This window comes from Quercus lobata, chromosome 4, assembly GCF_001633185.2.
Source record: "Quercus lobata isolate SW786 chromosome 4, ValleyOak3.0 Primary Assembly, whole genome shotgun sequence".
Lineage (NCBI taxonomy): Eukaryota > Viridiplantae > Streptophyta > Magnoliopsida > Fagales > Fagaceae > Quercus > Quercus lobata.
Window position 1 is genome coordinate 42,105,648 of NC_044907.1, and position 70,805 is coordinate 42,176,452.

Consider the following 70,805-nt stretch of genomic DNA (forward strand, 5'->3'; position numbering starts at 1 on the left):
CACACTTTTCTAAATATTTATAAAAATACCATTGAACAATGTTATTTGAAAACTAAAAATTGGTATGGAGAGTCTTCAAAATACAATATTTAAACACCCTAAATTGAGAATCGTGACTCAAATACTCCTAAAAAGATATTCATATCGTTTTCAACCAAAAAAAAAAAACCTAAAGTTTTTTGTGTTTAAACATTGAGAATTATTATTTACAATCACTTACCAAAATTATGATTATGTGGGACCCAGACCCAACAAGCAGCAGCCCAATCCATCAGTACTTGTCAGTCAGTTGGCACAGACCATATAGAAGGTCTTGATGCTCTGTTTTATTTTTTCTTTTGGTTTTTTCATCAGAGTAAGGAGACATGCTTCCCTAGATTTGAAATTTTGAATCCAGACCTTCTATATTTCTCAGAGTATAGGGGCGGATTTAGTAGAACTGAAAGGCTAGAGGGAGTTTATTTTACCATTAAGATTTTATTTTTAAATTTAATTTGTTTATTGTGACATTTGCAATTTAGTGAGGTTTAATTGGAACAGTGTAAGAAATCTCTATCGTCTCAACAAAAAGAAAGCAAGCACTATAGAGCAATGGCCAGCATTGTCAGACAAAGCAGTTGTCATCTGCTATGGAAAATGTTTAATGTGGTAAGAACCCAAAAGGGGGGTTGTTCTAGGTAGCATAAACACTTCATTTAGGGTGTCAAATTCATGTCGGACACACATCAGACACTTGACATTTCTCAAATATTTTTGCATGCATGTTCTAGCCGTGTTTTTTTTTTTTTTTTTTAAATGCAAGACACAATTAGGACAAGAGAACAAGAAAAATGTAATACCATTTTACTAAACAAAGAGAGTGTTGAGATATAAATTTTCGGGCCCTAATTTCATTAGCCCACTCACTAAAAAAATACCCACATAAGCCCATAAATTATTTTGAGCCCACATAAATATTCTCCACATATTACTCAAATATTCTTCATGTTATTGGGCTCCCACAAATATTCTCTATACAAGCCCTATAAATTACATTGGGCTCTCTCACAAATACTATCCATTATATTCTACATATTGTCCAACTTGGGCTTTCCACAAAAATAGCTATCACATTACTATCAAATTGGGTCACAAAATTATTCTATCTTCACAAAAAAGCCCAAAATCATTTACCTTGTGGGAAAAATCCAAAAAGCCCAACAAAACCCTCTTAAAAGCCCGCACCTCTAAAAGTCCGTTGCTACACGGCACCTCTAAAGCCTGTTGCTACACGGCAATATTTTTACAAAATCTTACAAAGCCCAAATATTATTTTGGCACCTATTTTACAAAGCCTAAATGTTATTTTGGCACCTATTTTACAAAACCCAAATAATATTTTGGCACCTATTTTACAAAGCCCAAATGCTATTTTGGCACTTATCTTACAAAGCCCAAATATTATTTTGGCAATTACATATAAAACCCAATACTATTTTAGCACATATTTACAAAGCCTAAATATTATTTTTGGCAACTACTCATAAAGCCCAATAATACTTTGGCACCTATTTACAAAAGCCCAAATATTATTTTGGCAAAAACAATTACATTATGCTCAAAAGCTCAAAACTATTTCTTGGCAAAAACATCTCTTCATATACTAAAGTCCCTAACTCATGGGAAATATAAATTACTCATCTCTCAAAGATATTTCTTTTACAAAATTTATGGAAACTATGCTTATTTTTTCCATAATCAACTAACTATAAAAGCCCATGTATATCACCCATGGCAAAACTATTCATTCTTGTAAGGATGACCAAGCCCAACGAAGCCCAACTACAAAGCCCAACTGAGCCAGCCCAGCTCACATACAAATCCCAGCAGCTGAAGCTCACGTGAGCTGTCCAGTCAAGTTTCAGTACAACCTGATAGCTGAAACCTATCACCATCAGCTCCAGCTTGACCAGTTAGATCAAAAAAGGACATGTGTCCAGCAAGGGTTAAACCTTTCCTTGCTAAGTTCATTTCTATCATTTCTCATATGACATAAAGTTGGGATGACATAATATAAAGTTAGGAAAGCTTCTGCCAGCTGTCTTCCCTTTTTTCTCCAACCCATTCAGTCAAGGACTAAGGGCAGCCATAACCAGGCCATGAAAGCTTTTGGAACAACTTGAAATTAGCTCATTATCTTGCCAAAAACGTGTACTTTCTGGTTCATGGACTAAGCACATGAACCCAAATGAGAAAACTTAAGGAAATGTGATTTGGAGGACACCAAAGGGATCTTGAGCAGAGTTCCCAGCAAAGGGCTCCAAGGTTGACACCTAGCTTGGGGTGGTGCAACCTGCCCTAGGGAGCTATGATTCTAGCAATAGCAAAACCAAGATCATTAGTCTAATACATGCTTTAATCCCATCAGCTGAGGCCAATCAGCATTTAATACCAAGTGAGAATCCCAGCTGTTATTACCTAAAACAGCAAGAACATTCTAAAAGCTGAGTTTACCACTCTTGGCCAAAATCCTAGGAACGATTCTCCAAAAATTTTCTGAAGATTGAGGAAGATTTAGTAAAGATTATTTGCTAATTACCCCTTCAAACTCAACAATAAATGGAACTCTTCATTAACACTTCAAAGGGAGACCAATACACACTAAGAGACACATTAATAAAAAAGTGTTCTTCCTTAACTCCTTTGTTTAGTTTTCTCTAAGCTCTGGCAAAATTCTGAGTCCTTAGTTTTAAGCTTAGAAACTAAGTCCTCTAGCTCTTAGCACAAAATACCTCTCACACCCCTACTTGCAAACACTCATCTACCCCCAGCAGAAAGCTCCAGCAGCTTTACTGAACACTCTCTCTCACTACTCATACTATCAACAAATGGCTCCCTCTACTCACTACATATACTATATCCACAAGCATGCCCTGGCACCATAATGATCTTGCTGCGCTAGCCGAAATCTCTCTCTCTCCCTTCATCTCACACTAAGTTTTCTCATTATTTGCTATAATGGAACCTACGATATATGTTTATTCATTTACTATAGAAAGTTATGACATGACTGTTACTATAGAGTTTTCCTTCATATTATTGTATTAGAAGACTCTTCTCTAAAGTCTACGGATGATGAGATGTAGATACTTTCCTTAATCTATGAATATCTAATTGCTGGAGGTTTATTCTGCTCTATTTCATTTTACTGCTAGAATACTTTACCGCTAGGATACTTTACTACTAAAATATTTTATTGCTGGGTTATTTCTGTATTGCAGTATGCTTTTTATTGTGCTGATGTGTCTACTGTAGGAAGTGTTTTCAGGCCACCTCATAACCTAAGCCCAAGGTATAAAAAGAGGGTGAACTCTTCAAAAACTTCACTGATAGCCTTTGGGTCATGCTTCAAGCTCATCATCGAGTTTCGGTTTAGGCCTCCAACCCAACATAAATCTCGTTTGTTAGAAAGAAAACTTTTTCGCCCTTAACAGAGAGCATTCATGCTCTTAATAGTAATAGTGCATTTGAAAATTTAATAAATATTTTTATTTTTTTTAATTCTAATTTCTAAACATCCTTTATTAGTAAAGAATTTGCTTTAATATCCATTATTACTCTTAGTTTGATATATATATATATATATATGTTTAACATTATATAATTTAATAATATATAGAACTATGAATAAAAAAATATATTTAATAATTATTTAATAGACGCATCCTATCGTACCTGTGACCTATTTTTTTTAAAATTGCCTTGTCACCATTTCATACCTATACCCGTACCCATATTCGTATTCGTGCATGTGCTTCCTGGGGTTACTTGAAACCTCGACTTTGTCAAAATGCCTGCTATATTACCCATGTCAAATGCCACAAACACATAAGAGATTTGGGGTTCAATCCTAGATCTCTGATAGTTGAATAAAAGATTTGGGGTTCAATCCCCACCTACACAAAAAATTAATTGGTGTCTTGGTTTGATGATAAAGAACTATCATCAGAAGCGGATGCCATAGGTTGAAACTCTCTCTCAAACAAAAAAACTAAAAAAAAAAAAAAAAATAGCAAATAACTCTGTCTATAGTAACTTTCGTTTGTTCAAGTTTTTTCCATTTGTTGAGTATAATGGTGCATTTGGCTGAAGATAACAATTAAGGAGTGAGAGAATGAGAGCAAGAGAGAGGGGAAATATCTACTCTCTTCATGTCCTCTCTCTTTTTCCTTTTTTGTTTACTCTCTGATAGGAATAAATCCGAAGGCAAATGGATCCAATCAATAGAGTTAGTCATAAGTGACAACGTTGCCAAAAGAGACAGTCTAAATGGCCTAACAGTCAAAGAACTGATAGAAAGGAATCGTGTCTTAGACAAAAAGCCAGAAAGACGATCAGACTCTTTGTAGTGAATGAATTCTAGCTAGACGGACGAACACGAGGGAGACGAGAACAAAGCCACCTGGCACCTAAGTGGCCTAAGTTTTCTCCAAGGAACCTAATATGGAAATGTCTTGCATCTCACGCTCAACCTTAATCAGAGGAATCCTTACAAGGAAAAAACCCCACAATATATAAGCACTGAAGATGATCTTCTCTTCAAGGAAATACCTTCTCCATCAAGAAACGGAGGTCGGCTCCATACAACTATAAAAACCTCAAATCCCTCACAAACCAAGGTATGCGTAATTTTTCCAACTCTGGCACTCTAAAATTGTAGAAATTCTCTCTAACTTAACTTTCAGAGAGTATTTGGCCGGTACCACACCAGTACTCTCTATAAGGTTTCTTTGTTTCTGTTTCGCAAGTTTTGTGTAAAGCACATGAGGATTGCACAACTTACTGATGATTTTTGCATCATCACTCTCTATCTAGACTAGATCTACTCACTCAAATCAAATTTCTATATAATAAAAAATAAATAAAAATTTGGGAGACAGAGAAGGAAGAACAAAAAGCGACTAATAAGTTTTTTTCTTTTTTTCGTTTCTTCAAAGTTTTCATATATATATATATATATATATATATTAAATCTATATTTGTATATGTTTCCATGTGGGTTTCAACTTTTGATTGTTTGTTAATTTGGGTCTTTTAGTTTTACGGTATTGATCTTAAATGGGTATTTTGGGTGTCTTTGGCTTCTTTTCTTCTTAACTCTTACATGGATTCTAAGGTGAGAAGAGATTGAAAGAGGGATAGAGAAAAAGATAATAAAGGAAGGGGGATTTGGTTCCATTTTTGGTATTTTCAGCTAACAGAGGACAAGTAAGCCCTCTCTCTCTCTCTCTATCTCTCTCTCTCTCTCTCTCTCTCTCTCTCTCTCTCTCTCTCTCTCTCTCAAATTTCAAGTTTGAAGTTTCACTGGTCATAATTTGGTTCATTTTTGTTCATTTTCGCCTAATCCCATGCCATTCTCTCTATTTTACGAATATGTAATCTCTCTTTCTTTTCTTTTTTTGGTTGAAATAAATTTTTTGGAGTTCTAATGAGTTATATTTGATTTTCAACCACCAAGCTGAGCTGTGAGATTCAAAAGTAGGGACTGATCTATCAGCCTCACAAATGTATGCTTTTGATTTTTTGGCAAAAATGTTAGGTCTTTGAATTTTTTATTTTTGTGTGTAAATATTTAATATATTGATTCTAGTCATAACATGCATGATCTATAATCAATTTAAATAGTATTTTCGATGGCTATTTTTTAGATGTCTATGATGGTATATCAACCTATTTGAATAGAGCAAAGGGGATGGGTAGATGGAAGTGAAGTAATTAAAGAGGAGAGATGGGACAACACAAGTAGTTGGTGGGAGGGAAATGGAAGAAATAATGGGAGCAAAGAGGGATTACTTGCTCGGTATTGCGCTTACACATTCTTCCCTGGAATCCATCTTCTCATTCTTTTATTTTCCTCCTTGAATTCCTCTACAATCTCCACCCCCAAGAGAATCCTTTAGTGTAACTAACTCAACTGATTTTTTTGGTTGTCTTAAAAAGCAAAACAAGGGTATTTTCTTATCCAAACTTCTATATTTATCCAATAAAAAAGGTAACAACTAACTGATTTTTGTAGAACATGTGGATCGAGTAAACCACATATTAAGACTCGTTATATACTACTTTTGGCTCTTGTGATCACTTCATCATCAATTTTTTTTACATACTTCATCATCAATTAATATGTTGGGAAAGTGAGATATCTTGCACCGCTACTGTTCCTTCAACAAAGAATAATACTCAAAATCATCAAAAACCATTGATCAAAATCATCAAAAACCACTAATCAAAATCCCAAAACCATCAAACAAAGAAAAAAGATAGCAGTAGTGATCAGCAGGAGCTTTAGCAAGTGAGGTGATCAGTGGTGGCATGGTTGTGGCGAGAGAGCAGTGGAGATTAGTGGCATGGCTAGAGTGAGGTGAGAGTTAGAGGTACAAGAGAGAAAAAGAGAGAGTGAGGTTAGAGTGAGACTAGAGAGAAAAAGAGTAAAATATTAAATGCAAAGCTAAAATAACCGTGCATATATGTACGGTTACTGTAACATTTTTGCATATATACAAACTTATGCAAACACTGATGTAGGTGGTTTTTGGTTAAAATGTGTAAAACTAACCCATTTTTCTCTTTTGCAAGCACTGATGTGATTGCTCTTAAAGTGTAAAAATATACAAAATGTTGTAGAAAATTATTTCTCCCTTTTAAAGTTTATCAAAATGACATTCTCTTCAAATGTATGTATAAATTAAATAATACTCTCTCATTGTCAGGTTTCTATAAATGTGACAAATAAGTGTATACTTGATTTTCCTTACAGAATATTCTATATATATATATATATATATTGTTTGTTCATTTAGACCCCTTAAACAGATTGTGTAGCCTAATTTATTAACCAAGTGATTACTTAGATTAATTTTCAGATCTAGATTAAACACAAATAAATCATATCATGCAAAGATGTGGAAAAGTAAATTACACCACGATATGATAACCTAGGAAAACCGATGAAACAAACCATTTCAAGGTAAAAACCTTGGGGAGAATTTGACCTAGCTATCCTCAAGGTAAAGTAAATCCACTATAAGAGAATTGAAGTTTTTACAATCAGATTTAACCCTAAATCTATTACTACCTCATGTAGTAACTTACTGACATGACCACGTGCAAGCTCCGAATCCACGAACTCTTTCTCTTCTCAAATTTACACCAACACAAGCCCCCTTGCTTGTGACTTTGAGATCCCACTCAAAGGTTTCAGATCACATTCAGTAATGATCATGATGCAGCAACTATGTTCTACCAACACTTGATTGTAGTTTTGGCTTTGGTAGATTCTTGTGTAGTTAGAAAGTACAAAACCTCTCAGATCTCACAAAAAGTAACACACAAGTCTTCTCAAAAGTCTTCAAAACATGGCTAGGGTTTCCTTTTTATATGTGGAAAAATTTAGATGAAACCCTAAAAGTTTTCACGAGCTTAGGCCTATTTAAAAATTTGCTAAAAAAACTGGTCCTACAATTTTCGATCGGTCAAGCCTATTTCTCAATTGGTCGAGCAAGGCAAAACCACCCTCCCTTTTTCTACAATCAGCTGAACTTGAACCTTGAAACAACCACTTTTAAGCATTGCCTAACAACCTAGTCTAGACATATTTTGTTCTTGGTTTGCCAACACAATACAAATGTGATTCTAAATATTTAAATCTAAATCATTAGAACCTAACAATCTCCCTCTTTGGAAATCCATGACAAAACACACATAAACAATGAAATGCTTAAATTTAAACACCAGCCCAAATACAGGTTATTGCCCTAATACAATCCTTACACAACTACTAACTATTAGTTGCTAGTATAGACAGCAGCTATTGAAAGAATTAACCTCTAAATTCTTGAAATACTAAAAAAAAACCATAAATACAAGTGTGGAAGAGATACAGTACAATAATCTAAATAAAAATCTGAATTTTGCTTCATAAAACATATAAACCTCGTCATTAATAACTATCATAACCAATAACACATATCAATGTTCGTGAATCAAGAACAATGAAAATATAAACACAAAAACCAAAGAAAAATACATCAACTCCCCCTAAATACAATAAATCTACTCCCCCTAAACACAAAAGTCCTAAACTCTTCTCCCCCTTTTTGTTACGAATTGCCAAAGGCAAAATCAGTCCTCAAAGGGTGGAAGAGGTGGAAAAGCACTCATATACTCTGCAAAATCTGCTCTTAAGGATGCAACCTATGTCAATAACTCATCCAGAAGTTGTCCATGAGCAGCTTGTGTAGTCATGAAGGACTGCATCATACCACAAAGTGATAGAGGAGGAGCAACCGTAGGATCAACGTCCTTAGCACCACCAGAAGGATCCATAGCAGCAGTCATAGCACCAGAGGTAGGAACTGTAGTAGAAGCTTCTCCTCGTGATCTCTTACAAGTTCCAGTGCTTGGTTCAACACTCTTCATCTATGTCTGTCATTGTCTAATGTAGGTGGCTCCTATAAGGGTAGTGACATGTACTAACTCTAAGGGAGGAAACTCAGATAATCCTAAAAACCTTAAAATCCTAAATATAAACATAGGGAAGAACAATTTCTAATTCTTACTCTTACTCCTAGAGACATCAACAATGGTTTGAATAAACATGGAAGGAAAACACATGGAACCATTAGTAACAAAAGCATAAAGAAAAGCATATCTATCTATAGGAACCATATGAACATGTGAAATGGGATAGATGTTATGACAAGAAATCCTTAAATATAAAGAATTAAGCTCAATGAATTCACAAGAATTGATTCTTGGATCAGTACCCCAAGAAATAGGACGACCACAAAGAAGTGACATCATGTCATCAACAGCAGGAAACTCAGTGTATGGGTATGTGGGTTTACGAACTAAGGGTACACCTAAAGCTTCAGAAACAGTTTGTTTAGAAATTGTAAACTCTTGACCTCTAATCCAGGAAGTCAAGTAATGACCACCTGTGACCTTAGAATACATAAAGAGGTTAAAGTAAAACTCTCTAATCAAAGTTGCAGGAGGAGGATCAAACACCTCACATAAAGAAACCCAGTTCCTAGACACAAAGTTCCTACATATGGAAGGATCTAGCTCACTCAAAACTATTTCCCTCTCACCCCAGATAGACCTATACTTTGTTAAGGTCTCATATGTCTCCTCACATTTTGCAGACAGAAAACGCTGTCTATCACCTAGAGCTAAATCAGATGAGAAAGACCCAGGGTTCCTATTTAGCATTTGCTCTAGTTTTGAACTTTCTACCAACCTTAGGAGCCATGACTAAGGACAGAAATAACAGAAAACACAACAAAAATCAAGGGCAGACTGCATTAAGAAGGGTTAAAGACAAGATAACATGTAATTTGAAAAACTATATGATGCATGACATTTAAACACATATGATGCATGCTCTAATGCTCTAAAAAAGTATAATTTCATCAAAATTTTGAAAATTGACAAAGGAAATTAAGAATTTTAGAAAATCCCCAATTTTGAAAAACCTAATTTTCAAAAATCCTTATATTGATCAACTGAACAACATAACAAGCATAAAACATGTTATAATTACTCAATCTATCAATAACACATGCCAATTTCACTCAATTTCACAAAATCACCAATTTCTCAAGAACATAGAACCCTGATTCTGAAGTTTTTAATCAATCACAAAATTTTGAAATTAAAGCATGTGAATCATGTTTATATGATGCAAGAACAAAAACCCATGGTTCAAATTTGATTAGAAATCCCTTAAACATCGAAAACCTCAAATTTTCAAAAATGCTAAAATCCCTAAAAAAATCAATGAAAAATGCATGAAAACATGTAATATGATGAAAAAGAAAGGGTAAAAGTGTCTTACCTTAAGTGTATGAAGATAACCTTTGAATCATTGACCAAGGAAAAAAAAAATAGAGAGAAGGGATCGAGAGAGGAATCGAAGAGATAAACAAAAAGAGCTTTTGAAAAAGTTAGATTTGATTCCTATTTGATTTTAAAAATCGAGATCTGATCGATCGAGAGGAATCGGGCTGGAATCGAATTTCACATGAAAACATGCTCGACTAATTGAAAGGAATCAAATAAGAATCAAAGGAACCTGAGACTTTGAAATAAAAAACCTATTTTTCTTCTTCACATTTCGATCAGTCGAAAAATAGACTCAATCGGTCAAATTCTAAAGGAACAAAAATTTTGAAAATTTTGGGAAAAATTCCTGCATAATCATTTGAAAAACTGTTTTTATGATATGACTGTATATTCATGACTTCAAATGATTTTCAAAACCAAACTTTTCAAATAAAAATTCAAACTTTATCAAATTTCCTCAATCTTTTCTTTCCTCACTCCCTAAAATGCATTAAACACATCAAGAAGTTTAATTTTGGAGGTCACAAAACTTAACACACAATTACATGTACCAAATTTAGCAAAGTTTTGCTTGTGGTGTGTGCAACTAGTAAGTGTATAAGATACTCACAAGGGGATATGTAAATAGAGAATAAACACACTTTCTAGATTATTCATCACATAAATTTGAAAGTGACTATCACCTAAAGAGTTACATCATATAACTCCCATATCTCCTAGAAACACATTTGCAACCATGCAATTTTTTATTTTGAAGCATATTTTTCCTTTTTTTTTTTTTTTTAAATCTAATGTACAATAAAACCTTAAGTATTTTGCTGTGCAAGTGCTACACCTTACCCAACATGGCTTTTATCATTTGCATACAGGTGTTCATGATTGGCGAGTAACAGTGGTGAGATGGTTATTTATGCTTTTCTCTTAGGATTTTTTAGTCCTTACAATCAAAAGAATGTGACTTCAAAAACAACATGTGATTAATAACCATAAACAACTCACACAATATAAGCACTACATAGCACAAACTAACAAAGTACAGAAAAATAAAGCTCATCAAAGTTAAACAAAGTACATAGTCATGAAATGTAAATTTCATAGACCAAATATACACATCTTGAAGATGTATAATACAAAAACCTTTTTTTTTTCTTGATTTTCTTTAAAAAAAAAAAAAAACTAAAAAACATAAAACAAAACAAACCTAGAATGCAATGTATGAATGTTATGCAAATGCGAACCTAAAAAAAAAAAAAAAACAATTTTGGTCACAAGAGATAGAAAGAATTAACACAAGGACCATGTCAAATAGACTCACTAAGGATGAGTCTTTTGCATCTAGATCTTTTTAGATGCAAACTTGGAGTTGGGATTTCTATTTGAATTGACCCTAATTTCAGCTCCAATATTGGTATAAAGGTTAAGAACCTTCACCAACTCATGAATAAGTGCCACAGGATCTTGTGATTTTAGCACAGACACTTTTTGTTTAGAAGATTGCTTTAAAGCTTGCAACTTAAAGCACTTTGGTCTAATATGCCCAGCTCCACCACAAAAGTGACAAAACCACTGAGGTTCATGATTTTTCTTGCTTCCAGATTGATTGGGATTCTTAGATTTAGACTCACTTAGATCTACCCTAGTTCTTCTAGAAGCTGGAACTACATCCTTATGTACCTTAACTTCAAAAAGAGTTGGATGAACAACAGAAGATGATGTAGTAGGTACAAACTTAGGAGGATTCACTACAGTAGTAGATCCACTCTCAACAAACCATAAACCTGTCTTGTCAGAAATAGACTTTTGAACATGCAACATCTCATCTAGTTTAGAGGTAGAAGTTCTATCTATTTGTTCTCTAGCAAGTGATAATTCTAATTCTAAACTTTTAACCTTTTCAAGCAAAGACATGTTCCCAATCTTAACAGAGTTCAAGAGTTTATTAGCATCAAACAACTTTAGCAACAAATTCTTCTTTTCTTGTTCAAGAGTGTTTATCTTTTTCAACCCTGATTCAACATTCATAGCATCTTTAGCTGCTATCTTGCAAAGCTTGTTGTAAGTTTCTTGTAAATCTGTATTCTCAGAGAATTCCCCATCAGAAGGGTTCTCATCAAAAGTCTCTATTTCACTTACTACAACAATAGCAGTAAAGGCCATGAAGTTTCCTTCTTGATCACTTTCAGACTCATGATCAGAAACTTCATTAGCTTTACCTTTTGACCTCAAGAAAGTTGGACACTCAGATTTTAGATAACCATAACCTTGACAAGCATAATACTGTTGTCCTAAAGAATTATTTGAAGATTGACCTACTTTATCTTTTGATTTTTCAGCATTGTTGTTTTTGGCAATGTCATTCTTCTTCACATTATTAGGGTCAACATTGTTTCTATGTCTTGCCCTCCTATTATTATTTCTTAGAAAATTTCTAAAGTTCTTAGCAAGATAAGCAATCTCAGTAGATGAGAGTTCATCATCAAATCCACAATCATCAACATCATCAACAGATTTTAAAGCTATAGATTTGAATTTATTAGTTTTTGGTAAGTTAGATTCATAGGACTGAAGAGATCCTACAAGTTCATCTACAGGAATAGAATCAATATCCTTGCTTTCGGTTATGGCAATCATTTTAGGTCTAAAATCCTCAGTAAATGACCTAAGAATTTTTTTAACAATTTTTGGTTGATCATATACTTCACCCAAATTAAAAGCAGAATTGACATTATCATTCAACTTAGCGTAGAATTCATCAAAAGATTCATCATCAAACATTTTAATACTTTCAAATCTAGATGTCAACTACTGCAGTTTATTGATTTTTACTACCTTAGTACCTTCATGCACTGTTTGCAAGATGTTCCAAGCTATGTGTGCAATCTTCACATTTGAGATCCTCTTAAATTCTTCCATGGAAACAACATTAAATATAGCATTTATAGCCTTACAATTAAAGCTTGTTGTTTGCTTTTGGGCAGTAGTCCATTCACCAATAGCAGTGGTTGGTCTTTCCCAACCATTCTTAATAGATAGCAACACTTAGGGGTGTTCGCGGTGCGGTGTGGTGCAGTTTTAGGTCATTTTTAGCACCACACTTTGCGGTGCGGTTTAGCTAAAACCATAACTGTACTGCACTTTATTTTTGTAGTCACATGTGCGGTATGGTGTGATGCGGTGCGGTTTAAAGTTTAGCCAAAACCATAACCTCACCGTACCTCATTTTTGCGGTCACATATGTGGTGCGGTATATAAGATGTGGTTTGAATGATTTGAAATTGGTATATATTTCAAATTTTTGGCTTTTTCAACCTAGCCTAAAACTAATTTTTCCCTTTATTTTAGTCCAAATTTTAAACTATTGAACTAGTTTTTCTTTATTTTAGGTTGGCTTTCTTTATTTTGGGCTGGCTTTCTTAATCAACACTTGCTAGGGTTATCAAAATTTTTTTTTTTTTTTTTGAGAACTAGGGTTATTAAACTATTAATAGTATATTTAATATTAAAAATAATTAAATATATTAATATATAAAGAGGGTGCGGTGCGGTGCGGTTTTCTTATTATAAAACCGCAAACCGCATTGCACCATGCAGTGTGGTGCGGTGCGGTACACTATTACTTGCGGTGCGGTGTGGTTATACTATTTTGCGAGCAGTTTTGGTGCGGTTTTTGCGGTTTGTGTGGTTTGGTGAACACCCCCACACTCTCTCATCAATGGATTTCAAAAAGGCTTTCATTCTAACCTTCCAGTAAGCATAGTTATTTCCATCAAAGTGTGGGGGGATCACAAGAGACTGACCGTGTTCCATGATAGCAGGGGTCAAGGATCAACTCTAGGTTAAGAAACCTAAGAACAAAAGCCAACCTGTTCTGATACCACTTGTTTGTTCATTTAGACCCCTTAAACAGATTGTATAACCTAATTTATTAACCAAGTGATTACTTAGATTAATTTTTAGATATAGGTCAAACACAAATAAATCATATCATGCAAAGATACGAAAAAGTAAATTACACCACGATATGATGACCCAGGAAAACTGATGAAATGAACCATTTCAAGGTAAAAACCTGGGAAGGATTTGACCTAGTTATCCTTAAGGTAAAGTAAATCTACTATAAGATAATTGAAGTTTTTACAATCAAATTTAACCCTAAATCTATTGTTACCTCATGTAGTAACTTACTAACATAACTACGTGCAAGTTTCAAATCCACAAACTCTTTCTCTTCTCGGATTTACACCAACACAAGCCGCTTTACTTGTGACTTTGAGATCCCACTCTAAGCTTTCAGATTACCTTCAGTAATGATCTTAATGCAGCAACTATGTTCTACCAAGGCTCAATTGTAGTTTTGGCTCCAATAGATTCTTGTGTAGTTAGAAGGTACAAAACCTCTTAGATCTTACAAAGGGTAACACACAAGTCTTCTCAAAAGTCTTCAAAACGTGGTTAAAGTTTCCCTTTTATATGTGGAGAAGTTTAAATGAAACCCTAAACATTTTCGTGAGCTTAGGCCTGTTTAAAAATCTGCTAAAAAAACTGGACCAGCGATTTTCAATCGGTCAAGCCTAATTCTCAATCAGTCGAGCAAGGCAGAACCACACTCCCTTTTTCTGCACTCAGTTGGGATTTAAACCTTGAAACAACCACTTTTAAGCATTGCCTAAAAACCTAGTCTAGACATGTTTTATTCTTGGTTTGCCAACACAAAACAAATGTGATTCTAAATATTTAAATCTAAATCTTTAGAACCTAACACACACACACACACACACACACACACACACATATATATATATATATATATTAAAATTACTACTATTATATATACACTCAAGGGGGAAGTTTTATGTTTCCACAAACTCCGATTTGTTATTACCCAAAATAACAAAAATGAATAATGAAGATGACCTCAAGTTGAAACAATTTAATTTACAAAATCAAAGATTTGAGACTTTTTTTTTTTTTGATAAGTAAGAATGATATATATACGAAAGGCTACTCTATGCATGAAGAACATAGAGCAAACCTAGAAAATACAAGAAAAGGAAAACAGAGAAAAACAAAAATGAAAACCAAACAATAGAAAAATTACAAAAGAGAGAGGGAGCAAAGAAAAGAAGGGAGGGAATCACTAGACGTGAGTCCCCACACCCAAGACCAATCAAAAAGAGTTCCACTAAAAGAAGCAAGCATCTGATCACTGGAACTATCCAAATTCTCAAAAGTCCTCCGATTCCGTTCCTTCCAAATACACCAAAGGATGCACAAAAGGACTAAGTTCCAAATCTGAGATGAATGCTTCCCCAACCAATTCCACCAACCAAAGAGCAAGTCTGGAATTGATCTAGGAATAACCCAAGATAAGCCAAAAGTTATAAAGACAAAGCTCCATAACCAATAAGCCATCTCACAATGAAGAAGTAAGTGGTCAACCATCTCTCCACAATAACAACACATAATGCACCAATCCACAAAAACCAATCTCCTTAATCTCAAGTTATCTCCCGTTAGGATCTTATTCCAAGCTACACACCAAACAAAAAAAGAAACTCGCCTAGGGGCCTTTGCTCTCCAAATAGCTTTCCAAGGAAAGACAGTTGAGGGAGAATCCCTTAATTTGTTATAAAACAACCGGATGTCAAAAACCCCATTAGGCTTCAATTTCCATCTCATCCGGTCTCCAACATCCATAGGAGGAGTATTGGCTCCCAATATACAAAGGAAATGCAGCCCTTCATCCATCTCCCAATCATTAAAAACTCTAATAAAACGGACATCCCAAGTTCTTCTTTCCTCTGCCCCCTGTCTTAGCAAAGAAGTTTCAACAAAAACCTCCTTATCAATGGCAATACCATACAGCCTTGGAGAAGCCAATTGAAAGGGTTGATCCCCATACCACCCATCTTGCCAAAACCTCACTCTATTCCCTAACCCAACAACAAACTGACAATTTTTGTTGAAATCCTCCCAACCCATGCGAATACCTCTCCATAAACCACACCCATGAACTCCCCTCCCCAGCTTTGAGGTCCATCCCCTCGAATCTTCACCATATTTTAAAGCTACCACCCTCCTCCATAACCAATCCTCTTCCTTCCCAAACCGCCACAACCATTTTCCCAATAAGGCCTTATTAAAGGTAGTAAGTTTCCTTATCCCCAAGCCACCATTGGCTATAGGTGCACAAACTTTATCCCATCCTACCAAATGAATCTTGCTATCACCCCATAGAAAATCCCTTTGCAACTTTTCAATTTTATTAGCCACATGAGTAGGAATTGTGAATAACGAAAGAAAGTAAGTCGGAAGACTGGATAGCGTACTCTTGAGTAACATCAAACGACCCCCTTTAGACAAGTTCAACTTCTTCCACCTAGCTAATTTCTGCTCAATTTTTTCCAAGATTGGATTCCAAATAGAAGGGGAATTGTGAGAAGCCCCCAACGGCATGCCAAGATACGACATAGGCAAAGTTCCAACTCTGTAGCCCAAAATTTCAGCCAGGACATGCACATCAACAACCTCCCCTATAGGAACCATTTCACTCTTATGCACATTGACCTTCAAACCTGTAATTGCCTGAAAACAAAGTAACAACAACCAAATATGAAGAATTTGCTCCACATCTGCATCACAAAATAGGATAGTATCATCTGCAAACAAAAGATGTGAAACACGTTCCCCACCATCCCTTCTTCCCTCAAGATTAAAACCACGAATCAAGCCAGCTCCCTCCACTCTTCTCAACATCCTACTAAATACCTCCATCATGATCAGAAACAACAAAGGAGATAGCGGATCTCCTTGTCTTAAACCCCTTGAACTACCAAAGAAATCAGCTGGAGACCCATTAATCAAAACAGAGAACTGAATTGTGGATATGTAAGTACGGATCCACTTACACCACTTCACTCCAAAACCCATCCTATTCAACAAATATAGCAAGGCCTCCCAATTCACATGATCGTAGGCTTTCTCCATATCAAGCTTACAAATAACTCCGGGAACCCTACTCTTCCTTCGGCTATCCACACACTCATTCTAACAAATTACATAGTTTAAACTATGAGACTTAATTTAAACATAGTTTAAACTATGTAATTTGTTAGAAGGGGACAATTATCTCCATAATCAATTTGACTTATATTCTCACAGTGAACTTCCCGAGTTGTCCTTATTATAAATAGGTCTTTAATTATCGGCAAAATTTGCTCAACAGCATTTTTTCACAAAAATATTAGATAGACAGCATGCGTTTGAAGTTATTTAGTAAGTTGGACTGTTTTTTGAAAATTGAGTTTGTGAAACTCAAGTTCCAACCCAAAATCGAGTTTCTCAAACTTGATTTACGCCTGACCTTTATTTTTTTTTTAAAAAAAGGTGGAACTCGAGTTTACTAAACTCGAGTTCCATTTTTAAAAAATAACAAAACTCATGTTTTCTACAATCGAGTTCCATTTGGGTTATTTTTTTTTAAAAGCATGGAACTTGAATTTAGTAAACTCGAGTTCCGCCTTTTTTTTTTTTTTTAAATAAATCAAGGTCAGGTTGTAAATCGAGTTTGAGAAACTCGATTTTGGGTTGGAACTCGAATTTTACTTGATTTTCAAAAAACAGTCCAACTTACTAAATAACTTCCAACGACTTGCAAGCCACAGAATTTTTTCCAAAAAATGTACTGTGGAGCAAATTTTGCCTTAATTATCACAATCTTTAACAACAGTCCAAATAGTTTACATCGCAAAGAGGATAAATAGAAGCTGAGAGATTGACACATTCAACAAAAAAACAAAAGCCTCAGCATCACACAAAAAACTAAAGAAAAACTTAGCTTTTTTATCATATAACTTATCGAAGTCAATCTTTATATATAACTAAGCTTTTTTCCTTCGTTAGTCACAAGAAACTTTCTTGAGAAAAAACTAGAGAAGGATTTGAAGTTTTTCATTTTTTTTTTTTTTTTTGGGTCAGGATGAAGTTCTGCAAGGAATACAGGCAGTACATGCAGGGCAAAGAGGAAACGCTACCTGTACTTGGCTTCAAGAAGCTGAAGAAGATCATGAAGAAGTGCAGGAGAGACTTTCGGTGTAAGAAAAACATTGATGGGTTACATAACAGCCAAACCTGCCCGGATCATTGCCCAGGTAAATCTAAGAAAGAATTACAAATGTTTGTTGACATATTATTTCTTTGATTTATTCTTCTCTCTTTGGTTACATCTTAGCTATGTGTCTCACAATGAATCTATTGTATTTATAGTAGTCTGACTCCTAGATAGTATTAGATACAATAAACTTAAATTAAAAAGAGATAATAGACTTGTGCCTTGACTAGGATTGGCCCTTGATATCTCTAACATCAAGTCAATAAAGGTTATTCATTAAGAGAAATGGTTTGAGTAATGTGGTCTTTAAAGATGATAGAGACACATGACCAAAAAGAAAACTGATAAAGGAGGCTATCAATAATCAACATGATTCATGATAATTGGCCAAGATGGTTGAGGACACATAATAAAAAAGAAGGCTAATGACTAGGTGTAGAAGAAAGATGCACATGCCCAATAAATGTAATTGAAATTGCCAAGAGCTTCTTGTCATAAAATACCATATGTGAGAAAGACACATATGAGAATGTTAGGATGTTGTCTATAACACGGAATAGATTACAATGGGCCTACAAATTGGCTGGCACAATGTTAAGAGAGAACCTTAACGTCGTCCACTACACAGAGCAGATAAGGATGAGCCAACATAATGATTGGCAATAGCGATAAAAAGAGGAACATTGATCTAGTGATTAAAGATATGGATTATTAATAAGCACCACACAATCTTGGCCTTATTAAGTGTACATCAACATGGGAAAGCCCATTATTGTTACATCATCACAATTAAGTTATGTGATTTACAATCAACTAATTGGTATTTATAATAGCTAGACTAAATCTTAGACTAACGATAGTTGAACTACAAATAAGATTGAGCCATGATATCTCTAAGATTGCCCATTACACTTACTTTCCCTTTAAGAAATAATTCATTTCATGCAATGGATAATTATCTTTGTAGAGTATTTTTTACTATACTCTGATGGGTAATGACATGATTGTTAGTCGTACAACACATCTGCAATAAATACCTTGAGACACACCTGGGATTAGTTAGATGCCCTTAGAGCCCAAAGAAAAAAATTAGTAAACAATACACATCCTATCCATGAACAAGAATGAAGTAGTTGTTAACTGAAATATAAGATGGTTTTAGTGAATTATGCAATAACTTAAATATTAAATGAAAATAAAAACCAAGTCACCATGGAGTTTAAAATCATATTTTCTTCTTTTCTAAGTTATATTATTGAAAGGATGGAACCAAATGCAATGCAATGATACTATAGTATATAATGTTGATAGAAACATAGTTACCTTTATTTACAAGATCTTATGTACAAAATGTATATAAGGCAAAAGAACTTAGTGTTTCTATGGTTTTGTTGGAGACTAGTGTGCGATGGAACCATCTTCCCTTCTCTTCTCAAGGACATGTCCTCAGTAGTAGGTTCCTTCAATGAGCAAGCACAGAAATTGCTTGAGCTACATCTTGCTTCTGGCTTTCAAAAGTACTTCCTTTGGTTAAGAGGCAACCGACAGAGCGACCATACTGCCTTAATTCAGAAAGGGAAAGACCTTGTTTCTTATGCATTGATAAATGCCATTGCAATTCGAAAAATACTGAAGAAATATGATAAGGTCTGTCCATGGCCTGCTTTTGAGTTTCGCCTTTTTTCTTTTTTGCTAACTAATTAGGGAGAAAGAGAGGAGTAGATGAAGATATTATAAATGTAAATTTTGACAATAAAGATTATGAGCCAAATGCCAAATACATTCTGGCTGTGGTTGATTTTCATAGTATAATTTGAACTTCATGTTGATCACAGATTCATGACTCTAAACAAGGACAGACCTTCAAGTCCCAGGCCCAAAGTATGCGTATTGAAATTCTTCAGAGTCCCTGGCTCTGTGAGCTTATGGCTTTCCTCATCAATTCAAGGGAAAGCAAGGTCAAGTCAGAGGAGGCACCAGCATTTGAAGGCTGCAACCTCATATTTAATGACGGCAAACCATCACTCACTTGTGAAATCTTTGAATCCATCATCAAACTTGATATTGACTTGACTTGTTCTATATGCTTGGTAAGTTCCCATTGAAGTCATGTTTCCTTATCAGTGCCAAGAATCAACTCCCGCCTATAGTATTATGAAGCATATTTGATCAATATAAATGCATAAAGCATTTAATTCCGTGATTTAGGATTACATCATAACACCAATAGCATCTTCTTCCCTATCTCATGATCACTAAAAGTAGAATTTATGGAGAAGAAAAGGTTCTCTTATCTGACACATCTAATTAGTTGATTTTATTTTTTTTCCCAAAAGGAGACAGTCTTTGATCCAGTTTCCCTCACTTGTGGCCATATATTCTGCTACATGTGTGCTTGCTCAGCAGCGTCAGTGACTATCATAGATGGACTCAAGGCGGCAGAGCCGAAAGGAAAATGCCCTCTATGCCGAGAGGTAAATTAATTTCTTTATCGTCCATTGTTCCTTCACTTAACCAAAAGGATGGGGTGGGATTGTGGAGGTAATATTATTCAGTAAGCTTTTCATTATTAGCAAAAAGGAAAAGAAAATCTTTAGATTCTATGGGCTTAGTCCCATTTTGCAGATTAGGGAGTTGGATGAATTTCTGAGCTATCGTCAAAGTTTTGGGTGCGCTTGAGGCTTAAGTTTAATGGGACCATGATTTGTAATGCGCCTCTGCAGTTGGAAATATTGACTCTATGAATTCTTTTGTGTTGATTTTAGGTGGGAGTCTTTGATGGTGCTGTACACTTGGATGAGCTCAATATTCTTTTAAGCCAAAGGTATATTTTTCTATAGGGTTATTTTTACTCAAGTTATATCCTTTTGTTTGAGAAAACTTAGCTTCATATCATTCTAAGTTCTATATTCCTATCTATTTTACCATACAAGGTTGGGTGGTAGTGAGGGTGTAAATTGAAAACATAGAAATCAAAAAATTAATAAAAAGTTAGAAACAATAAAAAAGATGAATAAATATATGTTGCTCTTTTTTCTTTTTTTTTTTGGGCCCCTTTAAAGTTCCTTATTGCTATCAATGCCTATTTGAATAGTTGCCATGAATACTGGGAGCAGAGACATCAGAGAGAAAGAGTAGAGAGAATTCAACAAGCAAAGCAGTACTGGGAGAACCAATGTCTAGCATTAAGTGCACGTAACCAGGCAACATCCTCATCATAGGAAGCTGCTATTAGGTAAATAAGTGGATGTTTTCATGTATCCAAGAAGAAAATTTTGCATTTTTTTTTTTTTTAATTTTTTGCCACAGAATGGGGAAAGTCTGCCGAAGTAGACTTCGAATCTGAGCTCATTGGCAACATATCTTTGATTTCAGTTTACAAATTTTATGTTCCTTGTAGATGCCTTGATTTTGTGTAAATTATATATACTGTTCTTCATGTATAACATTGTGTTCTAAATTATTGAAAAATGTCTTTGATGGTGTTGCTTGACATATATCAAATTTGAGAAGGATTTCTCTATTGAAGATAGTAACCAAAGGAAGAAGCGTTAGTGTATTCAAGTATACATCATTTTGTCAAATTCGTTAGTGGACACAATGAATATAAGCATCTCAAGAATTTGTTCTCCAAAATTGTCAATATATGTGATTTTGATGGATTATAACATGCATAGCAAGGTAAGAAAAAGAATTCATTTTTATTTCTACATTGATTCCAACTTTCTCCATGTTATTATGTACTAATAATCTATATCTATATAATATCTAAAAGCTAAAACCTATCCACATTCAGTCCATTCCAGTCCATTTCGGTCCATTTAGGTCTCATTTGGTCCACTGGTCATTTCAGTGCACTTCAGTCCATGTGGTCTACTTTGGTCCATTTTGGTCCTTCAGTCTACTTTGGTCCATTTCGATCTATTTTTTTTTTTATTTTTTATTATTTGGGAAAGAAATCCAACATTATAGTAATATGATTGCACACTAAACTCTTTATTGATATTTAGGCTCCAATCAAATATTCACACACTACAATTCCCAATCATGAAAACCACAAATAAATCTTAAATTCCAAAAAAAATGATCATCATCCCTTTTAGAGAAAAAGGAAAGCATTGATGCATCCTTATTCACAACAATCGAAATAAGTCTAGATACATATTATTTAGGGCTCAATCACCACACCACACATCATGAGAGAATTTGATCCGCCTACCATTTCTGTTTTGTAAGAGATCTAAGAGGACAACTTCCTCCAACCCCTTCTAATTCCCCTCCACAGGCTACACCCATGTGACCTACAAACAACCGAAGTAGTCCATCCATACCCTGCTTCCCCATTTTAGGAAGCAATAACATTCATTCAAGAGTATTTGTAAATAAAAAATAAAAACAAAAACATTCCTCCTAGAGTGATCACTTTCCTTTACAAACCTTCATAACCATTTACCCAATAAGGCTGGCTTAAAAGTTAAATTTCAAATTGGTAATTGTGTTGGTGAATAGCAGGTTGTTTTACAATTAAAGGTCATCAATGAATTCCATCAGCTTCCTTAATTGGCAAATATTTATAAAGGAAAATACTAATACAACATTAAGAAAAAGGGTTGCACTAACTGTCATTAGGGCACAAAATAGTGATGGCAAATTTAATCCAATGGAAGGTTCAAGATCATGTATCACCATTATCTAAATTAAAATTTAAATCTCGAAACTCCATTGGTGATTAATAGATAGGTTTGAAGTAAACGCTGTCATAATATTGGTCTACTTTAGTTCATTTCGGTCAATTTTGGTTCAATTCGGTATACTTTGGTCCACTTTAGTTTAATTGGGTCTATTTGGTCTACTTCGATTAATTTAGCCCAATTCAATCTATTCAGTCAATTTCAGTCCAATTTGGTCAATCCGTTCTACTTTGGTCCAATTTGGCCTATTTGGTCAATTCAGTCCACGTTGATCTATTCGGTCCAATTGGGTCCACATTGGTCCATTCGGTTTATATTGATCCATTCGGTCTATTTAGTCCATTTCAGATCATTTCGATCCAATTTGGTATAGCTATAGAAGAATGACAAAATACGAATCTGGGTTGGGAGTACTATTAATTATTTGAATTATATTAATTGTAATTATATGATAAGTTTTGGTTATCATAATAATCTCCTTAAGAGAATGAGAATTTGAATAATTACTTTAAAACTTAAAATTTTTTAATTATACTAAAAGAAATTAGAAAAATATAATACATAATAAAAATAATTAGAAGAATATGACAATTTCATAAAAGAATAATATCAATTAAAAACATAGAAAATGATAAAATTATATATTTATAAAAATAGAATGATGAAAATTACTTTTTGAAATTGTTTAAGAGGAGGAAAGACTATCAAAACTTGCCTAATCACATGTGTGTCAAATCTAATTTCCAATTTTTTCCCTACAAGGTAATAATTTCATTTTTAATAATTCGAGATTGCTAGATTTTAATGACAAAAATACCTAAGAAATGTGATGATTTGTGCATCTTTTTCAGTGAAATAATTTTGTATATAAATCACATCACACCCTTAGATAATTTTGTGATTTTTTTTAGAAAGTAATTTTGTAATTGAAAAATGCATCAATTAAAAAAAAAATGGTAAAAGTTGGATTCAGGATTTAAAAAAAAAAAAACTTATTGGGGCGTGTGGCAGTTTTGTAAAATACAATACATAATTTTGTATATAAATCGCATCCCACATCCCAACGGCTCTCTCATTCTCTCTCCCAAATCCCCAAATTTGAAATCCCAGAGTTCTCTCTCTCTCTCTCTCTCCCCAAATTCCAGAGTTCTCTCTCTCTCTCTCTCCCCAAAGGGTTAGGGTTTCATCACAATTCTCCATATCGTGTATGTTTGGTTTTTGGAGCTACGTTTTGTTCTTTTCTTTTTTTTTTTTTTTTTTTTTTTTTTTTTTTTTTGGTTTTCACGCGTTTTGGGTTATTGCGGTTACTGTTCAATGAACAGTAACCGCAACTTTTGACCAAGTTTGCGTGAACAGTGCATTTGTGCACTGTTTACGGACCTATAAATTTCATTTTTTATCAATTTTTTCATTAAATATGGGTCCTACAGTACTATTTACATATTCAAAAATTATTTTGCTACAGTGTTTTCAGTTTTAAGTTTTCAGTTTTAGCAAAATAAGTTCTATCCAAACAGACCCTAATATCGCATGCCTGCGTTTTGGAGAAAATCTGATACCCTTTCTCTCTTCTTAAAAATTCAAGAAAAGGGTTTGAAGATTTTCTCGGGAAAGTGTCCGCGGGAACAACAACAACAACAATATTTTCCGGTGAGGGGTTTTCCATGCCGCCGCTGGCACGGAAGCCGAGGCCGATATGCCAATGTCAGAGAGGAAGACTAATGGGTTTTTTTTTTGTGCTTTCATATGGTTTAGACTGATGGGTTTTTTTGTGCTTTCATACGGTTTAGACTGATGGGTTTATTGTGCTTTCATATGCTTTAGACTAATGGGTTTTTTTGTGTGTTTTCATATGGTTTGGACTAATGGTTTTTTTTTTTTTGGATTCTTATTTGTTTGAATTGAATATCAAGTTCTTGTTGATTTGGTTCTTGTTTGTAATGAAAAACTTCTTTTTGGATTTTCTTTGGTCTCTTGCCTTTTGGAATTTCCTGGTTCTTGAATGTTTTTGATTTTTATTAACTAGACTCTTAAATTTTGTATAAATTTCTATTAACTGGGGTTGGTTTATTGTTTCTCTCTCTCTCTCTGATTGAGTATATCTGTTTCTTTGAGTCTTTGCTTAAGATATTGTAAATGACTATGGAAATTTAAATTGTGTTCAAGTCTATTACTTTTATTACTTTTAAGTTCTATAAATTTCTTGAAGGGATTCTCCTGTGCACTTTTGTGTGGTTGAGATCCTCTTTTTTTGCAAGAAAACTTTTTACGTATCACAAAAATATAAATCCTATTAATGATCATATGTGTCTTCTGTAGTTATCCTCATACTAATATTGTTATCCTCATACTTAACTGACTTATTTTTTTGAGAAAATTTTGCAGTTTGACTGTAGTTGGCAAGTAATACAGAGTTGTCTTTTGCATGGGTTACCATACCAATGTTCAGATCAGTAACTGGAATCGTAAGTTTTGTTTATGGAATCTTCTTTCGTATTGTCAATATAGCTGTTGTAAGTTCTCTATGTACAATCTTCTTTGTATGGTTCTATTTTGTCATTGGAAAATTTAATTGATTATTTGGTTAACAGCAAATTGAACAATGTTGTTCTTGCAGAGGACATGCATTTTCCCATGTAAGCTTCTGTCTTTTTCATTTTAGGTTACTGGGTTTGTCATTGATTTGCTAATCTTGCTCACGTTTTATAAACACTAGAATGTGCTCTGCCCTGTTTTGTCCCTGATATTTGATTTCTGATTTGCGTAACATATTAGACTGCGGTTAAAAGGAATGCTATTTAATATATTGACTACAGATGTGTCTTCAAAATGGTGTAGTTTCTTCATCTCTTTTTATTTGATTACCGTTTAAGTACCCCAGTTTGATATTTTACAATTTTGTGTCTGATCTTTGACTAATAATGAGGTCTGTTGTCAATTCTATTATGACTGAGAATGTAGACAAAAGCAGACTTATTATGATTGCAAGCTGCTTTTATTTTATAATTAGATTTAGATTTAGATCTCTTGGTTTTGGTTTTCATTCATGGTTTCAGGTTATAATGTAACAATTGATAATTATTTATGGTCGATTCTTATTATGATAATCAAACTTTTGTAGAAATATAATATTAAAAGAAGTAAACTTATTTGACCCCTATTAGGTCACTTGGACTCTTCATGGTCAATGATTGATGGCACAGGCAGGCCAAGTGTTGGCTGGTAGCCAATGGTTGGCAACGGGCATGTAATGATGGCCTGCTTGGAATCAGGTGGACCATGTGACAGCTGGTGGTCAGTGGTTGGTGGCACTAATGGTTGGCAACTGGTGGCCAATGGGTGCCTAAGTATGGTATGGAGTACATTTCTGGACTTAATGTGACTTTCTTTAATATGGATGCTTAATGGTGCCATTGTTAATATCTCTATATGAATGATACCTATTTTTAATTTTATTGTTATTTGTTATGTAATGAGTTCCATGTATTGTGTCACTTTATGATGAATTAGAATATAATAGTCTATATAAGCCAAGTATGTACCCCAAGAAAGGGAGATTATTTTGATGAATAAAGTTTCTTCTGAAATTGAGTCCATGGTTTGGTGCCGACTCCAGCCAGCCCTAAGTGTTGACTCCTAGTGGTTTTTTTCCTCACTTGGTGCTATCCAAGCAAGCCTAGGTACTGACTGTTCTCCATGTTAGGAACCTATGAGAAGTAGCTTGACTTAATGCATATGAACCAGCTAGTGCATCATGTATGCAGCACCAGTAAGCATGAGTAAGTAAAGTTTTGTATCAGTAAGCACCAGTAACAACAACAGTGCAGCATTAACGCTTGGTACTAGACACCAGCAGCTTATTATAAGAGGTAGTATATTAGTAAAGTTTTGTATCATCTTGTAATTGAAGGTTAGAATCACGTGCTTATTAATTGATTGTCTCGTGTGCTTAATTTTTGATTAATTAGAAGCCATGTGCTTAACAATTAATTGTTGTAGAATTTTTTTCACATCAGATAAGAATAAAGATCCTCTTAAACTAGGGTTTGTCTATAATATTGTGCTTTTTGTTGGTATCAATATTCATATTTTGTTACTCGTATGCTCCTTTTTACAAATGTTATGCTCATCAGTCTTTTGTTTTTTTCATAAGCCTTTGGTCATGTTTGTTGTCATATTGCATTAGCGACTACTTTCTCAGTCCACAAGTAATTATGTAGAGCAGCTTCTCTTTTGTTTCATGAGTTCTGATGAAACATTTGTAATTAAATCCCCAAGTAAAATAGTCTTAACAGTTCACTTGCATGGGACATGTAATGCTAGGCTAATACATGTCTAAAGCTGGCTGATAGAACATTACAAATTTTGCTGAAGCTCTGGACCATGCATGATTTTTGGTAACAGTATGCACATATTGGTATATAATCTTGGCTTACCTTAAAAATTCATATATAATCTATGGATATGACTAGAAGTATTCATATCATTAGTTAATTTTTGGTAAGCATACCACCTAATTTCACCAATGGGCTCTAGCTCAATTAGCACTTCTTCTCCCTCAATAGTGGGACAGAGGTTGTGGATTTAAAACTCACATGGTGAGGCTTTCCAATCAAAAAACTAATTTAGAATGATGATGAAATGCTTCTGCTTTGTCATTACTAATTTCAGAATGGCAACATAAAACCCCTTTTCCTTGATATCATCTTTAATTAGCCTCCTTCCCATAAAAGCTTATCTTTTATGTTTCCTCTACTTATTATTGATACTGTCCTTGATAAACTCTGATTTTCTTATCATTCCTGGACTTTTATGATTCTCTTATTTTGAAGTTTCTTTTGTAGTTTTTAATTCATATTAGTTTTGTTGTACTTGCTTTTTGTAGAGAACTAACCCCAGCTGAAATTGATGATATTTAGCTCAAGTGGAGTAGCTTGCTGCTTGCTCTTCTTGCCTGCCATATGTCTTTGAAGAGATATTATTAATCAAATATATGTTGCATTCCTTCACATTGTAGCAGGGTGATCAATTTAATGTAGATTAATTGATAGGATTAAATTTCCAACCTGTCTGAATTGGGGCAGCAAACTGGTGAGCCAATTGAGCCTATTACTATATATACTCTGTCTATGGAGTGGTTTATTTTGGACCTATTACTATATATCCTTTGTTTATTATTCAGAGATGAAAGTAAAATTACATCTTTTCTTCTTTTACTTTGGCATAACTATCACCGACAAGAAATTCAGGTAAGCTTTACTTATCAAAAAAAAAGAAAAAAAAGAAATTCAGGTAAGCTTTGTTTTCCTTCCTCACTAAGCATGTGGATGGTCTTACATTTGATGTGAATTGATCTTGGTTTGGGTTGATATTCCAAGTACCTTGCATAAATGTCACATTTATAAACTGTTTTATATAATCCCTCTTTCTGTGTTTGATTTTTTGTCTTTTGCATGCGTCTTTCCCTCTCTTTCTGACTGAGTATATCTGTTTAATTTGTACATGTAGGGTATCTTTGACCAAGTATCTGATGAATTCGCAATTTATAATTTTTTAGTTATTATAGAATATAATCATGAGACTTTTGGTTTCCTAGTCGTTTTTGGCTCTTTCTCTACTTCCAATCACTTATATAGCCTTTTTCTTATTCTTCTTCTTTCTCATTGTTGTCCACTTGTCCTGCAAAAATTGGTTTTAAAAAAAATGGCACAGTTCATAATTCTTTTTGTTGGGGTGGGGGAGTTCTTTTCTTGTGCTAAAATGTTATTTCTAATAGATGCTTCATAACACTTCTATTGTGTGTACTTAAATCTGTGTATCCAACTACACTACAAGCATTGGCTTATTATAAAGGTATTCTCTTGGTTCCCTTTTAAAATTTATCTTTATATAAACTCCCCACATATTTGTATATCTTAAAATCTATTACACAAATAATTATTTTGCTCATTGCATCATTAATAACTGATGGTTATTGCATTGTCACATGTTTGTTTGAAGACTGACTTTAAAGTCAAAGAAGTACGAAAGAATTCAGGGATTGATTGGATCAGATTTTTTATGTGTTACCCAATTAGAAATTACAGATTAATTTTTTTTTCCTGCCTGAATAATAACTGAAGACTTGAGGATACCATCATTTTCTAACTTTTTTTTTTTTTTTTTTTTTTTTCAAATAATGTTAATTTTAGAGCAACACTGTGCTCAAAAGTATAAGAACTTTTAGCTTTCTATGTGGTTGATATTTTGGCTCTTTCTGTACCTCCTAAGCCTTAGCCCTTGCTTCTTTCGACTGTGGAGTCCCATGTGAACTTGAGGCAGTATTACACATGTTCTTTTTTAAACATACAGTTTGGAATCTGATGGCATATTTAACTACTTCAGGTGTTTCACTTTTTATTCAGAACCAAACATCAATAATCTGTTCTTGTTTGTTGAGGTTTTATTATTTTAGAGAACTTATCAGTTATTTGATGTCTCACACATTATGGATTAAGGCAAGGAACAAACGTAACTTAAAATTCTTCAAATTGTGCCAAATTTGTAAACTCAGTGGTTATCATTTTTTCTTTTCTTATTTTTCATTTAGGAATTCTCTTTATATTCTGTTTTCTTACTGTATTTCCAAAGGAGTTTAGATGAGTGTATGATTTCTTCACATATACGGTGTTGGCAAGGCAGCTTTGGTCATCATCGAAATGGTTATATTTGGTCCATCATTCCTCATTGCTTATTGTGGTGTCTTTGGAGGGAGAGGAATAGTAGATGTTTTGAAGATATTGACAGATCTATTCCGGACCTCAAGCTTCTCTTTTTTAGAACTTTAAGGGATTGGTTGTTTGCCCTGCAAAATAAATCATTCCCTTCTTTATTGATTTCCTAGACTCTTGCAATTTCTGTATTTGATTTCTTTTCCCTTGTTCACTCCCTGTGCACTAGGGTGTTCCTTTTTTATCAATATATCTTATTACTTATCAAAAAAAAAAAAAAAATTTCTACTATTAACAATTTACATTTTTGTACTTAAAAATTAGTTAAGAAGGTGATGTATATGGTTGCTTTGCTGATAATTACAGAAATGTAGAAAATATTTTTAACACTTGAGGGAGTAGCATACCAACCTAACAGTCAAAACACTGCAGGACTTTGCTAATTATTAAGGTTAATGTTCAGTCCCAATCTCCTGTAGACTTTAAGGTGATGTATTTTGATTTTTCTAATTAGTTGGATTTATTTTTATCAGATTTGAAGGACAAATTTTGAGCATCAACATTGGGATTGGAATAATTGGCACCGACAAGAAATTCGGGTAAGCTTTGTTTTCCTTCCTCACTAAGCTTGTGGATGGTCTTACACTTGATGTGAATTGGTCTTGGTTTGGGTTGATATTCCAAATACCTTGCATAAATGTCACATTTATAAACTGTTTTTCAAGTGGATATAAACTGGTCATGTGATTGCATATTTTAAGATTTTTGGGAGAATGTGTCTACATCACCATTCTCCATATGGCATGCTACTCACAATTCCTTTGTTTTGAAGTTTATTCCCTGAAGCTGAAAGTTCAGAACTGGTGTCTGGGTAGCTCTGGTCTATGCATGTTCATGAGATGGCATTTATCTTTTCTGTGTGCCAGATCTTGAAGAATTGTGACAGAAAAATGTACCTGTGATCAACTGATCACAGTTTGTAACCCGGGTAAAATAGTCTTAACAGTTCACTTGCATGGGACTTGTAATTTTAGGCTAATACATATATAAATGAAACCAATTACTTAGCAATAGAGTTAAATGAAACAAATAATTTTATGGATTATACATAAGCATACTCTTTGGTTTTTTTTTTTTTTTTTTGGTTTTGATAAGTTACATAAGCATACTCATTCTGTTACATGTAACTTTTTAATAGGTTTAAGAAAAGACTACTATAAAAATTTATTATATATCTAATAGTGAGTATATTTCTTGAAGGATTTATCAGTTGTGCTCCATGTTAAAAAAATATTAATTGCTGATCTTAATCATGTTCATCAATTGCCAACCTTCCAATTTCTTGGTGTTGATGATGAGAAAAGCTGGAATTGCCTGTAAGATTGTTTTCAAGTTCAGCTTGTGATTCTTAAACTTTTCCCCATTCTTCCTAGACAAAGGAAGTGGGGGTACACTAACGAGACCAAATTGGATGACATTATCAGGTTTCTTTACATTCTATTTCCTTGATTTGGGTTATTTATTTATTTATTTTTTCTGCCATGTCTTACAAAGGTATAATCCTATTCTCTGGGGGTTCCTATAGGAAGTCTTGCAAGTAACCCAAATGGTCCGTGTCATATAGACAATTTTTAGAGGGTTATTCAGGTATGGATTGTTAAAACTATTCGTTACATTAGCATTTTAGCTTTTGAAAACATATTTAGCATACCTGCTTCTGTTATTGCTTTTATTTGAATATTGCTCATTGCAAAAAGTCTTTATAGTTTGGCTTTCAGTTTAGAGAAGAGCTTGGCTTTTAGTGTTAATTGGATTTGCCTTTATGGTTGTTGGGTAATATGCTAGTTTTTCTATTTTTTGTTTGAGAGATACTACGTCTACAACATTTTTACAACAAATCACAGGTGGTTAATTGTTATTGGTTCAAATTTGAAACTAATACTAAGATTACTTTTTTGCCTTAACAATAACAACCAGTAACAACCTGTCATTTAGGATTTGTTGTAAAAATGTTGTAGACATATCATTTCTCTTTTTGTTTTGCAACTCCTGCCTTTCTTAGTGCATGTTATAAATCTCATTTTGAGTCACTGTTTACTGTTATTTATCATAATCTTTTTAGCATTTTGCTTTCGATTACCTAAGTTTTGATTGTGCTTTTACCTTAACTACTTGTTTCCGAATTACTTTAGCTTTTACAATTGTTTGTTGGGGTTACTGATTTTCTCTTTTACTTTATTAATTTATTTTTCATTAAATGATGCTTGTGTATTTATTTTTTGTTTTGTATAATCTATTTAATTCCAGGGGTGATGCGTTTTATGTTTGCATCCATTTATGTAAGGTTGATTTGATTTTGTTGTTCTCTTTTGTGTATTCTTCTAAGCTGAATTTGCTTTGTTATTTTTTATTTTTTATATTCTTGGAAGTGTTTCCTCTTGTACATTTGTCTGATAAGTGTTGGGCAATATGCTAGTTTTTCTATTTGTTGTTTTGCAACTCCTGCCATTCTTAGTGCATGTTATATATCTCATTTTGAGTCACTGTTTACTGTTATTTATCATAGTCTTTTAGCATTTTGCTTTAGGTTACCTAAGTTTTGATTGTGCTTCTAACCACTTGTTAGGGTTTTTGATTTTCTCTTTTACTTTATTAATTTATTTTTTGTTAAATGCTGCTTGAACTATGTAGCTGGGTATGTATATTTTCAGTTTGCTACATGTGGTGGATTCAAAGCTTGCGCCACTAAGGGTTTGCACTTTCCTCTTGTAAATTTGTCTACTTGTCTTGTTTCTATTGATGTTTTCTTTGTACAGGACACGGGAAACTTGTTGGACGTGGCTGCATGCATGTCCCAACCATTGTTCTGCTCCAAAATAAAAGGCTGAAACGCACTACCTCTAACACCGATCTCCTTCCACTTCTTCCTCTCACGCCGATCTTCTTCTTCTTCTTCTTCCTCCCACGCCGATCTTCTTCCTATCATGCCGATCTCTTCTTCTTCTTCAGCTCTTAGATCTATAATCCTATTTCACTTTTACAGTTTTGCCCCTTTGCTCTTTCTGTCCATGTGTGCTTTTTATTGCTTTGTTTGCCTCACAGTGTCACACATTAAGAGCTCTTTTATCTCCAGCCACCCTCTTGAACAAAAGATGTGTAAATAAATGTTTCTTTTTAAATTTTTTTGTCTTTTATGAGTTAAAAGTCTACCACCTATCAAGCTAGGTAGTCAACTTTTTACAGTTCTTTTTTCATTATCTAGGTAGACAGTATCAGTGGCTAGACTTTAATATGCTTCTAAAAGATTTTTTAACAATTATTTAAAAATATTTTTGTTAGAAAACAAAATTTTCAGGTTTGTCTTTTGTGTGTTTGTTTGTAATTTTGAAAGTTTTTAAGGTATTCATGTTCAAAAGATATGTTCTTTGGTGATTGTCATCTTTCAATGTCTCTCTTACAGAATAATATTCTAATTGCACGATTTCCATGTGATCAGTCTTTTAAAGAAATGGCTGCAATGTGTTTGGTGAAAGATCCAGGAAAGAGGTGGAATTTATTGAAACACACCTTTTTCAAGCATGCAAAGTCTCTTGAGATTTCTGTGAAGAAATGATTTGCTGACTTGCCACCCTTTTGGAACCACCCTTTTGGAATCATGTAAAAGCCCTCCAGGTTACCCATCATATTGCTGAGATGCACCTTCTGTACTTTCACTTGTCCTGGTAAGCTTGTCTCATGGCAATGGTTAATTTTGCAGCTTAAAGATCAAGTGCAACTCTGTAAAGAACAAGAGGTAATATCACAGGTCATAAACATTTGTCCACGCTGTTAAATTTGAACTTAAAATGCATGTAGTGATATTTCTTGAATTTTTATCTATATTTACTACATATTTAATTCAATTGGATGCATTTCTTAAGAATAACTGATGTAGGATCTGTCACTTAACTTTAGTTTTCTGTCAAAACCATCCCCACCCCCTCTCTCTTTTCCCCAATTTTGTTTTTGTTAAGTTTTTCCAATTCTTCATATTGACTAAGTCCCCATTTCCATTTAGTTACACTGATGATATGGAGCTTGATGATGCTGTGCATATGGCTATTTTGATGCTGAAGGAGGGGCAAATGAATGATAAGCTTTTTATTTTTTATTTTGTATTTTTTATTTTTAAAGAAATATATTTTTATTTAAAAAGCTGTGGTGGGGTGCAGCTAGAATGGTAAAAGCTAGCGCATTGGTGGAGCTCGATGGAAATATATATATAAGTCAATGATAGTAGTTTTTATCGTTGAGTTTTTTATTCATTGTTCTTTCTTCGTCTCTAAAAAAATCAGGTTTCCTTCATGTTTAAATATTTTCTATTTTGAGAACTATTTTCTGTTTGGCAATATATTCCTTTGATATACAATGTAGGCTTTACCTTTTGGTGCTTCTCTTACATGCATGCCATGCTAGGTTGCACGGACACGCCATTTTTGGCGTCGTGTCCGCGTCCGACACGTGTCGGACACCGGAACGGGGACGACGCGCCAGTTTCCGGTGTCCGGCGGTGTCCCTTTTTTTTTTTTTTTTTTCGCTTCTCCGACACGGCTCCGACGCGGCGCCGACACGGCGCGGACGCGGTTCCGACGCGTCTGACACGCCAGCAGTAAAAAAAAGAAAAAAAAAAAAAAGGAAAAAAGCACAGATTTTGACAGATGGACTTACCATTACCGTTGATCTGTGACAACCCTAAAACCATAAAACATTTTTAGAATCTGAAAATTGGAAGTTCAAACCACAAAACTCAAGTTCTTCACTTCTTCTCTGTTGCTGAAACCCACTTCGCTGCCGCTGCTGTCTGTTCTTCGCCGGAGTTAGCTCGTGCCGATCAACGAGCTCTGACGTCGACGGCGTTCCATCCGTCCCTTCCGATCTCCATCTCTCTCGGTGCGGACAACAGGTCCGATTCACCTCTTCTCTGTTCTCTCTGCTTTTTTTTTTTCATTCTTTCTTTCAAGTGTTAATTTTAGTGTGGGTGGGTGTAATGTTTACTGTTAAAGCACTTTTATATATATAACGTGTTTTGTCTGATTTTTTTTTTTTTTTTACTGCTGCTGTGGTGCCGTGACCTCTGTCTTTTTTTTTCTTTTTTTCTTTTTTTTTTTAGTTATAACTTATCATTTATAAATTTGTTTTTGTGCCTTGCTATAGTTTTATTTATTTATTGAAGTTAAATATTGTAGGTGAATTATTAAAATGAATCCTGAAAAAGAAAGTGAGAATGAGAAATCATCTTCTGAGAATGCTGCTCCTCTATGGAAATATGTTACTAGATTAGAAAAAGCAAGTGTTGGTGGTGGGAATGTTTCTTTTAGATGTAATTATTGTGAAAAAATTTTTAAGGGGTCTTATTCAAGGGTGAAGGCACACTTGTTAAAATTGCCTAAGTTTGGAATACAAGCATGTGCCAAGGTTGGAGATGAGTATCAAAATGAAATGCAGAAATTAGAAGATGCATTTGAGGAATCTTCGCGTAGATTGAAGAAGCCTAAGTTAGTGTCTTTACCAACTGATTCTCCTACTAGTCCTAATTGGGATAGTAGGGAGAGTAGTACAGCTACAAGTCATCCATTTTTCCCAAAAAAAAAAGGGGTTGGGATTGGGAATTCTCCTTTGGAGAGGGCTTTTAACAATCAATGTCGAGAGCAATTAGATTGTCTTATTGCTAGGACATTTTACTCTGCTGGCTTACCCTTTCACTTTGCTAAGAACCCGTATTGGATTGAGATGATCAAGTTTGCAGCTAATAATAATTTAGCGGGCTATGTTCCTCCGGGTTACAATAAATTAAGAACAACTTTGTTGCAAAAAGAGAAGGCACATATTGAGAAGTTGTTGAGGGCAATTAAAGACACTTGGAAAGAAAAGGGTTTAAGCATTGTAAGTGATGGGTGGACAGATGTACAAAAAAGGCCACTTATCAATTTTATGGCTACATCACAGAAAGGGCCAATTTTTATCAAATCCATTGATGGTACCAAAGAGTACAAAGACAAGCACTTCATTGCTGACTTGTTTTTAAAGGTTGTTGGTGAGGTTGGGCCTCAACATGTTGTCCAAATTATTATTGATAATGCGTCTGTTATGAAGGCTGCAGGATCTATTGTTGAAGCTGAATATCCTCATATATTTTGGTCACCTTGTGTTGTGCATACTCTCAATTTGGCTTTGAAGAATATTTGTGCACCTAAATACTCTTTGCAGAATGAGAATGCATATAATGAATGTAACTGGATTGCACAAGTTTCAGATGAGGCAACTTTCATTCGTATTTTCATCACAAATCATTCTATGAGATTAGCAATTTTTAATTCATATTCTCCTTTGAAGTTACTTGCTGTTGCTAAAACACGATTTGCTTCAATAATTATCATGCTTAAAAGATTGTTTCAAGTAAAACAAAATCTTCGAAATATGGTTGTTAGTGAGGAATGGATGTCATATAGAGAAGATGATGTAGGAAAAGCTCAAACTGTGAGGGATTATATTTTGAATGATTTGTGGTGGGACAAGGTTGAATACATTCTAAGATTCACAGAACCTATTTATGAGATGCTTCGAGTGGCTGACACGGATGCACCTATTCTCCATAAGGTGTATGAAATGTGGGATTCCATGATAGAAAATGTGAAGAAAGAAATATACCAACATGAAGGCAAGGAAGACTATGAGGAGTCTCCATTCTATGATGTGGTACACAATATACTTATTGAACGGTGGACTAAAAATTGCACACCACTTCATTGCCTAGCCCACTCCTTGAATCCAAAGTAATTTTTCTATCTCTTTAATCTTTTCGTTTATATTCTTTAGGTATTTTCAAATAAATAAACTAAACTCATTAGTTGTACTTGTTTATTTGTTTTTAACTAGGTATTATACTATTAAATGGATTGAGGAAGTTAGAGGCCGTGTTGCACCACATAAGGATGCTGAAATTTCAGTGGAGAGAAACAAGTGTCTCAAAAGGATCTTTCCTGATCCTGATGATAGGCAAAAAGTTAATGTGGAGTTTGGTTTGTTTAACTCATTACAGGTTTATGATGAGGATAACATGGAGAATAGGTGGAACTACAATCCAATGCTTTGGTGGTCAACTTATGGGTCTACTTTACCAATACTTCAAACTTTAGCTCTAAAACTTCTTCAACAGCCTTGCTCATCATCATGTGCTGAGAGGAATTGGAGTACCTATGGCTTCATCCATTCTATGAGGAGGAATAGAATTACTCCTAAACGTGCTGAAGATTTAGTGTTTGTTCATTCTAATCTTCGACTTCTTTCAAGGAGGAGGCCCGAGTACAATAGTGGAGAATCTAAGAAGTGGGACATTGGTGGAGATAATTGGGATGAGCCATTTGGAGGACCTGGGTTGCTTGAGGTTGCTTATCTCACACTAGATGAGCCAGAGATGGAGACAAGTATTGTTGAGAATAATGATTATGTTGATGATGATGATGTTGTTGTTCTTTGATAATCTTGTAGTTTAAAACTTGTTATCTTTTTATGTTTTTAGTTTGATGTTGAACTTGTTATCCTTTTATGTTTTTAGTTTGATGTTGAACTTATTATCCTTTTATGTTTTTAGTTTGATGTTGAACTTGTTATCCTTTTATGGTTTGTACTTTAAACATTTTATGTGTATTATTGTACTACTTTGGGTGTTAGTTTACTTATTTGTAGTTCTACATAATTTGAATTCTAGATATAAATGTATTTTATGTCTAAAAATATTAAAAAATGTGTCTAAATATAAAATTTAATTAATTATTTAACAGCCGTGTCGCCGCCGTGTCGTGTCCTTATTTTTCAAAAATTGCCGTATCCCCGTGTCCGTGTCCGTGTCCGTGCAACTTAGATGCCATGTTCTAGGATTGTGCCTTGTATTGCGCCATTTATTGAAAATGTTTTACCTATAAAAATACAAAGCATTGTACAATGTATACTTCTTTTTAGGGGGTATGTCTTAATTTTCATTTGTTGCCTAATGTGTCTCCTCTCTCATCGTCTCTTGCTCAGCTTCCTCCCAATGCAGTTGCATCAATTATTGATGGCTTGAAGAGATTGTACATTGAAAAGCCAAAGCCACTAGAAGTTGCATATCTTTCGTTTGCAAAATGGAGATATTTTGAGCTTTCTAGCTTTGTTGTCAAGTTTCAACTCTAGTTTTTAAGACCTCTGTAACAGGGGATTGATTTTTATTTGTATTTTTGCAGACGAATGGTGATTTTGTTGCTAAACCCATGGTCTTTTGAGTCAATATTCAACTGGAAAAACAAATTTTATAAACATTTGCTAAAATGCAACTATCCAGGTTAGTTAAGTTTTATTTCTGTTTGTCCCTTCTGATTTTTTAGTATGACTGGATCTCAAAGATGAATGTCCCTTATAATCTGTTTGAACAGGTGCTCACATTGGACCAGAGCCTACAAAAGACAGATTTTGTTGTTGTTATGGTATCACTAGTCACCCTTACTTTCCTATGTTATTTATGAAGGGTAATTAAGTTTAAATGCACTATAGAAACAACAGTGTCGCATCAACACTTGGTACTAGGCACCAGCAGCTTATTATAAAAGGCAGTTTATTAGTAAAGTTTTGTATCATCTTTGTAATTGAAGGTTAGGGTCACGTGCTTATTAATTGATTGTGTCATGTGCTTAATTGTTGATTAGTTGGGAGCCATGTGCTTAACAGTTAGTTAGTTAGATCATTAGATCAGTGTAGCCAGCTGCCCTCTTAGTCAGTCACTCTCCATTTTTCCTTTGCTTAATCAGTTCTTATCAATCCTTTATTTACATATTTTTCTTGTTGTACAATTCTGGTCTGTCCTACATCAAATCTCTAGCCAACCCTAGGTGCTGAGTCCAAGTTCATCCATCTCTATTTTTCCTGCTCTTTAATTTCCTGTTACAAAGTTTTGGTTTGTCCTGCATCATTGTGATAAAAAAGTTCTCCATTATCCCAGGAAGTTTCTTTTGTGCTTTGTTGTGGAGTTTGGTAATTCAATTTGAGTTGACATGGGGTTTTTGCTTTATCATGAGGTGGGCTTTCAGGTGTGTGTAAGAGATATTGTCCATAATCTTCCTTCTCTTTTACTGTTGAAATTGTTAGATATTGATTTTGTTGCTTCATGCAGGTACTTGAAATAGTGTTAACTGTGTTGGTGACTATAGTTGAGGACATTGAATGCTCCGATATAGCTGATGTTATTGCTGAACTGGATCTTTTGAGTGCTTCAAATGCCTTTTAAAGAAGGTAAGGTAGTTCTTTAATTCCTTTGGTTTCTTTCTAACAACTCCAATATGTAAATGTCCTTAACACCTTCAGCACTATCAAGATTGCAATTCAACGGTTCACCGAGTAATATTGCTACAGTTATCATTTCTTACTGACTTGATTTTAAAACTAATATACTTGATTTTTATCATTGCTTGAAGTTATGAGTCAAAAATAATGCTAGTTTATGTTTTGGTATCTGAAAGATGTTTCTGTATGGCTTTACATGAAATTTGGTAGATTGCGACCTGTTATGTTTGTCTTTATTGTTTGTTTTTGTTTCTTGGTGAAATTTTATGGCTTTTCATACCTTTGAAGGAGAATTTACATATGATGTAAATAATTCTGTCATATGTCTTTTGGGTTTTAGTTGGACAATAATGAGCTTATCTACTGATGTTGCAAAATTGTTTCTATAAAAACTTTTGTCAACCAAGTATTGAAATTCTTTTCCTTTCTGTTTTTTGGGTGAGATTGAGAAAATGTTGCAGGTTTTTACTGCTTGGTGTCTTGGAAGAGTAAAAAGTAATATCCAGTCCTTTAACCTTGATGACAATCCTATGTTGTGACTTCTTGATCAAGGTAGGGAGATTGTTATATTAGAGGTAATGTTGCACGTGTTCCAACACTTGGCCTAATGAGTTTGACTGATTCCTGCTAGGTATTGAAATTCGAAGTTATTATGGTTGATTTGTGTGTAGGTGAAAGTCTTATTCGTAGGTATTGGAAGTCTTTTTGGATAAACTTATTCATTGCTTTGTTGACATTTTTATTCAGTTTTATTTGATCTTAGGCATCATTTTTCTGTGGACTAATTGGTTTTTACGATGTCAACTAAAAAAAAAAAAAATCAACTAACCTAGCATGAATGAAGGTGCACAATCTGGATACAATTGATAATCATAAAAGCTTCACTAATTTAGACTGCCCTGAATACATTTTGTTTGGAAATATATGGAGAATTTTTGGCTACATAGAACACTTCTTTGCCTTTTTAGTTTAGAAATATATGGAGTTAAAAGGGATAAGGATGGTAGGGAAAAACACAAGTCTCTTTTTTTTTTTAGAAAACCGTTTATGTTTTTTAAAGGTGTAAATGATTTTGATTTATAAAAAAAAAAAAAAAAAAAAGTGTAAATGTTTTCTGCCTATATACTGTAATTTTTTGTTGACTAAAATTTTCTGACACACCAAATACCTGCAAACGCAATAACAGTTTATGCCAAAAACAAAAGGAACCCTAGAGTTTTGTTGTTTTTTGGATTGGTAAGTTATACATGCACTCGACGGTTCTTGAATCATGACCTCACACTCCTTTCCATTATTGTTGGAAGCAGAAGTGCCTTTTAAGCTAGAGTTCATTGGCTAGGACCTTATAGATTTTGTGATGTTTTGTTTGCTTAGAACGGAGCAAGTGACCCTGCCAAAGCATAAAGTTGCGGACTGCATTTTTTTTGTTGTTGCCTGGTATAGAGATTTATAAAAATTCATCTTTTTCTAAACCAAAATATTTGGTGTGTTGGTCAAAATTACCTATTTTGAAAAGGAAGAAAGGATACAAGCTCTGGGAATATAATTTTTTTTTCCTCTTTTTGGAAATTGTAGAACTTTTGAATGCTCCTAGAACCTGCATTTTTAGTGTCATTATTAAATTTGAGAAATTTATTTATTTGACTTTCTTGTCTCTGACTTTTTCATTATTTTATTTCAAGGCAACAACCAGCCTTGCTTTTGTTATGGGAATGGAACTAAGGTTAGTAAGCTTCACCATATTTTTCTAAGCATCAGAATATTAGGGAAGTGTGTTTATTATTTATTTATTTGTTTATGAAGTTGAATACAGCTAAGTCTTTACTTTTCTTGCTAGTGGTGTAAGGCCCTTTGGAGTTTCTCTCCTGGTTGTTGGGTTTGATAACTATGGACCACGATTATACCAGGTATTTGTTTTTCTGATATGCTTTAAATTATAGTTACTAACTAGCTCGAATTTAGGACTGGATTATCTAATGGTTTGCACCTCTGAACATTTTGGCATATGGAAAACTTCTTTTAACTAAATTTATGAAATTCTTTTTGACATTGCCTTGTCTCAAATGCAATAAGATTTACTCTTTAAAATATTAATTGATCCTGTTAGTGACTTAATTTTGGCTAGTTGTAAATGTGAATTTTCCACTGTTGTTGTAGCATAAAAAGAGAGTATAATTATGTGATGAAAGTTTCTTTTATTACTTTGGCTTAATTAGCACTGACAAGAAATTCAGGTAAATTTCATATTCCTTCCTCACTAAGCATGTGGATGGTCTTACACTTGATGTGAATTGGTCTTGGTTTGGGTTGATATTCCAAGTACCTTGCATAAATTTCACATTTATAAACTGTTTTATATAATCCTTCTTTCTGTGTTTGATTTTTTGTCTTTGGCATGCGTCTTTCCCTCCCTATCACTTTCTTCTCAAATCCCCAAACTGAACCATTGTTAACCACACCCCTCTGTTGTGGTGTTGGTTTTAATTACAGTTGATTGATTATATCTGTATAATTTGTACATGTAGGGTATCTTTGAGTTTTATGAGTCTTTCACTGAGTATCTGACGATTTTGCAATTTATAATTTTTTAGTTATGTTAGAATATAAATTTTTTTTTTTTTTTTTGGTTAAATTTTTGTAGCACAAATAAGGCAAAATCATTTGCCAACCTTCCAATTTGTTGGTGTTGATGATGAGAAAAGCTAGAAGTGCTAGTAAGATTGTTTGCTGGAATCTGCTTATTTTTACCGGTATTTCATTGGTTCACTCTCTTTTTTTTGGGGTCTAAAAGATTAATTTAGAGATTTTCATTTTGAATGACTTATTAACCAATGGCTTAAGTAGTTTTTTTAATGGGATAATAATCTACATGAATGATTTCTTTCTTTTCACAATTTTTTTTGGTGTGGAGAATTTGTTTAACTCGAATAACACAGCAAAGGTTGAGGTCTACTGATGTAGACATACACAAATCTTGAGATAGTCTTTATTTGAGTTGTGCCTTTCTTATCTTCTACTTATCAAAAGCTTCTAAATTGATATTGAATTTGTTCAAACAATTTCAGCAAAACCTTTTGTGCATTCGGTTTCTAATGCCCATTGATCATAATCATGAGTCTTTCGGTTTCCTAGCGGTTTTGGCTCTTTGTCTACCTCCAATCACTTATATAGTCATTTGCTTATTCTTCTTTCTTCTCATCGTTGTCCAATTGTCCTGCAATAAATGATTTTTTTTTAATGCATAGTTCATAATTTTTTTGTTGGGAGTAGGGGAAGCTCTTTTATTGTGCTAAAATGTTATTTCTAATAGATACTTCATAACACTTCCATTGTGTGTGTACTTAAAAACTGTTTATCCAACTACGCTACGAGAATTAGCTTATTTTAATGGTATTCTCTTGGTTCCTTTTTAAAATACCATAGATACCATTGATAATATTCTATCAATTTTGTAATACATTGACATTCAAGTTGGATGTTGATAATGTTGTCATGGCCTAATGAGATTCCTAAAATTGTTTACTAGTAACTAATTATGATGTCATATATTTGTGGGATTCAAATTTTCTTTATGCTTTTAATCCCCTGAAATTTTTTTAAAAGCATGAATCCATAAGCTGTTGGACTTATCTTTGTAATTGCATCTGGCACTCTTGGAGTCCATGGGGGCTAATGGATCTACCGGATCTGAAGCTATTGCTGCTGCAGAAAAGAATGCGGCTTTATTGACTGCAAGAGCTGGTTCCTTGGATCTGTCTACAATTCCCTCAATATTTCGTGTTTCAGCTACCCTTCAATATCCTGCTGGTGAGTCATGGCTTCTTTGTTTATACACGACATAAGTATAAAATACTAGGAAGCACCTTTATGGAACGGGTATAGGTATGGGTACGGTACAAGACGGCGGCATAGAAATTTTTTAAAAATGCAACTATCCAGGTTAGTTAAGTTTTTATTTCTGTTAGTCCCTTCTGATTTGATGTCAAAGATAAAAGTCCCTTATAATCTGTTTGATCAGGTGCTCACATTGTACCAGAGCCTACAACACACAGATTTGTTGTTGTTATGGTATAACAAATCACCCTCACTTTCCTGTGTTATTTTTGAAGGCTAATTAAGTTTAAATGCACTACGTAAAATTTTGAAACTACTTTGGTTTAGACAGAAACTACCATGTGCGTATTGTCTCCATCCCAAGTAGCAAACAGGGCTTTCCAAACAGGTATTCATTTGGGAAAGATATTCAAACCAACCCCTTCAACCCCCCACCCCCTCCCCCTCAGCGGTGTGCATGGTGGTTTCCCCTGAGAAAATTGAACCTCGTGAGTTTTCTTCTCCCCATATGGTATTGCTTTATGTGTCAACTCGTTAATTGTGTTACACTTAACCCCTGCTCCCCCCTCCAAGGGATTTTGGATATAACACAACACTGACTTGTGGTATTTTTGTGAAAATAATATGGAATCTTATAGTTATTTTCCCTCAAAATCTATCTTCTTATTCTAGTCTTTACATAATGAAAGTTTTTGGTGACTTTTCTTTTGTGCAGAGTTTTAGGTCATGGAATCTTGCACAAATAATTTCCTCTGAAACAATTTGGTGAGCCTGAATCATTTACTACTTGTGTTTTATTGTCGGACCATGCAGGGGAATGCTTTCAGGTTTTATGACTCTGCTACCCCAATTTCCCCGTGTTAAAAAAATTTAATGCTGATATATCTACTAGGGCAACAAAGTTGGATAGGGACCTAAGGCCATATGCTCTCTTATCTCTGGATATCAATATTCTTTTACTAAAATTTAAAGGTTTCTTTATTGAATTAAGATGCAAGTTAAAAGAATTTGCTAGGGTGACATAGGGTTGAGATCAAAATTCTCTTTGGTTTTCTCAATAATCTCATATCGGTACTTTTCTCCTTATTGTGTTTTAAAAATTTTATATTGAATATAGATAACCTTGTTGCCGCTGTGTTAGATTTTATTTATGATTGAACTTAATTCTCTCTTAACTATTTGATTGACCCTTTTAGGTTATTGATTCTCTCTCCCTCTCTCTCTCTCTCTCTCACACTCACACACACACACACACACATATATATATATTTGTGTGTGTATCTTCGACATAATCATTTTTAGTCTATATTTTATTATTGGAGCTTAGGATTTGTGTTTTCTCTAGGCTGCATTCTTAGAGTTTGCTTAATCCTTGGGGTGATGCATTTGCAGTGCTTTAACTAAGGTTGATTTGATTTTGTTGCTTGTCCATGATATATCCTTTTGAGTAGTCTTAAAATTATTGCAATTTAAAGTTGTCCTAAACTATGTAGTGGGGATTCTGTGTTTGTCAATTAGCTTATGCAAAAAGTCAATACCAACATCACTAAGGGTTTGCGCTTTTATGTAGTGCTTGTTCATTTATCCTATCATCTAGTTTTTGTTGATGTTTTCTTGCTTTTAGTTGAACTGGGTTATCCTGTTATGGTGGAAACTCCATGTCCAGTTTGGATTGCCACTTATTTTCTGTTTATAGGAAGCAAGATTTTTTGGTGTGCCAAAGAGTGTCATTTGGCAATATGCTCTCTTTTCCTATCATATTTGTTTATCTCTCCTATGTGCATAAGAATTTTGAGGATCATTTTTTGCTTGTTTTAATTCTTTCTAATATTTGGGTCCTTCACTGCTCTTCCTAGGTTTCTATTTTGGGGTGGATTCTAATATCAAATTCACATGCTAAGCTAACAATGGCTCTTATTAGCTCCCAAATAAGCATCTAGACATTATTACTACTTCAACCTCGATCTATGGAGTGGTTTATTTTGGACTTATTACTATATATCATCTGTTTATTATTCAGTTTCTGTTGCCTAATTTTAAAGTCTATGCAAAGTTTTCTGCAATGGTATGGGACTAGATTTTCGAGTTTTGGTTCGAAAAAGTAGGAAGCAGACAAAACAATATCATAGATTGTATAGAGTATGTGGTCTCCATTCCAATATTTTGCTAAGTTATGGTATGACATATGTTTATCATCTTGATGCAAGCTATTAAAAACGATTTGATCATTAATCTGTTCCCTGTTAATCTACTACCTTAGGTGTACAGCGAACTAGCATTTTGCACACAAATCACAAAATCAAGCAGACAAAATACAAAAGTTCAAGAATTTATCTTCTTTAATTACCTTGGTCATATTTTAAATGTGGGAACCAAATCGGTGCCAAGTTCTGGGAAGTGGTTTGTGCCAAGCACGGCATAGATTCCACCAGTTGCTATTGCAGTGACTCAGAACTTCAACTCGGGAGGGTTAACATGTACTACAATGAAGCGAGTTCTGGTAAATTTGTGCCTCATGCTGTTCTGATGGACTTGGAGCCTGGGACCATGGACAGCTTCAGGTCTGGTCCTTATGGCCAAATCTTTAGGCCAGACAACTTCGTTTTAATTCTTTCTAATTTTATGTTTGTAATGTTTGATTAGAAATGTGAAGTGGGTCGGTAATGTTTGGGGGTTATTATTTTTCCACAATTTTTTAGCTTTTTGAAAAATGTTTTTGTAATAATATGTGTGTTTGTTTTTTTTGGGGGTTTAGGGTTTCAGGTGTGTCACTCATTGGGTGGTGGAACTGGGTCTGGAATGGGGATGCTTTTGATTTCGAATATTAGGGAGTACACGTTTTAGCCTTATTGAATTATAGTTATGATGATAGACTACCTTTCTTTGGTTTGTTGATAGTATTAAATAAACGCAGCCTAAAAGATCTAATTTTTGGGAAATTTACTAACATAGCCTGCAAGTTTTTTCTAACTGTTTGTTTGCACTGCTACTTTAAATGTTCATTTTAATTTCCATGCAGGTAGATGCTGCTTTGGTGCTCCTTGGAAACATAATTTTATATGTGAGTGCCAGAACATGTATCCTCTTAGACTGTGTTCTCACACTTTATTTGCATGGTCTGGCTTTCCAGTAAAAAAAAAAAAAATTTAGAATGATGTTGAAACGCTTTTGCTTTGTCATTACTAATTTTGGAATGGCAACATAAAATCCCTTTTCCTTGATCTCGTCTTTAATTAGCCTCCTTCCCATAAAAATTTATCATTTATGTTTCCTCTACTTAATATTGATACTATCCTTGTTAAGCTCTGATTTTCTAATCATTCTTAGACTTTTATGATTCTCTTATTTTGAAGTTTCTTTTGTAGTTTTTAATTCATATTAGTTTTGTTGTACTTGCTTTTTGTAGAGAACTAACCCCCCCCCCCCCCCCCCCCACGCGGCTGCTGTAATTGATGTATTTAGCTGAAGTTGAGTAGCTTGTTGCTTGCTCTTCTTGCCTGCCATATATGTGTTTGAAGAGATATTATTAATCAAATTTGTGTTGCATTCCTTCACATTTTAGCAGGGGTGATCAATTTAATGTAGATTAATTGATAGGATTAAATTTCCAACCTGTCTAAATTGGAGCAGCAAACTGGTGAGCCAATTGACTGGTGTCCCTTTTTTTAGTGCGCTGGTGGCCATAGACTGGAAAATAGCATCCCTTGTCAGACATAACTTTTCAAACACTCTAATTAAAAATGGTTTTACCTACTAATTAATGTTTCACGTGGCCGACTTAAGCAGTCCTAAAATCATCAAGCCTTTGGCTGAATCCAGTTAGGATGTTAGCTACAACAATGGGAGGGGTACACAACCCCAAGAGACTATCTGAAATTATCTTAGAATCACATTCAAAAAACACATCTTGTTTACATCTCCCAAGCAAAGAGAACTCCTTACTCCATGGCCTTTGCTTCGATCTCGAAAGGTCCCAGTGGTTGGAAACTCAGTTTACTCATTGCTGCTGTAACTCTCCCCTCATTACTCAGTTTACTCTTGCGCCACTCACAAGAACTAGTGAATGCCATCAGTGTAAGTGCATTTTACTTTGATTACATGTCAGTGGAAACAAATTCCTTTTGATTCTCCATGCTTGCTTCTTTATGGTCTTTTAAATAGTACTAAGGAGAAAACATTCGCATTATTCAGGTCATTTATATGTTTTGTCAATTTTAGTTGACTGTTTAATTTACGTGATATGTGCAGTAAACACTTTTGTTAGGTACAAACGTGGATGTAAGCACTCTTAAATTGCTGATTTTCCATTAAATGGCAGAAACCATAGTATGTTTTATTCTTGTGCTAGATAGAATTTGTTAGCATGATGTGCTCATTTTAACGGTGGAGGGTTGAAATTTCCATCCAGTATGCATTTACAGCTTATACAATGGCACTGCCATAACAACAGTTAACTAATCAACCGTTTAATTTTGGTGGTTACACTGTTAGTTGTAGCCATTTGTTCTTTCTCAAACACTTATCTCCTGGGGGAATTTTGTGTCAGGAGTTGCGTGACAATTCTGTGTCATTCTTGGGGAGGGCAGATGGCAGAACTAGTTTAGTTAATTTGCAGACCTATACTTTAGGTTTAATGTAGGCCATACGGAGAGAGCGGAACAATAGAGCATTTGAAGGGTTAGAATGGTCCATGATGGGTCCACGACAGGTTTTAAGTTGCTTTTATTGTATTCCTTATGTGAATGGATGACTACTTTATCATTCCATTCATGTTCTAACATGTTCAAGTTTCTTGATGATTGTAATTTACCTTGATTTGACCGCCTGTGTGTAATTCTTGAGTGCAGGGTGATGTTCACATTTTCCTGTTCTTTAATCTCCTGTTACAAAGTTTTGGTTTGTCCTGCGTCGTCATGATAAAAAGTTCTCTGATATCCTAGGAAGTTTCTTTTTGTGCCTTGTTGTGGAGTTTGGTAATACAATTTGAGTTTGCCAATATATCTTATTTATTGACATGGAGTTTTTGCTATATCATGAGGTGAGCTTTCAGGTGTGTGTAAGAGATATAGTCCATAATCTTCCTTCTCTTTTACTTTCGAAATTGTTAGATATTGATTTTGTTTCTTTGTACATGTACTTAAAACAGTGTTAACTGTGTTGATCATTGTAGTTGAGGACACTGAATGCTCCGATATGGCTGATGTTATTGTTGAACTGAATCTTCTGAGTGCTTCAAAAGAAGGTAATGTAATTCTTTCATTCCTTTAGTTTGCTTCTAGCAACTGCAATAGGTAAATGTCATTAACACCTTCAGCACTATCAATAGTATATCAGGATTAATACACTTTTGTATAATAGTGAGCTTATCTACTGATGTTGCAAAGTTGTTTTTTTTTTTTATAAGAACTTTTGTCAATTAAGTATTGCAATTCTTTTCCTTTTTGTCTTTGGTGTGAGATTGAGAAAATATTGCAGGTTTACTGCTTGGTGTCTTGGAAAAGTTAAAAGAGTAATATCTAGTCCTTTAACCTTGACGACAATCCTATGTTGTGACTTCTTGATTGATGTGGGGAGATTGTTATCTAGGAGGTAATGTTGCACGTGTTCCAATTGGATATCTTAGAGGTAATTGTTAGGAAACATTATCTAGGACATTAGGTGAACTGCCCTGTTTCTTAAATTCTTCTCACCTGGATATGCCTTCAGTAAAGCATGTAGTATTGGTGTATCTTCTTTTGTTAGTACTCTTAATCTTGTTAAGATACTACAGTCGTAATTAGATTGGTACATGAAGGTATCATCCTTCAATTGTGTTCGCCCAATTCCTTACCATTTGGAAGGACCATCGTATCAGCCTAAAACATTAAAGGAGACATATAGGGAACATATCTCAATCCCTCAAAAAAACTGTCTCAGTTTTGCTAAAACTAAGATCAGAGTTCACTGATTTTTTGATTTCCAGATGGATGATGAAGTTGACTTCGGCGTCAAGAACGAAAGAGTCCCCTTAAACAACGCATCCTATGGGGTTCTTATTCTATCTCTGACTTTTATTGTCACAGATTTAAAAAGTAAATTAGATCTGTTATATGTTTTTGACTTTTACAATTTCAATTGGGTTTGGTTCCAAATTTGAATTTAGGAAAATCTATTTTTATTAAATATTTTCGGTAATTTTTTTTTTTTAAATGTCTCTATTGGATTTAAATCATTCAATTTCTTTAAATGAAGTGGAATCTTTCTACATTCCAGAGTTTCTAATATCATTAAAGCAAAGGGACTAATTTCTTTTCCTAATATTCTCTTCAAATGTGGTTTGTTGTCAATTTAAGAATTTTGATTTATATCCCTTTTCCTCTCATTTTGTTGAAATCAAGGAAAACCCTACAAGATGAAATCCTACTTAAACTTTAATGGTTGGTTTTCTTTTAAACTTAATAATTTCATTTTAATTTTCGGGTCTTTGTTTTCCCTCTTACCTATTCTGTTATTTGTAACAGGGAGTGAAATTGTGGGATTTTGAATATTTGCTCAAGGTTATTCTTTGTTTCCCATGAAGAGTTTTCTAATGATCATATAAGTGACATGTATGGTTTATGTGAAGGAAGCATTTTTCTGCAATTGCATTATTCATATCTTTTTGGTTCTTTAACTTGCTTGTACAACAGGTTTTTTTTTTTTTTTTTTTTTTTTTTTTTTTTTTTTTTTTTTTTTTTTTTTTTTTAATATTTAGTGATTCCAATAGTAGTGTACCTTTCAAAGTTGTTTCATTGTTATAAACTTTAGTATGTGTGTAACTAGCTTGATTATATTTTTTGGTTCCTAAGTTATTTGTTCTCATTTTTCTTTTCTTTTTAAAAATTTAAACATGCAGTGTAGCCCCGTTCAACTTCTTTACATTTATTTTCCTCAACTTTCTTTTTGGGCCTTCGTAATTACTCTAAACTGATATAATTAACTTGCTATTTTGGTACCATTTGTCTATACTGTTGAATATAAAAAAAGAGAGCTACCTCATGCACACATATTGCTTTTCCTACATCTTGATGACAAACATCCTATACAGCAGCAGTTAATTTAGACATATACAAAAAAATCACGTTGCTATCAATTAATAAGAGCCAAGGTCAATCTTTGCAACGTGTTGGACTTTATTTAGATAGACCAGTTTTCAGTCATGGATAGTTATATGTTGCCGTCTCTAGAGTTGCAAGTAAAAATGGCCTTAGGGTACGTATTGTAGAAAATAATTATGGTGATCACTTCATACAATAAATATTGTATATAAAGAAATATTCGATAATCTGCCTAGGCGTAACACATACTATTTTTTAAAATTATTTAAAGTTGTTTATAGTGTAAATTAGATCGTCACTTATACAATCTTTGCAAACACTAGATTTTTCTCCAAAGTTATATACAAACTTTACTGATGTTTAGAATGTTCAAATATTACAAATTTATATCACAATGGAGTACACAACTTTGAAGCAAATATTAGTGGACAAAGACAAACTCGACTGTGAAAGTTAGAGTTTTTCAAATGTGGCATGCAGTTATCATAGCAAGATTTGGTATGATTCAAGTTTATAGTTGTTTTATTGAGGTTTTATTTTTTATTTTTTTGTTTTTAGGAAAAAAAAAATACGTTAGTTTTTCCCTATGTAGCAATTTAGAATGTGGGACTCTGTGATAGTGGGTTTTGGACGCAATAATAATGATTGCAAATTTGCAATTGTTAAGACTGGATTTTACACAAATTAAATTTTTACTGTTGGGTGATTCCTTGAATATGAAAGTCGATATATCGTGATGATTGTGTGTGCATTATGTTGTTGTAATCATTATCATATATTTGGTTGATTGTTATGTTTTGCTTGCATGCATTAGGGCACGTTTGGTACATTGTAATGATTAATACATGGAAATAGGAATAAGTATTATAAAGAATACATTAAGTTAGAATGTAATAAGTATTACTATTCATTAGTTTGGTAACTATTTAGGAATAGAATCCTGAATATGCATCCACAATTTAGTAGAGTATAAAAAGAAGGTGTAATTAAATCATTTTAAAGTCAAATTTTCTAAAATACACTTATTTTAAGGGTGTTCAAAATAGAGCTAATAATTAATAATAAGGAAAATTTGTTTTCTTTCCTTTTGAAAATGTGGCAACTAATGGCTTTTTAAGAAATTTAAAAAAAAAAAAGTTGTTTCATAAGGTGAAGGAATAGATATTCAATACTTTTGATAAGGAATAGTTATTCTTTATTTTGAAGAATAGCTATTTATAAGGAATAACTATTCATTGTAATAAAAACATAATCAAATAACTGAATAGTTATGCCATAAGAATATCTATTACATCACAGTGTCTATTACAGTCTACCAAACGTGTCCTTAGTAGTTAAAAGACATATTTGGGTTCTCTATTTCCCTATTTGGCTAGTGAGAAAATGTACGAAATTTCTTTGTGCTGTTTGCTTTGTCTAAAAGAATAGGCAATGTGCCACCGTATAGTGCTCATATGCATGTGTCAATTTGCAATTAGGCTCTTTCGTTACTTTTCCTACGTTTTGTTTCCATTTTTTTGGGTGGATTATTAACTCCAGTCTCAGTGAGTAAGTGTTTGAAATTTCTCTTGCAATTCTTATGCTTTTCTGTGTTTGTCTTGTTTAATTTTTGGTCACTCTTGTTGGCAATCTTAATATCAATTCCAATAGCTAATCCGACAATGCCTCTTATAGGTGTGGGGTAGTAATATAACAGTGTGACCTGAATATGGTTGTAAAAGGAAATCAAAATAGTGCTTTCTCTTCTACTATCATGAGTTGGGAATTATATATGGATTTAACTTATGTTTTGGATTTGCTTCATAATTTGTTAACTTGGTTTTTTGCTAATTAATTTCCTTGTTTCCAATTACCAGGAAGCTGAGAAGAGCTTGGCTTTCAGTGTTAATTGGAATTACCTTTATATTTGTTGGGTAATATGCTTGTTTTTCTATTTGTTTTTTTGCAGCGCCTGCCATTCTTAGTGCATGCTATAAATCTCATTTTGAGTCACTCTTTACTGTTATTTGTCATAATCTTTTTAGCATTTTGCTTTAAGTTACCTAAGTTTTTGATTGTGCTTCTACCCTAACCACTTGTTTCCAATCTACTTTAGCTTTAACAATTGTTCGTTGGGGTTTTTGATTTTCTCTTTTACTTTATTAATTTATTTTTCGTTAAATGATGCTTGTGTATTTATTTTTTATTTTGTATAATCTATTTAATTCCAGGGGTGATGCGTTTGCATCCTTTTATGTTTGCATTCTTTTATGTAAGGTTGATTTGATTTTGTCGTTCTCTTTCTTATATTCTTCTGAGTTGAATTATTATTTTTTTTTTTTTTTGGAAGCGTTTTTCATGAACTATGTAGCTGGGTATGTGTATTTTCAGTTTGCTACATGTGGTGGATTCAAAGCTTGCGCCACTAAGGGTTTGCACTTTCCTCTTGTACATTTGTCTACTCGTCTTGTTTCTATTGATGTTTTCTTTGTACAGGACACAGGAAATTTGTTGGACACGGCCGTATGCGTGTCCCAACCATTTTTCTGCTCCAAAATAAAAAGCTGAAACGCACATCCTCTCACGCCGATCTCCTTCCACTTCTTCCTCTCACACCGATCTTCTTCTTCTTCTTCTTCCCATGCCGATCTTCTTCTTCCTATTACACTGATCTCTTCTTCTTCTTCTTCAACTCTTAGATCTATAATCCTATTTCCCTTTTACAGTTTTGCCCCTTTACCCTTTCTGTCCATGTGTGCTTTTTATTGCTTTGTCTGGCTCACAGTGTCACAGATTAAGAGTTCTTTTATCTCCAGCCACCCACTTGAACAAAAGATGTGTAAATAGACGTTTCTTTTCAAATTTTTTTGTCTTTTATGAGTTAAAAGTCTACCACCTATCAAGCCAAGTAGTCAACTTTTTACAGGTTTTTTTCATTAGGTAGGTAGACAATATTAGTGGCTAGACTTTAAAATGCTTCTAATAGATTTTTTGACAATTATTTAAAAATAAATAATATTTTTGTTATAAAACAAATTTTATAAGTTGGAAATATATATATATATATATATATATCTCCCCACTATATCCGTGTCCTAATTTTTCAAAAATTGTTGTGTTGTATTGTACCCATATCCGTGTCTATGCTTCTTAGATTGTAGGATATAGATTTCACTCCCTAGATTTCACGTTTGAAGGGTGCATATCTATGTTTTTGTGTTTAGCCTATGTTTTCATATAATTTACACTTTCTGTTTCTTTTTTTTAGGTTTTGACCTGTGATAATTAGATGAAAAATCATTTTTTTTTTATTTCCTGTTGCTTTGTGATGCTTTACGTGCTACCTTCACCCATGTAGTTTGTCCACTGTTCCTTTGGGATACCCCAATATACTATTAATGTTGAAACCCCAATAGGCAGATTATTAATAACTTTCCTAACAGTTACTTTATTAAAAAATACCCCTTTTTATTTGCTTTATTTCAATTTAAACCTTGGATGGCAGTTTTGGAAAAGTTGAATCCTCTACGATGGACTAATAATATGGGATGGATGCAAGCAGTAAGTCACAAGAAATGGGTCTCTTATGTGTGTTCATTTTGTTTAGAACTACTGATTTGATGGTTGACCAGGTTCTTGCAGTGCAAAACAAGAAGGAATAAAAGTATGCAAATCCCATTGAATTGAGCCAGTTTGTGGATTTCATCAAGCATGACAAACTCCAAACTGAGACCTTCATTATCAGGCCAAACCAGTGTAAGTTTTCATTGGTTGACTGTGTCCTGCAATGTCAATGCCTATGTTCTGGAAAAACAAATTCCTTTTTGATATTTTTTGCTTATATGTAATTGAAAAAAATGTAAAGGTTTATTAAAATTTCTCGTTACAGTGATGTTTTGGCTTAGCTTGATTTTCAGGTTTCTCGTGGCTTTCATATAGCCCCTTACTTTTCATGTTCTTTGAGCAACAACTCATATAGCCTTTGATCTCTTGACATGGGCTTTGATCTAATATTTTCAAATCGGAGTTCAAGTTGGTAATATCACAGGTTTAAACATTTTCTCTCTAAATATGTGAATTATCTCTAAATTTCTAGAATGTTATGGCTGATTTGTTTCAAAGCCTCCCTCCTTCTCTCAATGTTTTCAAAATTCAAATCACCTAAAATTCTGGCTACAAATTAATATGTGCTTTTATTTGATCTCAGGTTCAAAAGATACAGTCTCTCACATTAACTATTGGAGTTGTTTACAAGTTTGTCTTCTGTGTGTTTATTTGTAATTTTGAAAGTTTTTAAAGGTATTCATGTTCAAAAGATATGTTCTTTGGTGGTTGCCATCTTTCAATGTCTCTCTTATAGAATAATATTCTAATTGCATGATTTCCATATGTGATCAGTCTTTTAAAGAAATGGTTGCAATGTGTCTGGTGAAAGATCAAGCAAAGAGGCAAAACTTATTGAAACACACCTTTTTCAAGCATGCAAAGTCTCTTGAGATTTCTATGAAGAAATGATTCGCTGACTTGCCACCCCTTTGGAATCATGTAAAAGCCCTCCAGGTTACCCATCATATTGCTGAGATGCACCTTCCGTACTTTCACTTGTCCCAGTAAGCTTGTCTCATGGCTATGGTTAATTTTGCGGCTTAAAGATCAAGTGCAACTTTGTAAAGAACAAGATGTAATATCACAGGTCATAACATTTGTCCACACCATTAAATTTGAACTTAAAATTCATGTAGTGATATTTCTTTAATCTTTATCTATATTTACTACATATTTAATTCAATTGGATGCATTTCTTAAGAATTACCGATGTAGGATCTCTCACTTAACTTTAGTTATCTGTCAAAACCATCCCCACCCCCTCTCTTTTCCCCAATTTTGCTTTTGTTAAGTTTTTCCAATTCTTCATATTGGCTAAGTTCCCCTTTCCATATAGGTACACTGATGATATGGAGCTTGATGATGCTGTGCATATGGCTATTTTGATGCTGAAGGAGGGGTAAATGAATGTTAAGCTTTTTTTTATTTTTTATAAAACAAATATATTTTTACTTAAAAAGCTGTGGTGGGGTGCAGCTAGAATGGTAAAAGGTCAATGATGCTAACAGGTTGATGCTTATCGGAGAAGATGTAGATGGTGATTAAGGCTGAGAATTGCTGGATATTGTTTTGGAATGGTGTAACTTCATGATGCCATACATTGGTATAAGTAATTGGCTTCTTGGAGAAGCCATGTATGGAGAGAAGATGCATTCCTGCCAGAATGGGTATTCCATGGAGCCAAACCTAGAGAAAGTATATTTTCTTTTCTGGTCGTAAGTTGCCTTTTGATTGGAATTTTTCCAGTGCAAGGGCTAGTTGCTTAGTTTGTAGAGAGGAAATTGAGCTAGGAATACCCGAGCCACTAGGCTTAGGACTGGCTTGCTTGGGCTGGTTGGTTTAGGTGAAAAAGCCCATTACAAGTGCTAGAGAAGTTCATGCCAGGCCTCAATTTGCTTTGGGCAAGAAAGGGTCATGTTTAGCATGGCTTTGGTTCAACACTTTCACATTCAATCTTGTGGATCTAGTCCAAGAGGCAGTTATGTTAAGCATCCAATAGAGACGCAATTACTATCCTTCTGCTCTATGAGTAGTCTGGTTGACGTGTATTCCTTTGGCAAAGTGTAGACATTCTTGGAAAGACATGCTAAACTCCTTTCATATGTCACTGTCACATATACTATGCTGGCATGAACTGAAAATGACCATCATTAATTAATTCAAATTATTAAATGACCATCATTAATTAATTCAAATTATTAAATTTGGTTTAATAGTCATATAAACAATCTAGAGTAATTTTTGGTAGGCATATCACCTAATTTCGCCAATGGGCTCTAGCTTGAATAGCACTTCTTCTCCCTCAATAGTGGGACATAGGGTGAGGTTGTGGATTCAAAACTCACATGGTGTGACTTTCCAATAACAAAACTAATTTCAGAATGATGATGAAACGCTTCTGCTTTGTCATTACTAATTTCAGAATGGCAACATAAAACTCATTTTTTTGTATAACAAGTTATAACTATTCAGTAGCTTCTGAATTGGTGGGTTTGTGGACATTAACTCAACCATTCTCAATGCGTGGGGGTATATCTAACTTTTATACGGACAAAACCCTAATGTGTGCTTTGTTATTTATATGGGTATTATTTTATGGTTTACTTTGAACCTTTTGATATCTTTGTGGGTGTGCTAAACTATAACATGTTTCTTTGGGACTTTGCTTAGGATATTGTGAGTGACCATGGAACTTTAAATTGTGTTCAAGTCTATTACTTTTATTACCACTAAATTGTAATTTCAGCATATGATAATGATACCACTGAGTTACTTTTTTTTGGGGGGGTTGTAGAAAATTGTGTATTTGCATGCTATGGTATTATTTGCTAACATGGAGAGGAGTATTGTGGTGGAGGAGAATCATTGTAAGAGCAATGTAAATACTGTCTCGAAGTCAGATGGGTCGTTTATTCGGATTGACTCAATATCTATAGATCTTGTTAGTGTAAGGATAAGAGTGATGCTGGAAAGTGTGAGCATTTTTCTATACGGTTAGCCTTCTTCCTAATCATGTAATAATCTTTCAAATTTGTTTTTAATTTTCCAGCTATGTGGCAATGATTCAATACCAGCTCTATTGTAATCGTGTGTGTGTGTGAGTTTTTGTTGGTATTTTTTTTTTTTTGGGGGGGGGGGGGGGGGGGGGATGGATTTTTTCTTACGAGAATCATGATCTTTTTCACATATTATGCATACATAATTTCTAGGGAGTTCTTTTCCAAGTATATATTGTCTTATTTTTGAATAATCATCAATAGTTACCTGATTTTTTCTTTTGGGCTAGGTCTATCTTTTTTTTGTTCTCTAGGCATTGTAAAGTTCTATAAATTTCTTGAAGGGATCCCTCCTGTGAACTTTTGTGTGTTTAAGTTCCTCTTTTTTTGCAAGAAAACTTTTTATGTATCACAAAATTATAAATCCTATTAATGATCATATATGTCTTCTATTTTGCTCTAATTAATATTGTTATCCTCATACTTAAAACTAACTTATTTTTTTGAGAAAAGTTTGCAGTTTGACTGTAGTTGGCAAGTAATATTGAGTTGTCTCTTGCATGGGTTACCAATGTTCAGCTCGGTAACTGCAGTTGTAAGTTTTTTTTATGGAATCTTCTTTTGTATTATCAATATAGCTACTGTAAGTTCTGTTTGTACAATCTTCTTTGGTAGTGTCAATCTTCTTTGATAGTCTCAGTATATTAAGGGTTCATGTTCTTGCATATTTCTTCAACTTATTTTTCTTTGAGCACCTTAAATTTTCACCCAACTTGACTCTTCTTTTTTGTTTGTTTGTGTACTTTTATTGTTTATTAGAGCGTTAGCATTGGAGAATGCTAATGCCATATCTAAGGGAAATTTGGCATTTGCAGCCTTAAAATCATCTGCATCAGAGAATTGTAAAGGCAAGTATTGCAAATTTTTTGCAATACTTGCTACAGTGCAATTCTAAAGATAGAATTGCACTATAGCAGTATTGTAAAAAAAAATTAATATTTTATCTCTGATTCTCTCTCCTCTGTCTCTCATCTCTCTCATTTTTTCTGTTCTCTTCTCTCTCTTCCTTCTCTGCTCTCCATCTGCTCTCTCATCTCTACTCTCCTCTCCATTTGCTCTCTCGTCTCTGCTCTCCATCTCTCTTATTTTTTTGAATGGGTTTGCTCCGGTGATGATTTTTTTTGAATGGGTTTCAGTGATGATTTTTTTTGAATGGGTTTGCTCCAATGGCTTCGGTGATGATTTTTCTTGAATGGGTTTGCTCTGATGATGATTTTTCTTGAATGGGTTTGAATGGGCTTGCTCTGGTAATGATTTTTTTGATCAATAGCCTGGGTTTCAAATCGGCGGCGTGGGTTTCAATGGGTTTGCTCCGGTGATGATTTTTTTTTTAATGGGTTTGTTCCAGTGATGATTTTTTTGATCGGTGGCTTGGGTTTCAAATCGGCGGCGTGGGTTTGCTGATCGGTGGCTTGGGTGGTGGGTGTGGTGGCCATTGTTGGCTCCAACTGGTTTGATGGTTTGTGTTTGTGTGTGTGGCTTTGTTGCTGGTTTGATGTTTGTGTTTGTGTTTGTGTGTGTGGGTGTGGTGATGGGTTTGGATAGGTTGATCGGTGTATCATGGGCGTGTGTGTTGTGTGTTGAACCGGTGTTAGAGGTTGAGAGAGAGGAATAAAAATGACTGTTAGAAAGCCTAGGATAATGAGACTGGAAAACGGTTGGAAAGAAATAATAAAGAAAGGTTAAAAAATAATATTTTAATAAAAATAGAGTTTTGAGATGCTGGAGGTATTGTAAAATGGTATGGTATAATGATAAAGTGGTGTTTTAGAATGGTAAAATAGAGTAGCATTGGAATTTTCCAATGCTAATGCTCTTATGCCTTACTGATTTATTTTGTTTTTTTTATTAGAGCTGTATTGAATTATAGTTATGATGATAGACAACCTTTCTTTGGTTTGTTGATAGCATGAAATAAACACAGCCTAAAAGATCTAATTGTTGGGAAATTTACTAACATAGCCTGCAAGTTTTTTCTAGTTGTTTGTTTGAGCTGCCACTTTAATGTTCATTTTAATTTCCATGTAAGTTGATGTGGCTTTGGTGCTCCTACGAAACATAATTTCACATGTGAGTGCCTAAACGTGTATTCATTTAGACTGTGTTCTCACACTTCATTTGCATTATCCTTTTTTCTAAGCAATTATGTGATGCCTTCTATAATTGAGTCCATTTACAAAAATGTACATGCTATTATTCTGAAAGTGTTTTTATGTCACCTATTCATCTTCCAGGATTTAATAAACGCATATGTCATCATACCTCAAGATATGTGGGATCTTAGGTTATATAAAAGAATGCCATCAGTGTAAGTGCATTTTACTTTGATTACATGTCAGTGGAAACAAATTCCTTTTAATTCTCCATGCTTCCTTTTGTGCTTTCAGTTTCTAATTGGCCAAACATGGATGAAAGAAGATTTCCTCACAATAATGTGAAATCTACAAGTTGTGATCTCCTAGGTCAGAGATAAAAGAGATGACAAAGAAACCAGTTTCCAAGCTCCTAGCCCAACGTGAGCATTGTATATAAGCAGCTACCAAACTTCATATCTCAAGTTAGTTTCCTTATGTTATTTGTGAATTAGTTCTTCAACTTGAGTACTCCAAGGATCTTACAGCTTCGAGCGCCACCTGGATGTGTGTTTTCCGCGAATGTTTCTTATGAATATCATGATCATGCAGTGCATCATGAAGTGTCCCATTTCTACAACACTCATATACAGGTAGCTGCTAGCCATGCTTAGCAAAGTAACCCACCATATCCACAAAGAGTAGCATGGCGAAGTTTAGAAATACTATAAAGTAGTTCAAAAAATTCCTCATTACTCAGCTGCCCGGAAACTTTAGGGGTTGTTTGGATTGCAAGTTTCCATAACATATAACTCAAAAATGGTGGAACCCATAATAAAAAGGTTGTTTGGCAAACGATAACTCTGTTTCCATCACTCAATTCTCTGATTTATGAGTTATGAGTTATGGAAACTGAAAGTTTTCAGTTTCCATAACTCAATGGCATTTCCGTAAATAAACACACATGGAGGGACCCACAGCCGCAACTTTTGACCACTTTTTGACTTTTTTATTTTTTATTTTTTTCACTTGTTCGGTCTTCAGTTCTGTTTTTTTTTTTTTTTTTTTTTATTTTTTTTGCTTCGGTGAGTTTGGGTACTTAAAAAAAAAAAAAAAAAAAGAGAAAAAGTTACACCGGCTGACAGGTATGGGCCCACAAATAGTGTAAAAAATATTAAGTGATGGAAATTGGGTGATGATGCCAAACGAGTGTGAAAAATTGAGTGATGAGTAATGGAAATTGAGTGATGAAAAAACCTTGGCCAAACAGCCCCTTAGTGTCCAGTTCCTTGATTGCCAGAAGCTATAAAAGAAATAAGAAATTGAAGATTTAACTATTTGGATCTCAAATTACTTATGAGGACGAAGAAGAATCCACCACGTTACTTGAAACTTGGGGAAATAGTGATGGTTGGGAGGGTGGGTTGGAAGGGACTACCTAACAGACATTTATTTTCACACATGGAGGTCAATGTAATTCAGACTTCAAAACTAATTTACCTAAAGAGGATAGAGAAGATGAAGGAGCAATAAAAGAGACAACAAATACAAACGTACACGCATTCTAAAGTAGAAGCCACACAATCAAACAACCACGCTATCATCCTGGCAAATTAGTTCTTATTAAGTTCAAAGAATCTTACCTTTCCATTGGGCAACTCACCCCTATAAATACTACCAAGCATACCTTCACCAATAAAACTTTCATGAGAAAAGCTATTTGCATACTGCTCAAGCAATGCAACAGTGAAAGCTTTTGCAGAACTTGCATTTGGACTCTTTCAAGGATGTATTCTTGTAGTTACTTTGAAAGGTACCATTGGTTCCACAGAGACCCTTCTTGAAAGGATAAAATGGAGGAAGTCGTGGTGGCAAGAACTCCATATCCATGTTGCTCATGACTGAACCATGATTCTTCTTGGGCAGTGAAACTGCCGGTGTGTTTTTCACATCTACCTCCTGTTCATTTTGAAGTTTTGGAAATACACTTTTTTATCCATTGTCTTTAACATAACTATCTCTTGGTTTCGCAACTCTCCCTCTTGGTACTACTAAAGATCAAAAGTCAATTTTCATTTAGAACAGAATAAAGGAGATAAGGAAATTTTAACAATTAAAAAAAAAAGGAGTGGACAATAAAAGACATACCTTTCTCCATTGGAGAATTATGCTGAGGCAACAGTTCACTGTATTCAGCTTCTCAAGAGACCTTATAGGTACTGATATCATGCCTCTTAGCATTCTCTTTCTCTTGCCATCCTCTCTTGCATCTAAACATACAAAGACACAGCACCAATGCAAAAAGTATTGAAGCCCTTATAAATAGCAATCCAAGTCAACCTCTTGGTTTTGAACACTTTCCCACCTCTAGTCAAATATGATATTTCTAGGACAGAAGGTCCAATTTTCCCAGGGGTTTTTCAGATTGTGGTGCAGCCGCAAGAGGAGGAGCAGCATTGTGACTAGTTAAAAGGTTTCCCAAACTTGTTAGAAGTTTTTAGCATGTTGCAACTGAGCAATTATAACAAGTCACAAATTCACAATTCCATATTAACTGCTCAGTTGCAACATGCTAAAAATTCTTAGAAGTTTGTTCACAAAATTGACACATTGCTACAAGTCCGAATCAGGGCAATATCTACATGTTCATTCCTTAGTGGACATCATATCATCAAAATAGATATTAATATTAGTTTTCTTTTTCACTTATTATAAAAAATATGTACATATTCAATTTCTTAAAAAATTCTTTTCAACTAACAACATAAAATAATTGGCATCCTGTTTACAGAAGCATCAATAAAGGATTGAAACCCATAAACTGGGAGAGAGGAAGTCCAACTTTTATAGTACCTAAAAGACTGAAACATTAATAAAGATTCTATTTCTAAGGAGAATTTCAAAGAGCAGAGAATGATTTTGGCAGTAGGGTCGTGTACAAAGGAGAACAGTGTATGGTGGGAAGGCGGATGCCACTACAGGTTTTGAAGATTTGAGGAGAGGAAAAATGAAAACATGAGAGAGAGTGGGAGAACGAGGACGAGCCAGTGTCACAGTAGTAGTAATTGTGTTTCCGTGAATAGAGATTTGAAACTTTTTGAGTTTTTCCAAGAAAAGTTTGCCGCTCAAGGAGATTTAGATAAATTTTGATTTTTGATTGTTGCTATACGAACGGATGCTAACGGTGTTATATCCAGTTAATGGGGATATATGATGTGGCATTGAATGCCTATGTAATATCTTTTTAGTGACTTTATTGTTTTTCTTTTGGGTAAGACTACAAGGTCAGCTTGACTACCCTATAACCCAATAATTTCCCAAGTGATTATTTGGGGGATGGAAAATATGGGAGAGGAGTAAAAAAAATAACTCTCCCCAGTAGGAGCTTCTCCCTCTCCCTTCGGTAAGAGCAATTTCCCTCTCTCCCTGTAGACGAGATCTTCTCCCCCATTTTCTGTGGGGCTTTTCCGTAGTCTTTCCCAACCATCCCTTCTAATCTTTCTTTACTTCCTCTTAGAATGCCATGGAACAGGAAATGATTGATGGGTTGCAAAATCTGTGTCTCACGAAAGAAGAAGAAGAAGGAATACCCATTACAACAAGAAGTAAGTCAGACCTGTTGGAAGAATGTTCTTTGAGTCTCTTTGGTCGTCTACTCTCAGATAGGCAGCAAAATCAAAGGGCTTTAAAGAACACTCTGAGATCTGCTTGGAAGATGGGTTCGGAGCTGAAAATGGTCGATGTAGGGAATGGTATTACCCAGTTCAAGTTCAGTTCTAAATATCAGTTGGAGTGGGTGGAGAACAGTGGCCCTTGGAATTTTGAGAATAATTTGCTCCTCCTTTGCCGGTGGAAGAAGGGGCTCTCCACAGCAAATATAGTCTTTACCCATTCTCCCTTTTGGGTACAACTTTGGGGCTTACCCTATGAATATATGAGTGAAGATGTGGGTAGGGACGTCGAAAACAGTTTGGGTCGCTTTCTAGAAATGGACAAACGTCATTGCCAATCGGATCAAGCTTTGTTTATGCGTATTAGAGTTGAGCTTCCGATTGAGAAACCACTTCGCAGAGGGGGTAATGTAGTGAGTCTTGATGGAGAAAAATTTTGGGTTAGCTTTAAATATGAGAGGCTTCCCACATTCTGCTTCTTGTGTGGCAAGCTTGGCCATGATGATAAACACTGCTTGGATTTCCCAAACTGGCAGTCCACTCCTAAGCAATATGGTGAGTGGCTGAAGGCAGGCGGGGTTTTCAAAGGGAACTCAAGCCAACAAAGAAGTAATTCCAGAGATAGGCGTGATGGGGAGAATGTGAACATCACGAAAGGCAATGGACAGCCTATGGATCGGAACCCCCTTTCCGATATTGCAGACGGCGGAGGAAACACAGTGGGAATTGGTAATGTTCGAAATTCAAAATCTGCAGATCACACGTGTGGAGGTGATGTCTCTGAAGGCCAAATGTGTCAAACAGTAGATAGTGGAGACAGATGGGACGGGTTTGGAAAAGGTGACCAACTTTTGAGTTTGGGGTTAAACCAACGAGATGGCACGAAAGCACATAGTTCAGAAACTTGCGTGGATACAGAGCTAGAGAAAGAAGCGCAGGATGCCTTTTCTAAGGTGGGCTTCCCATGCCGAAAGGCCGAAAACTCCAATGAAGTAACCAGCCCAAGCAAGCCCAAGAAGCAATGCCAGGCTAATGTCACGGCAGTGGATCACAATTCGGCCCATGAGGTAAGTAAAATTCAAAAAAGGAATCGGCGTTTAAAAAGGGTTGCTAGGGAGAAAGGGCAGGCCCAATCCCAAGGGGCTGAAAATAAAAGCCAAATTTTAGGAGTTAAACGTCTAGGCTCTGTTATTTTTGCTGAGAATGAAGAAAATATAGCTTACAAAAAGCAGTGTGGTGGCTTCTCTGAAAGTTTGAATGAAATAAAGATATCGGCGGTAGCTGCTAGGCAGCACCGCCGGGAGCCATGAATTCGTTATGTTGGAACTGCCGAGGGCTTGGGAACCCCCAGTCAGTTCGTGCGTTGCATGATATGGTGCGACGTTTGGATCCCAGAATAGTGTTTCTTTTAGAGACTAAGCTTAAGAAAAAACGTATGGAGAGAGTTAGAGACAGATTGGGCTTTGCAAATGGTCTTCTTGTGCCAAGCCGAGGCCGTAGTGGAGGTCTGGCCCTTCTTTGGAAGAGGGAAGTAAACCTGAACGTAAAAAGTTTCAGTAATTTCCATATTGATGCAACTGTCACAGAGGTAAGCTCTAGCCTAGAATGGAGAATTACTGGTTTTTATGGTCATCCCCATACTCATTTACGCCACAATTCATGGAATTTACTTTCTCTCCTTTGTGGTCAAATGCAACTCCCTTGGTTCTGTTTTGGAGACTTTAATGAGATTGTTTCTATGGAAGAAAAATGGGGAGGTGCGAACAGAACACAAATTCAGATGGACGGTTTTCGTAATGTCATCAACTCATGTGGATTCAAAGATTTGGGTTATAGTGGACCTGACTATACTTGGTGCAATATGCAAGAAGGGGCTGGAAGAATTTATTTAAGGCTGGACAGAGCTTTAGCCACGTGTGATTGGATAGAGGAATTCGGCGAAGTTAAAGTCCATCACCTGGTTGACTCTACTTCAGACCATTGTGCTCTTTTCATCTCTAACTCCCAGATTATTAAAAGACCCAGATCACGACGTTTCCATTTTGAAGCATTTTGGACAAAGAAAGAGGATTGTAGAGGAATCATTGAATCGGTGTGGGGCTCTACCAGTGATATGAACACTCCTGAGGGCATGGCTTCTGGTTTAAAGCTTTGTGCTTCTGAGCTGGCTTCTTGGAATTCCTCTACCCTTAGGCAGATTCCAAAGCTGATTCAGGAAAAAAGGAAAATGCTATCCAAATTGACCGAGCAAGATAGGGATGGTTTTCTTGGGATGGAAATTAACATTGTTAGGAGAGAGCTCAATGGGCTCTTGGATGATGAAGAAATTTTTTGGGGGCAACGCTCTAAGGTTCACTGGCTAAAAGAGGGGGACAGAAATACAAAATTCTTTCATGCTCGGGCATCTGAAAGAAGGAAGCAAAACACGATCTCTGGAGTCTGGGATAAGTTTGGGCGGTGGTGTGAAGACAGAGATAGCATTGCCAACGCTGCAGTCACTTACTTTGAAGACATCTATTCCACTTCTAATCCGAGTATGGTTGATGAGGTTACAGCAGCAATTCCCACCATGATAACTGAGGAGATGAACACGGAGCTGTCTAGATGCTTCACCAGGGAAGAGATTGTGACTGCCCTCAAGCAGATCCACCCCACAAAATCTCCAGGGCCAGATGGTATGTCTGCTATATTCTTTCAAAAATATTGGGATATTGTTGGTTCTAATGTTTCAAACATGATCTTAAATGTTCTTAATTATGGCATGTCATTAGATGTTATCAACAAAACCAATATTGTCCTCATCCCTAAAACAAGCAACCCTAAAAGAATGACTGACTTCAGGCCTATCAGTCTATGTAATGTAATTTACAAGCTCATCTCTAAAACTTTAGCTAATCGTCTTAAAGCTTTTCTTCCTCTTATTATCACTGAAAATCAAAGTGCATTTACTGCAGACAGACTCATTACTGATAATGTCCTTATAGCTTATGAGCTAATGCACTACCTAAAGCATAAAAAAGATGGGAAAGACTGCTTTATGGCAACGAAGCTTGATATGAGCAAAGCCTTTGATAGGGTTGAATGGAGTTTTATAGAAAGGGTCATGAGGAAAATGGGGTTCAATGAGGGGTGGATTAGCTTAATTATGAGATGTATTTCCTCTGTTTCTTATTCTGTTATTATCAACGGTGAATCCTTTGGTAATATTGTCCCCACTAGAGGGCTAAGACAAGGAGACCCCCTCTCACCTTACCTTTTTCTTCTATGTGCCGAAGGTCTCTCGGCTCTCCTCCATGATGCAGCTAGAAACCAGCTTTTGAATGGCATATCTTTATGCAGAGGATGCCCTAGGATCACTCATCTTTTCTTTGCCGATGACAGCCTCCTCTTCTGTAAAGCTAATAGGGAAGAATGTGAGAAGCTCAAGGAGATTCTTGAGAAATATGAGGCAGCCTCTGGGCAAAAGGTCAACTCAGATAAATCCTCTATTTTCTTCAGCCCAAACACAACCCCTGAACTTAAGGAAACAATCTTTAACATCTTAGGGCCTATGCAAGATTCAATGCACAATAAATATTTGGGTCTCCCTTCCATCATAGGTAGATCCAAAAAGCTAGTCTTTGCAGAGATTAAAGAGAGAGTGGGGTTGAAATTGGCGGGTTGGAAGGGGAAGTTGCTCTCTTCGGGTGGGAAGGAAATTCTCATCAAAGCGGTGGCCCAAGCTATCCCCACCTACACAATGAGCTGCTTCCTTCTCCCAAAAAGCCTCTGTGATGAGCTTGAAAAAATGATGAGGAACTTTTGGTGGGGGCAGAAAAACCAAGAGTCGAAAGTTGCCTGGATTAGCTGGAGGAAGATGTGTAAGCCAAAATCTCTTGGAGGCTTAGGGTTCCGAAACCTTCATGCTTTCAATCTTGCCCTTCTTGCTAAGCAAGCTTGGAGAATTCTCACAAATCCGGGTTCTCTAGCAGCTCGTATTCTCAAGGCAAAATATTTTCCCTATGGAGATGTGCTTAATGCTAGCTTGGGTAGCAACCCCTCCTACACATGGAGGAGTATTTACAATAGCCTTGAGGTACTTAAAAGAGGCACTCGATGGAGAGTTGGGAATGGTCGGAGGATTCATATATGGGATGACAAGTGGCTTCCATCCCCCTCGACATACAAAGTCATTACCCCCCCACGAATCACTGAAGACTACCCCATGGTTTCCTCTCTAATTGACCCGGATACTAGATGGTGGAAAATTGATTCTATTAGAGCTCTCTTCCTTCCCGTAGATGCAGAAGCTATTCTCAAGATTCCCTTGAGCTTCAATCTGCCTGATGACAGAATCATTTGGATAGGAAATAAAAAAGGAGAGTTTTCTGTTAAAAGTGCCTACTTTGTTGCTGTTAATCTCCTTGAATCAGCTGAGATTGTGGAATGCTCTTCGGGGGATCCCTTTTTGCCTCTTTGGAAGAATCTTTGGAAGCTTGATCTCCCTGAAAAAGTAAAAATTTTTGCTTGGAGAGCCTGCTTAAATGGCCTACCAACAATGGCTAATATGCACATGAGAGGCCTGAATGCCAACATATTCTGTCCGGTCTGTGATGAGGAGGTTGAATGTTTAAATCACTGCCTTCTCACTTGTGACTTTGCCCTATCTGTTTGGGCCCTTTGGCAAGACTGTCCGCTTGGTTTGCTGCTAGAATCCCGTGACATTAAGGCCCTTGCTCTTCATTTCCTTGCAAATTCTCCTCCTCGGCACCTGCTGATCTTCTTTGCCATTTCTTGGGCAATTTGGCATAATAGGAACCTGCGTGTTCATGATGAAGATTGTCTTTCGCCCCTCCAAACTTGGGAGATGGCTCAAAGATTGATAGATGACTACCATGGCGCCATTAAATTGGATTTTCCCCCTATGCAGTCCACTCTTAGGGGCTGGTCTGCCCCTCCTCCTGGTGTGTTCAAGGTAAATGTAGATGGGGCATGCTCTATAGATCCTGTGGGGAGTTCAGGGGTTGGTGTTGTTATAAGGGATGAATCCGGCATGGTTATTGCAGCTCTCTGCAAGCTGCTGCCTTCATATTTCCCTGCTGAATGGACGGAGCTTTTTGCTATTGAGCAAGGCCTATTGTTAGCGCAAGAAATGGACCTCCCTCAAATCATGTTGGAATCAGATGCTCTTTCAGCGATTCTTGCTATTAATTCTAGTAACTTTGAAGGTGAAGCTGGTCATTTAGTGGAAGGCATTCTGCAGTCCAAAGCTTTGTTCTCTTGCTGCTCCTTTTCCTACTTGAAAAGGGACTACAACATGGTTGCTCACAAGCTTGCTCAATTTGCCAAGTCTAATCTTTGCTCTCATGTATGGAAAGGTGTTACACCACCTTTTGTTTCTCATTTGATTGTATCAGATTTAGAGCTTTGTGCTGGTGGCTCTCTGTTGTAGCCCTTTTCTGGTTTAATGATAGTATTTTCCTTTCAAAAAAAAAAAAAAAAGAAAATATGGGAGAGGAAATGGTGTTTTTGGTTTTTGGTTGAGAGGGGAGACAAATGGTGGTCCTGTGTATTTTCCACACAGGATCACAAAATATAATCTCACTGATTTGGAGAGAAACATGAGAGAATTTGCTGACCTGCTTCAACCAATTACAATATCTTTTCTATCCCTCTCATTATAACGTGCAACTACAACCAACACAAAGTAAACTTACATAAACTACATTTTCTATCATCTCTTTTTCTCCTCAATCACACAAAGGAGCTTTTTTTCTTATCTCCCCACTTTTACATCCTTCTTATTAAACACATATGAGGGAAAACTAAATTTTTTCTATCCTACCATCAATTTCTACCCCCTAACCAAAAAAATCCTCAGCTTTCAAAACATCTCATCAAAACCTAAGAGCATTCACAGCAGTGAAGGCATATTGCTATATTGCTAAAATTTAGCTCCACATACTCAAAAGACACGCTGCAGTAGTGGAGGTATAAGCCAAAAATTTAGATGTTCCGCTACAGTGCACATCTATATAGATGTGCATTGTAGCTGATAGCAAAAAAAAAAAATGAATTTTTTATTCGGCCGGTTAATAAAAAATTCACTCATCTTTCTCCGTCTCTCTCTCAGTCACTCTCTCATCTCCCCAGTTTTTTTTTGCTGAATATCTCCCCAGTCACTCTCTCATCTCTCTCTCTCTCAAGCAAGCTTCTCTTCCACTGCCGATCTCCTCACGCCTCATGCCGCCTCACGCCGCTGATCGCCGCCGAACGCTTGCTCATCGAAGCCGTCGGTCTGAAACTCATCGAAGCCGCCGGTCTGAAGCTCATCGAAGGTCGCCGATGTTGTGTCACGTCGCCGATCGTTTGCTCATCAAGCCGCCACGTCGCCGATCGCCTCATCTCACGCCGCCAATTGTTTGCTCATCAAGCCGCCGGTCTGAAACCCATGGAGCTCGCCGACGTGCTGCTTGTTTGTGATTTGTGATTTTTTATTTTATTTGTGATCGGTGAATTTGTTTGGTCTGGTAGGGGAAAAAGATTGGAGATACCGGTTTTTTTTTTTTTTTTTTTTTTTTCTGCTGTGGACTGGTGGTGGTGGTGGTGGTGGTGGCGGTGGTGGTGTTGGCGGTGGCTATGGCTGTGGCTGTGGCTGTGGCTGTGGCTGTGGCTGATGGTGGAAGTGGTTGTGGTTGGTGTTGTGAAAATTTTGTGGGTAGTAGAATATATTATTTTATTATAGTGGTTATATTATTTTATTGTGATGTTTATATTATTTTATTGTATAGAAAGCTAAAATAGATCCACTGTTGTAGTATGTGTGTAGATAAAATAGATAAAGTAACTTTTGGTGGAGCTAAATTGTTATATTTTTAGCTCCACTGCTGTGGATGCTCTAAAGACACATATGCATCCATCATTTCGCTTTCTCGTTTTCAAATCAATTCCCTTGCTTCATTATATAATTACACTATATAATGATTTGTAAAATAATACTCGAGTTTAGAAATTTCCTGCAATATAATCACACTTGTTGAAGCCTAGTGCGCCATTGAATGTCTCATGGTGCATTGTTGAATGTGTCATAGCGCACCACTGAATGTCTCTTTGTGTCACCACCAAATGCTTCATGTCATTCATTATTTAATAATACTATGCGCCTACCACCAAAATCACATGACTCATTTTAGTACCACTGTGATAATATTAACATTGAATGCTTCATGGCTAAATATCTTTTTGTTGAATCTTTTGTTCCACTCTTAAAATGAATATCTAATGTAAAAGCAACCCCAAAAAACTATAATTGCAACTATCTTTTCTATCAAAATCTTTATTATTCCTTAATTTTATCTTTATAAAGAAAAAAACTCTTGTTGGGTATAATACAATAAATTTTATTATTTGCGATTCTATAAACAAACAACAATAAAAATACTATATATTGCTCTAACATGTAGTAAATAAATAAATAAAATACAGACAAAAAAAGTAAAAAAAAAAAAAAAATCGTTTCTGATCAAGGCTAGTGTTTTTTACCATATCCTTAAGATAGATTTCGTCCATCATAGTGGTTTTTTGAGTCTATTGGACAACTACCTCCCAGGATACAAAAATCTTCTATAAACAGAAGAAGCATAGCAAATGTGTGCGCATCTAACAATACTGTGTTTTTCCCTCTTTCAAAAATTCTTAAGCACGAAATATGAAAATAAAAAGTGACCAGAATGAATGAGGGACAAAGTATTCATAGACAAAATTGCAACAATTCATAACAGGTACAAGTTAAGCATTCATGCTTTTCGAGAAAAAAAAAAAAAAAAAAAAGCAATATTAGACAAATCCAAATAGCATGCGCAGTTGCGCACACACCCAACCCAACCTAGGGTGATGCGTGCTTGTGTGAGAAAGACCCATTTAAGTAGGTCATCCCCCTTCCACAAAAGTGAGGTGCCCCTTGGGGCCCATCCAATATCCAACTCTATGGAATACAAACCCACAAAATATTTATTACTTTACCGATGCGGGATCATGATTTTCACTACCTTCATTCATGTTTAAGAAGACACTTTTGTAGTCAATTTCTCATTAATTCCCTAATGGTTTTGAGCGAGTGATAATATAAAGTTAATTTTTCCACGTAGGAAAACACAACCCAACTCACACTGCCTCAAAAGTGTTCTCTATCTTTTATTTTGACTTAGCCAACCACTCACTTCTTAAACCCAAATTTCTCATAACTCCTCCACACCATTTTTCACCTACTCATTACGTTATTTCATAACCTAGGAGAAAACACAATGAAGAGGACCAACAGACCATCCATTGGCAAGAGTTACAGACTCGACTCCCACAACAACCTTAAGTCTAACCTCCAACGTATCAAAGACCAACACGTGTACTAGCAACTTAAAAAGTCCAACCATATTACTTTGGCAAAGTATGGTACTAAAAACCCTCCCAATTGAGCACAAATTGTACAAGAATATTAATATGTAAAGCATTTTCAAATTTAAAAAATTTAGAAAAAAAAAAGGACACAAACTAAAAGGAGAAAAAAAAAAATTGGACTTTCCGTAAATTCTAAACAAATAAAAATAATTAGGAAATATCAAGAAGTATAAACTATAAAGTACACAAAATGTCTATAGATTAGGGCAAACAAGTGGCCCATTCTATTACTTTGGCGGTGGTCTAATGAAAAGCAAACTATTTGTGTGTTTTGCATAGAATCTTAGAATAAAAAAATGTCAGGACAGTAAACATGGAGATCTATTTTTAA

At 35.0% G+C, this 70,805-nt stretch overlaps 2 protein-coding genes and 2 long non-coding RNA genes across 6 annotated transcripts; all 4 read left to right on the plus strand.

Annotated features, from left to right (window-relative positions):
- The first annotated feature begins 17,695 nt into the window (after positions 1 to 17,695).
- LOC115987267 (probable E3 ubiquitin-protein ligase BAH1-like 1) lies at positions 17,696 to 21,481 on the plus strand. 2 transcript variants are annotated; one of them, XM_031110779.1, is made up of 6 exons: positions 17,696 to 18,035; positions 19,398 to 19,642; positions 19,831 to 20,085; positions 20,332 to 20,469; positions 20,761 to 20,819; positions 21,090 to 21,481. In XM_031110779.1, exons 1-6 carry the CDS (start codon positions 17,864 to 17,866, stop codon positions 21,214 to 21,216), a joined length of 996 nt encoding a protein of 331 aa, XP_030966639.1. In that variant the 5' UTR covers positions 17,696 to 17,863; the 3' UTR covers positions 21,217 to 21,481. The 2 variants fall into 2 exon arrangements, with proteins under 2 accessions (XP_030966639.1, XP_030966640.1); XM_031110780.1 differs by having other exon boundaries at positions 20,335 to 20,469.
- Positions 21,482 to 34,634: 13,153 nt separating this feature from the next.
- LOC115985214 lies at positions 34,635 to 36,912 on the plus strand. Its single transcript, XM_031108181.1, has 2 exons — positions 34,635 to 36,208; positions 36,312 to 36,912. Exons 1-2 carry the CDS (start codon positions 34,635 to 34,637, stop codon positions 36,910 to 36,912), a joined length of 2,175 nt encoding a protein of 724 aa, XP_030964041.1.
- Positions 36,913 to 47,755: 10,843 nt separating this feature from the next.
- On the plus strand, positions 47,756 to 53,377 carry LOC115984295. Its single transcript, XR_004090469.1, has 3 exons — positions 47,756 to 47,823; positions 53,142 to 53,197; positions 53,269 to 53,377. It is a non-coding gene; the product is annotated as an uncharacterized LOC115984295 (long non-coding RNA).
- A 3,034-nt stretch (positions 53,378 to 56,411) lies between these two features.
- LOC115983487 lies at positions 56,412 to 59,079 on the plus strand. 2 transcript variants are annotated; one of them, XR_004090071.1, is made up of 3 exons: positions 56,412 to 56,833; positions 58,533 to 58,606; positions 58,686 to 59,079. It is a non-coding gene; the product is annotated as an uncharacterized LOC115983487 (long non-coding RNA). The 2 variants fall into 2 exon arrangements; XR_004090072.1 differs by lacking the exon at positions 56,412 to 56,833 and adding an exon at positions 58,127 to 58,368.
- Positions 59,080 to 70,805: the final 11,726 nt, after the last annotated feature.

What these genes read in the sequence shown, in the direction of transcription:
- LOC115987267 (XM_031110779.1), top strand. Translation starts at nt 17,864, where the DNA reads ATGAAGTTCTGCAAGGAATACAGGCAGTACATGCAGGGCAAAGAGGAA. An exon ending in TGACTTGTTCTATATGCTTG is followed by an intron (nt 20,086 to 20,331) that starts GTAAGTTCCCAT and finishes TTTTCCCAAAAG; the next exon opens with GAGACAGTCTTTGATCCAGT. An exon ending in AATATTCTTTTAAGCCAAAG is followed by an intron (nt 20,820 to 21,089) that starts GTATATTTTTCT and finishes CTATTTGAATAG; the next exon opens with TTGCCATGAATACTGGGAGC.
- LOC115985214 (XM_031108181.1), top strand. Translation starts at nt 34,635, where the DNA reads ATGAATCCTGAAAAAGAAAGTGAGAATGAGAAATCATCTTCTGAGAAT. An exon ending in GCCCACTCCTTGAATCCAAA is followed by an intron (nt 36,209 to 36,311) that starts GTAATTTTTCTA and finishes GTTTTTAACTAG; the next exon opens with GTATTATACTATTAAATGGA.